This window comes from Salmo trutta, chromosome 37 (genome assembly GCF_901001165.1).
Source record: "Salmo trutta chromosome 37, fSalTru1.1, whole genome shotgun sequence".
Taxonomy (NCBI): domain Eukaryota; kingdom Metazoa; phylum Chordata; class Actinopteri; order Salmoniformes; family Salmonidae; genus Salmo; species Salmo trutta.
The window spans coordinates 21,190,704-21,257,333 of record NC_042993.1 but is presented as its reverse complement, the minus strand read 5'-3'; the positions used below and the strand labels follow the sequence as shown (position 1 = coordinate 21,257,333).

Here is a 66,630-nt window from a genome sequence, read left to right as displayed (position 1 = left end):
TATGATTGAGTGTAGTCTGGCCCAGGAATGTGAAGGTGAACGGAAAGGCACTGGAGCGACGAACCGCCTTTTCTCTCTCTGCCTGGCCGGTTCCCCACTCTCCACTGGGATTCTCTGCCTCTAACCCTATTACAGGGGCTGAGTCACTGGCTTACTGGTGCTCTTCCATGCTGTCACTTGAGTGGGTTGAGTCACTGACGTGATCTTCATGTCTGGGTTGGCGCCCCCCCCCCCCCGGGTTGTGCCGTGGCGGAGATCTTTGTGGGCTATACTCGGTCTTGTCTCAGGATGGTAAGTTGGTGGTTGGAGATATCCCGCTAGTGGTGTGGGGGCTGTGCTTTGGCAAAGTGGGTGGGGTTATATCCTGCCTGTTTGGCCCTGTCCGGGGGTATCGTCGGATGGGGCCACATTGTCTCCCGACCCCTCCTGTCTCAGCCTCCAGTATTTATGCTGCAGTAGTTTATGTGTCGAGGGCTAGGGTCAGTCTGTTATATCTGGAGGAGTATTTCTCCTGTCTTATCCAGTGTCCTGTGTGAATTTAAGTATGCTCTCTCTAATTCATCTCGGCCATGTTCTGTTATAATCTCCACCCGGCACAGCCAGAAGAGGACTGGCCACCCCTCATAGCTTGGTTCCTCTCTAGGTTTCTTCCTAGGTTCTGGCCTTTCTAGTGAGTTTTTCCTAGCCACCGTGCTTCTACACCTGCATTGCTTGCTGTTTGGGGTTTTAGGCTGGGTTTCTGTACAGCACTTTGAGATATCAGCTGATGTAAGAAGGGCTTTATAAATAAATTTGATTTGATTTGATAACAGTTTCCTTGTTGCTGTGCCTGTCCTTTGCCCTCAGTCCTCCCTTATTTTTCTGCAAATGCTTCCTGTTGTTGTATCACACACAATCCCACACATTTGATCACATACTGTATAACTCCATAAACTGGAATCACGTTTCAGTTATTTACTTGAATGTTATTGCACCTTATCTGTTCTGAAAAATACCATGCATGAAAAAACAAAGCAATAAAAATCTCACTATCTTTGAATTGGTATCTGACTGGTGTATACAGCCACTAGTGAAAGTATACACACCCCTTGCAGCCTTCACATTTTGCTGCATTAAAATTACATCTAAAATGGGATTAAATTACATTTTTCCCCCTAACAATCTACACAAGCTACTCCATATTTTCTAAGTGAAAGAAACATTATAGAACATTTTTCAAATTAATCAAAAATTAAGATGTGTTGATTGTGTATGTCTTCACACCCTAGAGCTAACACTTGGTGGAAGCACCTTTGGCAGCCATTACAGCTGTGAATCATTTGGAATAAGATTCTACCAGCCTAGCACAACTCTTAATGCAACATACTGTATATTCACTTTATTTGTCAAAATTGCTCAAGCTCAGGAAATTTGGTTGGGAATCATTGAACAGATCATTGAACAGATTCACAGAACAGACTCCTAAAACTCGGTGAAGTGGAGGTTTATGGGTATCTTGCCCCAACTGGTAAGGATAAGCGCCATCACTTTTAATTCCATTTTAGTATTATTGGAGTAAGGAATCATAAAGATTATTGTTAACTGATTCAGAGCAATCATCTCTTCGACCGACTCATTAAAATGTGTAACCACAATTAGGCTGTTTCTCACAACTCTTTTTGTACCATCTTGTGCCGAAAGAATGTGGATTTACGGAGAAAGCCACAAAGTCATCAATGTGGGAATTTTATTATGCTCAAAACACCATTAATGGGAACCTTGACAGTGATTTGGCACATAGATTGTGCACGTTCACTGACCATGACCTTAACATTGGGTTACTTAATGTTAGATCCCTCACTTACAAGGCAGTTATAGTCAATGAACTAATCACTGATCATAATCTTGATGTGATTGGCCTGACTGAAACATGGCTTAAGCCTGAGGAATTTACTGTGTTAAATGAGGCCTCACCCCCTGGTTACACTAGTGACCATACCCCCCGTGCATCCGGTAAAGGCGGAGGTGTTGCTAACATCTACGATAGCAAATTTCAATTTACAAAAAAAAAACTATGACGTTTTCGTCTTTTGAGCTTCTAGTCATGAAATCTATGCAGCCTACTCACTCACTTTTTATAGCTACTGTTTACAGGCCTCCTGGGCCATATGCAGTGTTCCTCACTGAGTTCCCTGAATTCCTATCGGATCTTGTAGTCATAGCAGATAATATTCAAATTTTTGGTGACTTTAACATTCACATGGAAAAGTCCACAGACCCACTCCAAAAGGCTTTCAGAGCCATCATCGACTCAGTGGGTTTTGTCCAACATGTCTCTGGACCTACTCATTGCCACAGTCATACTCTGGACCTAGTTTTGTCCCATGGAATAAATGTTGTGGATCTTAATGTTTTTCCTCATAATCCTGGATTATCGGACCACCATTTTATTGCGTTTACAATTGCAACAAATAATCTGCTCAGACCCCAACCAAGGAGCATTAAAAGTCGTGCTATAAATTCTCAGACAACCCAAAGATTCCTTGATGCCCTTCCAGACTCCCTCTGCCTACCCAAGGACGTCAGAGGACAAAAATCAGTTAACCACCTAACCGAGGAACTCAATTTAACCTTGCGCAATACCCTAGATGCAGTTGCACCCATAAAAATTAAAAACATGTGTCATAAGAAACTAGCTCCCTGGTATACAGAAAATACACGAGCTCTGAAGCAAGCTTCCAGAAAATTGGAACGGAAATGGCGCCACACCAAACTGGAAGTCTTCCGACTAGCTTGGAAAGACAGTACCGTGCAGTATCGAAGAGCCCTCACTGCTGCTCGATCATCCTATTTTTCCAACTTAATTGAGGAAAATAAGAACAATCCGAAATTTCTTTTTGATACTGTCGCAAAGCTAACTAAAAAGCAGCATTCGCAAATGGAGGATGGCTTTCACTTCAGCAGTAATACATTTATGAACTTCTTTGAGGAAAAGATCATGATCATTAGAAAGCAAATTACGGACTCCTCTTTAAATCTGGGTATTCCTCCAAAGCTCCATTGTCCTGAGTCTGCACAACTCTGCCAGGACCTAGGATCAAGGGAGATACTAAAGTGTTTTAGTACTATATCTCTTGACACAATGATGAAAATAATCATGGCCTCCAAACCCTCAAGCTGCATACTGGACCCTATTCCAACTAAACTACTGAAAGAGCTGCTTCCTGTGCTTGGCCCTCCTATGTTGAATATAATAAACAGCTCTCTATCCACCGGATGTGTACCAAGCTCACTAAAAGTGGCAGTAATAAAGCCTCTCTTGAAAAAGCCGAATCTTGACCCAGAAATTATAAAAAACTATCGGCCTATATCGAATCTTCCATTCCTCTCAAAAATTTTAGAAAAAGCTGTTGCACAGCAACTCACTGCCTTCCTGAAGACAAACAATGTATACGAAACGCTTCAGTCTGGTTTTAGACCCCATCATAGCACTGAGACTGCACTTGTGAAGGTGGTAAATGACCTTTTAATGACGTCAGACCGAGGCTCTGCATCTGTCCTCGTGCTCCTAGATCTTAGTGCCGCTTTTGATACCATCGATCACCACATTCTTTTGGAGAGATTGGAAACCCAAATTGGTCTACATGGACAAGTTCTGGCCTGGTTTAGATCTTATCTGTCGGAAAGATATCAGGTTGTCTCTGTGAATGGTTTGTCCTCTGACAAATCAATTGTAAATTTCAGTGTTCCTCAAGGTTCCGTTTTAGGACCACTATTGTTTTCAGTATATATTTTACCTCTTGGGGATGTCATTCGAAAACATAATGTTAAATTTCACTGCTATGCGGATGACACACAGCTGTACATTTCAATGAAACATGGTGAAGCCCCAAAATTGCCCTCGCTAGAAGCCTGTGTTTCAGACATAAGGAAGTGGATGGCTGCAAACTTTCTACTTTTAAACTCGGACAAAACAGAGATGCTTGTTCTAGGTCCCAAGAAACAAAGAGATCTTCTGTTGAATCTGACAATTAATCTGGATGGTTGTACAGTCGTCTCAAATAAAACTGTGAAGGACCTCGGCGTTACTCTGGACCCTGATCTCTCTTTTGAAGAGCATATCAAGACTGTTTCAAGGACAGCTTTTTTCCATCTACGTAACATTGCAAAAATCAGAAACTTTCTGTCCAAAAATGACGCAGAAAAATTTATCCATGCTTTTGTTACTTCTAGGCTGGACTACTGCAATGCTCTACTTTCCGGCTACCCGGATAAAGCACTAAACAAACTTCAGTTAGTGCTAAATACGGCTGCTAGAATCCTGACTAGAAGCAAAAAATTTGATCATATTACTCCAGTGCTAGCCTCCCTACACTGGCTTCCTGTTAAGGCAAGGGCTGATTTCAAGGTTTTACTGCTAACCTACAAAGCATTACATGGGCTTGCTCCTACATATCTTTCCGATTTGGTCCTGCCGTACATACCTACACGTACGCTACGGTCACAGACGCAGGCCTCCTAATTGTCCCCAGAATTTCTAAGCAAACGGCTGGAGGTAGGGCTTTCTCCTATAGAGCTCCATTTTTATGGAATGGTCTGCCTACCCATGTGAGAGACGCAGACTCAGTCTCAACCTTTAAGTCTTTACTGAAGACTTATCTCTTCAGTAGGTCCTATGATTAAGTATAGTCTGGCCCAGGAGTGTGAAGGTGAACGGTGTGAAGGTCTCAGCCTTGCCGGTTCCCCTCTTTCCACTGGGATTCTCTGCCTCTAACCCTATTACAGGGGCTGAGTCACTGACTTACTGGTGTTCTTCCATGCCGTCCATGGGAGGGGTGCGTCACTTGAGTGGGTTGAGTCACTGACGTGGTCTTCCTGTCTGGGTTGGCGCCCCCCCCCCCTTGGGTTGTGCCATGGCGGAGATCTTTGTGGGCTATACTCAGCCTTGTCTTCGGACGGTAAGTTGGTGGTTGTAGACATCCCTCTAGTGGTGTGGGGGCTGTGCTTTGGCAAAGTGGGTGGGGTTATATCCTGCCTGTTTGGCCCTGTCCGGGGGTATCATCGGATGGGGCCACAGTGTCTTCTGATCCCTCCTGTCTCAGCCTCCAGTATTTATGCTGCAGTAGTTTATGTGTCGGGGGGCTAGGGTCAGTCTGTTACATCTGGAGTTTTCTCTTGTCTTATCCGGTGTCCTTTGTGAATTTAAATATGCTCTCTCTAATTCTCTCTTTCTTTCTTTCTTTCTCTCGGAGGACCTGAGCCCTAGGACCATGCCTCGGGACTACCTGGCATGATGACTCCTTGCTCTCCCCAGTCCACCTGTCCATGCTGCTGCTCCAGTTCCCACTGTTCTGCCTGCGGCTACGGAACCCTGACCTGTTCACCGGACGTGCTTGTTGCACCCTTGACAACTACTATGATTATTATTATTTGACCATGCTGGTCATTTATTAACATTTTAACATCTTGACCATGTTCTGTTATAATATCCACCCGGCACAGCCAGAAGAGGACTGGCCACCCCTCATAGCCTGGTTCCTCTCTAGGTTTCTTCCTAGGTTTTTGGCCTTTCTAGGGAGTTTTTCCTAGGGAGTTTTTCCTAGCCACCGTGCTTCTTTCACATGCATTGCTTGCTATTTGGGGTTTTAGGCTGGGTTTCTGTACAGCACTTTGAGATTTCAGCTGATATACGAAGGGCTATATAAATAAATTTGATTTGATTTGATTTAAGCAAATGTTTCCTCCTGAACTTATTTAGGCTTGCCATACTTATTGACTCAAGACATTTCAGCTTGTTATTTGTCATTCATTTGTAAACATTTCGGGTAATAAAAACATATGGGGTATTGTGTGTAGGCCAGTGACAAACAATCTCAATATAATACATTTTAAATTCAGGCTGTAACAACAATATATTTTTTTAAGTCAAGGGATGTGAATACTTTCTGAAGGCACTGTACTTAGATAACTTACATTGTAGGTAACATTCTCTCTGTGTAGGGAAAGTCTATGTTTAAATTTATTAACAGTTGAGTATTTTTTATTTCACACTGTAAACAAAGTTATATTGAGGTTAGATATGTTTTATTGAAAATGTACATTCTGTAAAGGCTCCTATCATTGTTCTGTATTGTATGCTCATGTACTTGGAGAAGATAAAGTGCAACACATCACCTACTTTTCAGAAGCATTTCATGGTGTCACCTAGAATGCAATTATCAAAGATATTTTGATAGGAATATCACAGTCTATGGCCCTATGTTTTTACATTTCTCAAAACAATTAATTTAGCTTAGCCACCTTGGTACGCACTCACACATGCATGGACACACATACTGTACGCACACTCACTTAGTCCCGTGTGGCTCAGTTGGTAGAGCATGGTGTTTGCAATGCCAGGGTTGTGGGTTCGATTCCCATGGGGGACTAGTACGGAAAAAAATTAAATGTATGAAATGTATGCATTCACTACTGTAAGTCGCTCTGGATAAGAGCATCTGCTAAATGACTAAAATGTAAAAATGTCATGTAGAAGAGTGTGGATTGCAATTGCACCAGGACTGTAAGGAAACATTGAATTAATTTTATAATAGACGCTTTTAAATCGACTTTTATCTAATTGAATTTAGTCATCAACTGCAGTAGACTATCTGATGTGGAATAAGAATGCATACAATATGTTGCCTGGTTCCTATACATGCTCTTGAGATTCTATAAGTAGCAATGTATACAACTACTCTGTAACACGTTCAACATGTGCAGATGTTTCCTGTTATTCCCTTCCATACCACTATATCCTGATCATTCAATTATACTGTCTGTATATCGCCGTAAATTGGAATCATGTTTTAGTTATCTCAAAGATTACTCAGCCTTATCTATTCTGATAATATCATATGCCGCAAGTTTTACTTGTAGAAAACAATAAAGATCACAAGGTCATTGACTTGGTGACTGGTGTATAAAAACCTCTGTGAGATTCAGGTTACTCTACTGAACCTTAACCTACATCAATATCAGCAGTGACTTTATTCTTTTGAGTGTGAAGGTAAGAGGATATTTCTAATACTACTTGGAATTGCTTTATATTATATTATATTTTCTGCCTTAGTACAAAAGTACATAAACTCTTGATTTACAAAGCAGTTACGGCATAATAACAATGTAGTGACTTGGACATTTTTATGCATTGTATACTGAATCTTTCGTTACACAACTAAGCTGCTTACCTGTGAGAAAAGTTGATTTGCTATTTTCACATACATACACAAATATAAAATAGGGAGCACTGCTTTGTAAAGAATATAAAAAATGTGAAACCAAAAATATATTTCTGCTGTTGCAATATGGGTCTGTTTATATGTTACTGCAATGTGAGCCCTGTGTCTGAGCAATGTGCCTGTACCACTGAATCTGCATGTCAGGCGTGTGCGTACTCGTGGTGAAGTCAGGTGCAGGAGAGCAGAGAATTGTGAACAGGCGAACACTTTATTTTGGCAGGAGAGAGATACAGACGGATGCAGCTGCGTCAAAAACCTCCAGCCAACATGGCAAAGGTTAAAGCGTGCAAAACAGTCACAAAACATCAAATGTATAACAATACAAACAGGCTTCGTGAAATAATCACGGAAAAACGAACGCTAGCCTAGTGCGTACAAAAACACGTAACACAAAAACAATCTCACACAAAAACATGAGGGGGAACAGAGGGATAAATACATGTGGTGTGATTGGGGAATGAAAACCAGGTGTGCAGGGAACAAGACAGAACAAATGGATAAATGAAAAACGGAGCGGCGATGGCTAGAAAGCCGGTGACGTCGACCGCCGAACGCCGCCCGAACAAGGAGAGGAGCCGACTTTGGCGGAAGTCGTGACACTGCAATGTGCCTATACAACTGTATCTGTAATATGCCTATACCACTGAATCTGCAAGGTGCCTGTACCACTGAATCTGCAAGGTGCCTATACCACTGAATCTGCAAGGTGCCTGTACCACTGAATCTGTAATGTAGCTGTACCACTGAATCTGCAAGGTGCCTATACCACTGAATCTGCAAGGTGCCTGTACCACTGAATCTGTAATGTGCCTATACCACTGAATCTGCAAGGTGCCTGTACCACTGAATCTGTAATGTGCCTATACCACTGAATCTGCAAGGTGCCTGTACCACTGAATCTGCAAGGTGCCTATACCATTGAATCTGCAAGGTGCCTATACCACTGAATCTGCAAGGTGCCTGTACCACTGAATCTGCAAGGTGCCTGTACCACTGAATCTGCAATGTGCCTATACCACTGAATCTGCAAGGTGCCTGTACCACTGAATCTGCAAGGTGCCTGTACCACTGAATCTGCAAGGTGCCTGTACCACTGAATCTGCAAGGTGCCTGTACCACTGAATCTGTAATGTGCCTATACCACTGAATCTGTAATGTGCCTATACCACTGAATCTGTAAGGTGCCTATACCACTGAATCTGCAAGGTGCCTATACCACTGAATCTGCAAGATGCCTATACCACTGAATCTGTAATGTGCCTATACCACTGAATCTGTAATGTGCCTGTACCACTGAATCTGCAAGGTGCTTATACCACTGAATCTGTAATGTGCCTATACCACTGAATCTGCAAGGTGCCTATACCACTGAATCTGTAATGTGCCTGTACCACTGAATCTGTAATGTGCCTATACCACTGAATCTGCAAGGTGCCTATACCACTGAATCTGTAATGTGCCTATACCACTGAATCTGTAATGTGCCTATACCACTGAATCTGTAATGTGCCTATACCATTGAATCTGCAAGGTGCCTATACCACTGAATCTGTAATGTGCCTATACCACTGAATCTGTAATGTGCCTGTACCACTGAATCTGCAAGGTGCCTGTACCACTGAATCTGCAAGGTGCCTATACCACTGAATCTGCAAGGTGCCTATACCACTGAATCTGCAAGGTGCTTATACCACTGAATCTGCAAGGTGCCTATACCACTGAATCTGCAAGGTGCCTATACCACTGAATCTGCAAGGTGCCTGTACCACTGAATCTGCAAGGTGCCTGTACCACTGAATCTGCAAGGTGCCTGTACCACTGAATCTGCAATGTGTCTGTACCACTGTATCTCCTACCACAGTAGCTGTACATTGGCTTGTTCTGTGTTTCCCCTCCAGGATGATGAAACAGGCCATGTTCTTCCTCTTGCTGGCTCTTCTAGGAACGCCTACTGATGCCATTGTTCCAAGTAAACACTTCCTCTTGTTGTTATCTCTAGATATATGATGCCCTTTAGATTGACAGGGCAAAGCCTCTCATAATCAATAGTAAGAGTGATATCAGTTTCTAAGTAGTCAAGAGTACTGGTGTCTCGTTATCATTTACGACACGTCTGTAATAGAACAGATAATAACCACACACAAGGAACTAGAAATTGGAATGAGCAGATTAGAATGTTATTGTCTCATGTACACCATTAAAATGCTCTCCTGCAGTCAAACAATATTATTCTCCTGCAGAAAATCTTGCCTTGCGTGGAAAAGCTACTCAGTCAAACCTCATCGAGAACCCATGGTCAGGTTATAGCCATCCCTCAAATGCCGTTGATGGGAACCGCAATTCAGATTTCCATCATGGGTCTTGTGCTCTCACTGACTCTGGGACAAACCCCTGGTGGAGAGTGGACCTGCTTGATACCTACATAGTCACCTCTGTGACCATCACCAACAGAGGTGACTGCTGCCATACAAATATCAACGGTGCTGAGGTTCGCATTGGGAACTCCTTACAGGATGAGGGCATTCACAACACACTGTAAGACCACAATTACTTTCCAGGATTTTTTTTATATATGATTGTTCTTTCAATTGACCATTCTTTCAATTGACCATTCTTTCAATTGACCATTCTTTCAATTGACCATTCTTTCAATTGACCATTCTTTCAATTGACCATTCTTTCAATTGACCATTCTTTCAATTGACCTCTCTCTCTCTCTCTCTCTCTCTCTCTCTCTCTCTCTCTCTCTCTCTCTCCAGAGCTGGTGTGATCTCCACCCTTGCAGCAGGTAGATCTCTAACTCTGAGGTGGACATCAGGTGTGGAAGGACGTTATGTGACTGTGGTTCTACCAGGGACAGGAAGACAACTGACACTCTGTGAAGTGGAGGTTTATGGGTACCTCGCCCCAACTGGTAAGGATAAGAGCTATCACTTGAATGGATGCATGTAGTTTTGGAATTGTACATGTTATTAGCACTAGTATTATACTGTAGGCACATATCGTGCTTTCAGAAAGTTTTCATACCCCTTGACTTATTCCACATTTTGTTGTGTTACAGACTGAATTCAAAATGGATTAAATCAATAAAAAATCTAACCCATCTACACACAATACGCCCTAATGACAAAGTGAAAACATGTTTTCAGATATTTGTCCAATTTGATTGAAAATGAAATAAAGAAATATCTAATTTCCATAAGTATTCACACTTCTGAGTCAATAGATGTTAGACTCTAAGAGCTTTGCACACCTGGATTGTACAAAATATGGCCATTATTCTTTTCAAGATTCTTCAAGGTCTGTCAAATTGGTTGTTGATTATTGCTAGACAACCATTTTCAAGTCTTTCCATAGATTTTCAAGCAAACTTAAGTCAAAACTGTAACTCGGCCACTCAGTAACCTTCACCCTCTTCTTGGGAAGCAACTCCAGTGTAGATTTGGCCTTGTATTTTAGGTTATTGCCCTGCTGAAAGGTTTAATCTCCCAGTGTCTGGTGGAAAGCAGACATGTACCAGGTTTTCCTCTAGGATTTTGCTTGTGCTTAGCCTCATTACATTCATTTTTTATCCCACAAAAACTTCCCAGTCCTTAACAATTACAAGCATAGGCTGCACCACTATGCTTGAAAATATTGAGAGTGGTACTCAGTCATGTGTTGTATTGGATTTTGCCCCAAACATAACACTTTGCAGTATTACTTTAGTGCCTTGATGCAAACAGGACGCATGTGTTGGAATAATTGTATTCTGTACAGGCTTCCTTCTTTTCACTTTGTCATTTAGGTTAGTATTGTGGAGTAACTACAATGTTGTTGATCCACCCTCAGTTTTCTTCTATCAGAGCCATTAAACTCTGTAACTGTTTTAAAGTCACCATTGGCCTCGCGGTGAAATCCCTGAGCAATTTCCTCCAGAAACTGAGTTAAGAGGGATGCCTGTATCTTTGTAGTGACTGGGTGTATTGATATATCATCCAAAGTGTAATTAATAACTTCACCATGCTCAAAGGGGTATCTGCTTTCTTTATTTTAACCCATCAACCAATAGGTGCCCTTGTTTGCGAGTCTTTGAAAAACCTCTCTGGTCTGTGTGGTTGAACCTGTGTTTGAAATTCACTGCTCGACTGAGGGACTTTACAGATAATTGTATGTGTGGGGTACAGAGATTAAGTAATCATAAAAAAATCTTGATAAACTATTATTGACACAGAGTGAGTCCATGCAACTTATTATGTGACTAGTTAAGCAAATGTTTCCTCCTGAACTTATTTACGCTTGCCATAACAAAGGGGTTGAATACTTATTCAAAAATGAACACTATTATTGATGAATGATAAGACTCCATCTGCACTATTTTAAGGTCTGTACTACTGGATAGTGTCTGTTCCAGGTGTGTAGTAGTCAAAATAAGAATCTTGGAAGAGATGGATGCCCACACACTGTCGATGATGGCCTGAGACGTAAACATTTGTTTTGTTTTCACCTTTCATTTAAGCACTTTCTTGCACTAAGTTTTTGGGCATCATGATGTAACCTCTTTGGGCTAGGGGGCAGTATTTTCACATCCAGATGAAAAGCATGCCCAAAGTAAACTGCCTGCTACTCAGGCCCAGAAGCTAGGATATGCATATTATTAGTAGATTTGGATAGAAAACACTCTGAAGTTTCTAAAACTGTTTGAATAATGACGTGAGTATAACAGAACTCATTTGGCAGGTGAAACCCAGAGCACAATCCATCCAGGGAATTGTTTGTTTTCCATTAGTTTTCTATGGCAATCCCTTTTTAGAAATATGCTTGCAGTTCCTATGGCTTCCACTAGATGTCAACAGTCTTTAGAAATTGGTTGATGTTTTTCCCTTTGAGAAATGAAGAAGTAGCCCTGTTATTTTCATGTGTCACTCCAGGTGCACTCTAATGTTTTGGTGCGCGCAACCTGGAATGTGCTTCACTTTGTTTTCGTCCGGTATTGAGCACAGTATTTCCCGTCTTAAATTTGATCGATTATTTACATTTTAGAATACATACATTTGGATTAGGAACGTTGTTTGACATGTTTGGACCAAGTTTACAGGTAACTTATTAGATACTTTGTGGGCATGTTGGGCGAGTTGGAACCGGTGTTTTTCTGAATCAAACGCGCCTAATAAATTGACATTTTGGGGATATAAAGAAGTAATTTACTGAACAAAAGGACCATTTGTGATGTTTATGGGACATTTTGGAGTGCCAACAGAAGAAGATCTTCAAAGGTAAGGCATGAATTATATAGTTATTTCTGACTTTTGTGTAGCACCTTCTTGGTTGAAATCAGATTTTCATGTGTTGGTGTGCTGGGCGCTTTCCTCAGATAATCGCATGGTCTGCTTTTGCCGTAAAGCCTTTTTGAAATCTGACACTGCGGCTGGATTAACAAGAAGTTCATCTTTAAACCGATGTATAACACTTGTATGTTTCATGAATTCTTATTATGAGTATTTCTGTTTTTGAATTTGGCGCGCTGCAATTTCACTGGGTGTTGTCAAATCGATCCTGCTAAAGGGATTGGCACGTGAAGGGATCCATAAGAATTAATAAACATCTTTATTTTGGATTCAAGCCTAAGTTTTGGATTTAATCCTTTTTTTTGACAGTGTGCGGGTCTCTCCCAAACACTATTATTGCACACATAGTGAGTCAATGCAACTTATTATTTTACTTTAAGTAAATGTTTACTCTTGAACTTATTTAGGCTTGCTACAACAAAGGGGTTGAATACTTATTGACTCAAGATATTTCAGTGTCACATTCGTCGTATTGAGTGGACCAAAACGCAGCGGGTATGTGAATGCTCATCTTCTTATTTATTAAAGATAAAAAACACTGACACAAAATAAACAACGAAAAAACAGTCCCGTAAGGTGCTCAGACTGTACAAGGAACAACTACCCACAAAACCCATGAAGAAAAACCCCTACTTAAATATGATCTCTAATCAGAGGCAACGAGGATCAGCTGCCTCCAATTAGAGATCAACCCAAACATACACAACATAGAAATAGAAGAACTAGAAAGGAAAACATAGAAATAGATAACATAGATCAAACCCAAAATCCCAAAACACACACCCCCCTGCCACGCCCTGACCATACTATAATAACAAAATATCCTCTTTACTGGTCAGGATGTGACATTCAGCTTACTTTTTATAATTAAATTGTTAATTTTGGGAAAAAACATAATTCCACTTTGAGATTAGGAGGTATTGTGTGTAGGCCAGCAACAAAACAATCTCAATCTAATCCATTTTAAATTCAGGCTGTAACACAACAAAATGTGTAAAAGGTCAAGGGATGTGAATACTTTCTAAAGGCACTGTACATTGTATCCCTAATTTACTCAAATGTTTTCCTTATTTTGGCAGTTACCTGTACAAAACACCTTCATGAAACCAGTCATAACATATTTATAAGTGATGCAGTGTCATTCATAACAACAGTCATAACACATTTATTCAACATAATTCGTAAGAAATGTTCAAAATAAAAGTCCCCTCGAATAGCTCTTTATTTATCATTTCAACGTAAATTCATATTTTTACTGTAACAGTACCCAACCCCCTGGCACACTATTCACGCAACAGTCTGGGAGCACCGGGTAAGCCTTAGAGCATTGCCCAGGTAGCAGTGAAGGAGTTTATATGCCTTGCTCAAGGCCGCAATGACAGTAAGGCAGGTGTGTCAAAATCAACTCCTGGAGCATGTGTCTAATGGTTTTTGTTATTTCCTTTCAATTAGTATCCAATAAACACCTAGACAACCAGGTGAGTGGTGTTCCTAACTAATCAATTACCTTAATTGATTAATAAAGTAAGGCTCAAAAACCCGCAGACACTCTGTCCTCCAGGAATTGGGTTTAACACCCCTGCTTTAGGGGTTGCAATCAGAACTGGGTGTAAATAGTACATTTCAAATGATTGAGCTTTCCTGGCACAGTGGAACAATTGGAATAGTCCCAAAAGTGCAAACCCTGAAAGATTTCAAATGCTATTTGATCTCAGGTCTGGAAGGCACCAGAGCAATTGCTGTTATTGTAATGTGTTGAGTAACCTTGACTAAGACATGAGAACTTGCATTAGCTCCACAAGCTAATACCCTGGCTTTAGCTCAGAGGCATTTGTTGTGTGCAGGACTGACCCAGTCAGTAATACCAGCAACCATCCAACTCTCTCCCACTAGATTTTTCTATTAAAATAACTTAGAATGAAAAATATATATATTTTTAAGGTTCTTTATGAATTATGTTGAATAAATGGGTTATGAAGGTTGATATGAATGAAAATGCAACAATGATGAAAGGGTCATGAATGGTTTCATAAAGGTGTTATGAACGCATTATGTATACCCCCTTCATATAAAGTGTTACCGTTATTATCCAGTGTTTCACAGAAAAAAATATTTTTCTTCAAATTTCTGTCCAGGAATGAATGTGGCGATAACAGGAAAGGCCACCCAGTCATCATTACATGGGTTTGGGTTTGCTAACAATGCCATCGACGGGAACCGAAATGGTATTTATGGAGATGGTTCCTGCACCCACACCAAAGCTAACTATAACCCCTGGTGGCGACTGGACCTTCTAAAGACCTACAAAGTGTTCTCCATCATCATCACCAACACAGTGGACAGTGTACCCAGCAGACTCAATGGAGCTGAGATCCGCATTGGAGACTCCCCGGACAACAACAATGGCAACAACAATCCCAGGTGAACAAAAGTGTAAAGCCATTTACACGGAGGGTTCTACACTGAACCTAAAAGAGTCATACCTGGAACCAAAAAGCGTTCTAACTGATTAGATTTGCTACAGTCGGTAAAGTCTAAAATTGGTCAGTGCTAAAGTGTGTAATTCACATGTGAAAGGGTGCAAACAGTGTCATAGACACCTTTGCTGCAGTAACTTATCAGTGTGTTTGATTGTGCAGGTGTGCTGTGATCTCCTCTATACCTGGGGGCTTCTCCAGCACCTTCCAGTGTAACGGCATGGAGGGTCGATACATCAACGTGGTCATTCCAGGAAGAAGTGAATACCTGACCCTGTGTGAGGTGGAGATCTATGGGTCACCACTGGACTGATAGATCCAGAGCACTTATTACCAAACATGTAATCTGGAGCACATATCGTAGGTAACATTCTCTATCTGTGGGGAAAAATGTAATTCATTGAAAGTTGAGTGTTTTATTTCCCTCTGTAAATATTGTTATATTGAATACATTCATTTAGCTGTTTTCTTAAAACTGTACATACTGCAATTGCTTCTATCATTGTGCTATTGTATGTACTTGGAGAAGATAAAAGTGTAACACAACAGCTACTTTTCAAAAGCATTTCTTTATGTAATCTAGAAAACAATGATCAATGATATTTTAATAGGAATATTAGGGCCTATGTGTTATGTCTCGTAACATGGCTTTCTTAACCATGTCTGTGTAACAATTCAATAATGATGAGACGGGAGAGAGGAATCAGTTCAACCATTTATCTAGAATGTGCACATCTCATGCAAAACATAAACACACACACTGTGTTATGTAATAATGTGCTTTGCAATTGCAACAGGCCCACAGATGTAAGGAAACATTTAAGTATTTTATTTTGTTTTGTCATTTATTTCAGAGATGGGGGTTACAGATACAAAGCAAAAAAAGTAACAAAAGTCTAAGTAAATATACACTACCATTCAAAAGTTTGGGGTCACTTAGAAATGTCCTTGTTTTTGAAAGATTTGTTTTTTTTTACCATTAAAATAACATCAAATTGATCAGAAATACAGTGTAGGCAATGATAATGTTGTAAATGACTATTGTAGCTGGAAACGGCAGATTTTTTTAAATGGAATATCTATAAAGGCGTACAGAGGCCCATTATCAGCAACCATCACTCCTGTGTTCCAATGACACGTTGTGTTAGCTAAGTTGATCATTTTAAAAGGCTAATTGATCATTAGAAAACCCTTTTTGCAATTATGTTAGCACAGCTGAAAACTGTTGTGCTAATTAAAGAAGCAATAAAACTGGCCTTCTTTAGACTAGTTGAGTATCTGGAGCATCAGCATTTGTGGGTTTGATTACAGGCTCAAAATGGCCAGAAACAAATAACTTCCTTCTTAAACTTGTCAGTCTATTCTTGTTCTGAGAAATGAAAGCTATTCTATGTGAGAAATTGCCAAGAAACTGAAGATCACAGAACAGCGCAAACTGGCTCTAACCAGAATAGATAGAGGAGTGGGAGGCCCCAGTGCACAACTGAGCAAGAGGACAAGTACATTAGTGTCTAGTTTGAGAAACATACACCTCACAAGTCCTCAAATAGCAGCTTCATTAATGAAATAGTACCCGCAAAACACCAGTCTCAACGTCAGCAGTGAAGAGGTGACTCCTGGATGCTGGCCTTCTAGGCAGAGTTGCAAAGAAAAAGCCATATCTCAGACTGGCCAATAAAAAGAAAAGATTAAGATGGGCAAAAGAACACAGACACTGGACAGAGAAAGATTGGAAAAATTGTTGTGGACAGACGAATCTAAGTTTGAGGTGTTCGGCTCACGAAGAAGAACATTCTTGAGACACACAAAAAATGAAAAGATGCTGGAGGAGTGCTTGACGCCATCTGTCAAGCATGGTGGGGGCAATGTGATGGTCTGGGGATGCTTTGGTAGTGGTAAAGTGGGAGATTTGTACAGAGTAAAAGGGATCTTGAAGGAGGAAGGCTATCAAATGCAAATGGAGGATTCTTTGACGAAAGCAAAGTCAGAATTAGAAGTCCATCCATGTTTCTCAAACATAAAATGTTGTTCCAAACATCTAATTTCGAAGTGTTTAAGGTTACGTTTAGGCATTAACTCCGAATGGTTAAGGTAAAGGTTTGGCATAGGCTTAAAAAAATAAAAAATAAAAACTACTTTCTATCACTGGATATGAACATGCAACCTTTGGAATCAGATGAGTATGCCCATTCACCATCCCCATCCACAATGCTCTTGCAAAACTGAAATCTACTTGAAGATAACGCTTGCTCTTGCCCCTAATGGTCGTTTCCCACATCTCCCGATGTCCTCAGACATGGATGGATGTCCAATGTTGACTTGTATCACTGGTGACCTGGCTGCTCACTTGTTCCTTGACCAGCACCATTAATTCTCACTGTAGATAATTATGTTCTAACTTGTAATAGTAACTGAATCCACTGGTTAAATGGGACAGAGTGAGGTGGTTGTCATTTGAGAGTCAACATTTTGTTTCCGCAGCAGTGCTGCCTGTCAGCAGTAATATCCTCTGATTGATTGAGACATTTAAGGGACTATCATCGTTAAGTAACATAATAGATGCATAAAAATGTAATAATTAATTTGCAAAAACAAAAGTCACAAGAAAGCCACGCATTTCAATGCATTCCACCGGAATCAGATATGATATTTAGACACTTTAAGTTGGACACCTACTACAAATCTAATTGAATTTAGTCATCATGTAACGAAGATGCAGAGAGTCAGGAAGCAGGTGCAGTCAGTGTTTAATAAGATCAAACATAGCGTTGATACAGGAACAAGAGTAGCGTCTGAACACAACACAGAAACAATACAGCCTGATGGGTCACAACAATGGAGTGCTAGATAAAGGGGAGTAATCAGGGAAGTAATGAAGTTCAGGTGTGCCTAATGATGAGGTGCAGGTGTGCGTAATGAAGGTTGCCAGGTGTGCGTAACATCCTCCACCTGGTACGGTGGCACAATGTGCTCATTTTAAAAGGATGGGTCCCAATTTCTCAAAGGCCCTAGGATCCAGGTAGACAGGGGTGGTCTGCCAGTCACTGGGACGACAACCCAACTTGGGATAGGGCAGGTAGGTTTTAGTGGTGGAATAGTGGAGAACAATTGTAGGTTTACTCAGTAGCAGTGCAACGATCATTGTACAGTTAGCTAAATGGACGCTCAATCATCACGGTACTTTTTAATGGTATGTTTACAAATATTTATTGTGATAAATATAATTTAAACTTGTATTTCATTATGGTAAATTGTGAAATAAGAATAGCCAGTTATAATTGTAATAGCTTAGCAGATAATAAGAAAAGACGATCAGTATTTACCTGGCTTAAAGTATCACGCCCTGATCTGTTTCACCTGTCCTTGTGATTGTCTCCACCCCCTCCAGGTGTCGCTGATTTTCTCCAGTGTATTTATCCCTGTGTTTCCTCCTCTGTGCCAGTTGGTCTTGTATGTTTTTCCAAGTCAACCAGTGTTTTTCCCATTCTCCTGCTTTTTGCTATTCTCCCTTTTCTACTCCTCCTGGTTTTGACCCTTGCCTGTCTCTGGAATTTGTTCCTGACTGCCTGACCATTCTGCCTGCCTTGACCACGAGCCTGTCTGCCACTCTGTACCTCCTGGACTCCGACCTGGTTTTGACCTTTTTGCCTATCCACGACCATTCTCTTGCCTACCCCTTTGGATGAATAAACATTGTAAGACTCCAACCATCTGCCTCCTGTGTCTGCATCTGGGTCTCACCTTGTGTCATGATATAAAGAGAAGGAATATAATATATACTGTTTATAGGAAACTCATTAAAGAATTTGATTAATTTGTGTGGAAAAAGGACTGAGAAATAGAATTTTCCCATGGGCAAAGAAACTAAAAAGAGGTGATGATATTAAACAATTTTGATCAGAATGTGCAAATTGTCCAAACAGATCCGCAAGATAGATGGATTATTTTAAACAGGTTATTGGACCATAAACAGATTTGGCTCATTAATCTATACAGTCCAAATAATAATGATCTTTGAATATATATAATTTATCAAGCCTACAAGCAATACAAGACTCTATTATTATGGTGGGAGATAATTAATTTTATTTAACTACGCTAGTCAGTTAAGAACAAATTTTTATTTTACAATGACGGCCTACCCCAGCCAAACCCTCCCCTATCCCAGACGCCGCTGGGCCAACTGTGCGCCGCCCTATTGTAACGCAGTTTTAAATACCTCAATGGACCTTAAAGGAAATCACATTACAAACTATCACCCTCGTGCACTTAAGGAAATCATACATATCATGGATATATTGGAACTAGTGGATATATGGAGGGTTAAATGTCTTGACCTAGTGAGATGGTGGAGGCTCAATCAAGTTAGTCATCTTGACTACTTTCTTATGTCATTCTCACTGGAACCAAAAGTTCAAAAAGTGTTGATAGGGGACAGAATCCAGTCGGACCATCATATAATTGGCATATACATTACCCTTATAGAATTTCCAAGTGGAAATCTAATCAAAGCTGGATGACAACTTGTTTTTAACAAAGACAGACGAATTTATAAAGGATTTTTTCCCGACATAACATTGGTACAGCAGATCCCCTAAATGTGCCTTTAGAGGCCATGCAATTCAAAACTCATCTTTAAAACAAAAGCAATTTAGGTCAAAAGAGTTCAAATTAACAAAGGCAATAGAGGAACTAACAGTACAGATAGATAGCAATGAAACTGTACCCTAGAGGCACAGAATAAGTTAGAGGAAAAACTTAAAGAACTGGAGGAACTTACTGTATTTAAGAAAGATCAAGTGTAATATGTTATAAAAAACAAAGTAAACTAATATTCAACATAGAAATGCTACCAAAAATTATTTACTAAAACTTGTTACAAATGACGGAGTCATATTCACCAAACAATATTTTTAAATAGTGTAAAATTAACAGCTGTACAGAAAGACTCAAGTGAAGGCCAAAGTACAGAGGAGGAACTTCTTGATGGAATTAAAGCCTTTAAATCTGGGAAAACTCCAGGGCTGGATGACATACCAGTTGAGGTATATCAAACCTTTTTTAATGTACTCAGAGGACCGTTATTAACATGTTTTAATCATAAATGGTAGATTATCAGATAGTCAGCGAGAAGGTCTGATTTCACTATTAGTAAAACAGGACCCAGATGGTAAATATACAGATTCAGTCCATTTTAAAAAATGGAGGCCCGTAACACTTCATTGTGATGCAAACATTCTAGCAAAATGCATAGCGCATAGAATTTAAAAGGTATTGTAGGATATTATTCATCCTAATCAGACAGGTTTTTTACATGGGCGATACATTGGAGATAATATAAGACAAGTACTGGAAACAATAGAACACTATGAAAAATCTGGGAAATCGGGCCTGGTATTCATAGCTGACTTTGAAAAGGCTTTAGATAAAGTACTGGAATTTGGAATTTATATATAAATGCCTGGAATATTTAAATTTTGGAAAATCTCTTATACAATGGGTTAAAGTTATGTATAGTAACCCCATGTGTAAAATGTTCAAAAATAGCTACTCCTCAGAAAGTATTAAACTGTCAAGAGGAGTAAAACAAGGTTCTCCACTATCCGCATATATATTTATTATGGCCATTGAAATGTTAGCTATTGAAATCAGATCCAACAATAATAGCAAGGGGCTAAAAATCCAGGGCTTAAAAACAAAGGTGTCATTGTTCGCTGATGATACATGTTTTATTTTACATCCACAATTTGGATCCCTCCATAGTCTCATAGAGGATCTAGATCATTTTTCTAACCTCTCTGGATTACAACCAAGGTATGATAAATGTAGTACATTATGTAGTGGGTCACAAAAAAAGACAACTTTTACATTACTGTGTAGTTTACCAATAAAATGGTCTCACGGTGAAGGGGACATACTCAGTATTCATATCACGAAAGAAAGAAATTATCTCACTACAATACATTTTCATAGAAAGTTAACAATAGTTAAGCTCTTGCTACCATGGAAAGGAAAAAACCTTTCTATCCGTGAAAAAAATCACCCTGATTAACTCTTTAGTCATATACCAGTTTACCTATTTGATATGGCCCTGCCTACACCCAACAACCTGTTTTTAAATTATATGAGGAAAATATATTAAATTGTATTTGGCATGGGAAACCAGACATTTTTTTATGGGTCTATTTATGTAAGGAATTAGAATTTGGAGGGGGTAATTATTACATATTAAAGTGTTAGACCTCTCACTAAAGGCTTCAGTCATACAAAAGCTATACTTAAATCCAAACTGGTTCTCTAGCAGACCAGTATGAATGACTCAGCCGTGTTCAAGAATGGCCTGTTTCCTTTATTCAGATTAGAACCTCTCACTTTTGGTAATTTGAAAATGAAATCATCTCCAAAATATCGCTATTTTGTAAAATATGTTTAAAAGCAGTATAATCTTTGTAAATTATATCATAAATATAACTGGTGAAGTTGTCACACATTCAGCTAACAAAAATATATGGAAATGTCTGCTCTATCCAAAATTACAACCAACTAATTGCAGCATTACTGCAAAAATGGGAAAGGCAATGGAAGGATTAGAAAGTATGGAACTTGTCTGTCGACAAAAATTGGATAATAAAGAAAATTGTGATAAATAAAAAAGTATACCAGTTTCATTTAAGGACCAAAACATTTACAGCAGTGCCATACAGATTGCAAAATAGTTGTGAAGAGATTTTTGATGTACCGATTCCATGGCACATGGTTTATAAACTGATGCAAAAAACGATGCCAGATTGAAAATGTAGAGTTTTTCAATTTAAATTATTATACGGAACTCTTGCAACCAATATAATGTTATATATGGGGGAAACAACCATCCCAGCTCTGCAGATTTTGCTGCGAAAAGATATAATCATTAGATAATTTGTTTTGGTACTGTCCATATGTAGCTTGTTTTTGGTCGCAGGTTCAGGACTTGTGAAGAATTGCAACATTTACCTGGAGTTAACTCTGCAAAATAGGACTGCTAGGTGATTTGAAAAGTCATAGTCAATCGATCAATAATATAATAATGCTATTAGCAACATTTTTTATCTTTAATTTACAATCTGTAGAAGCTATGAGAATAGAAAGGTTCAGAACTTCTGTAAAACATCACAGCACAGTTGAAAAATATATGGCAAATAGAAAACGGGATTGTGTTCAGAGATAGATGGGAGGGGTTAAGGGGAGCTGAAGGGTGGGACTAAAAATAACAACAAACCAAGATAAATAATGTAAAATATACTATGTCCGTAAAATGTTTATAGGTTTAGAACTTCTGTGAAACATCACAGCACAGTTGAAAAACATATGGCAAATAGAAATCAAAACTGGATGGTCTTCAGAGATAGATGGGAGGGGTTGAGTGAGGGTAGCTGAAGGATGGGACTAAAAATAAACAAAAATATAACTAAAATATACTGTGTCTGTAAAATGTATATAGTATGTATAAGATGGAAGTAGAAGTCTAAGTGTTATGGTCCATTAGTTTACTCCAATTAGGGGAGGGGTGGTAGGGTTAAGCTAAAATAATAAAGGAAAATATATATTTAAAAAAGACATAATGTATATATATTTAAAATAATATCCCCAAGAACAGTGGCCTCCATCATTCTTAAATGGGAGAAGTTTGGAGCCACCAAGACTCTTCCTAGAGCTGGCTACCCGGCCAAACTGAGCAATCGGGGGAGAAGGGCCTTGGTCAGGGAGGTGACCAAGAACCCGATGGTAAATCTGACAGAGCTCCAGAGTTCCTCTGTGGAGATGGGAGAACCTTCCAGAATTATTCCACCAATCAGGCCTTTGTGGTAGAGTAGCCAAATGGAAGCCTCTCCTCAATAAAAAGGCACAAGACAACCCGCTTGGAGTTTGCCAAAAGGCACCTAAAGGACTCTCAGACCATGAGAAACAAGATTATCTGGTATGATGAGGATGGGGATGGTTTTAGCGGCAGGGGCTAGGAGGATAGTCAGGATCAAGGGAAAGATGAGCAGAGCAAAGTACAAAGAGATCCTTGATGAAAACCTGCTCCAGAGTGCTCAGGACCTCAGACTGGGGTGAACGTTCACCTTCCAACAGGACAACGACCCTAAGCACACAGCCAAGACAACACAGGAGTGGCTTTGGGACAATGTCCTTGAGTGGCCCAGCCAGAGCCCGGACTTGAACCCAATCAAACATCTCGGAGAGAACTGAAAATAGCTGTGCAGCAACGCTCCCCATCCAACCTGACAGAGAGTGAGAGGATCTGCAGAGAAGAATAGGAGAAACTCCCAAAATACAAAGCTTGTAGCATCATACCCAAGAAGACTCGAGGCTATAATCACTGCCAAAGATGCTTCAACAAAGTACTGAGTAATGGGTCTGAATACTTATGTAAATGCATTATTTCAGTTTTTATATTAAATACATTTGCAAAAATTCTAATAACCTGTTTTTGCTTTGTCATTATGGGGTACTGTGTGTAGATTGATGAGGGGGGAAAAAACAATATAATCCATTTTAGAGTAAGGCTGTAAAGTAACAAAATGTGGAAAAAGTCAAGGGGTCTGAATACTCGTGTATATATATATATATATACACTCGTGGATCAGCTTTGATATTGCAAATAGATTGTGGCTTCTATCAATGTAATTGTCTGCATCATTTCCAATCTCTCATATTTTCTTTATATATCAATTACATTGATAGAAGCCACAATCTATTTGCAATATCAAAGCTGATCCACCCCCTAAATAAATAAAAATAGATCCTCCAGTGATATTTTGTACTTTTACTGTTATCCCAAGTATAAATACAGTAAAGTACACAGTGAACACACAGGGTAAAAAAAAACAACTTTTGAGCAAAATCGTGTTTTTTAGACTCAAATGCAAACATATACCCTGCTAATATATGTGTAGAGTTATTTTTCATTTAGAACGGCCCACAAAAAATATATTTAAAACAGAAGCATAGGCGGCGCATCCATAAGGCTAGGGGAAGCTAAGCTTTTCCTAAATTAAATTGAGTTAAATTGCCAAAATTACATAGCCTAATTAGCCTACTGCTGTCTATACAGAAATAAATAAAACCATTCAAAATAGGCTACTAAAGCATGATTAGGCCACAAAGGATCATTAGCTAAAATCACATTGCTTACAGTCAGAAGGAAAGGCAGCGCGTGCAATTTGGGTAGATTATTGTCGAATTGCAACTGTCTGTGAAAAGTCATATTTCAAAATACAATCATAGGAAAAGCAAATGGTTATTGCTGTACAGAGAAGACAATGAAAAGACTTCTGTATTTTAGTTATCAAAATGCTCAACTTTATTGAGCGAACAACAGTATAGCCTTTCTTATTGGCACCAGCAGAGAGCATAAGCAATATCCCTGTGAGTGGGCACTGCGCATATTCACTGTTATCATTGTTGGGTCAGTGCTACTTAAAAATGTGTTTTTTGGACAATCATTTCCTCCTCCAGTTTAGATGGACATCATATTCTTATTTGCATCTCTGACCAAGAACCTGATGTTCACTGACAGTGTTCTAGAGTTCCTCTGTGGAGATGGGAGAACCTTCCAGAAGGACAACCATCTCTGCAGTACTCGAACAATCAGGCCTTTGTGGTAGAGTGGCCAGATGGAAGCCACTCCTCAGTAAAAGGCACATGACAGCCCGCTTGGAGTTTGCCAAAGGGCATTTAAAGACTATCAGACTATGAGAAACAAGATTCTCTGGTCTGATGAAGCCAAGATTGAACTCTTTGGCCTGACTGCCAAGCGTCACATCTGGAGGAAACCTGGCACCATCCATATGGTGAAGCATGGTGGTGGCAGCATCATGCTGTGGGGATGTTTTTCAGTGACAGGGACTGGGAGGCTAGTCAGGATCGAGGGAAAGATGAACGGAGTAAGGTACAGAGAGATTCTTGATGAAAACCTGCTCCAGAGCGCTCAGGACCTCAGACTGGGGCAAAGGTTCACCTTCCAACAGGAGATCAACCCTAAGCACACAGCTAAGACAACACAGGAGTGGCTTTGGGACAATGTCCTTGAGTGGCCCAGAGCCCGGACTTGAACCCGATCGAACATCTCTGGAGAGAACTGAAAATAGCTGTGCAGCAACACTCCCCATCAAACCTGACAGAGCTTGAGTGGACCTGCAAAGAAGAACGGGAGAAACTCCCCAAATACCAAGCCAGTTGCGTCATACCCAAGAAGACTCGATGCTGTAATTGCTGCCAAAGGTGCTTCAACAAAGTCCTGAGTAAAGGGTCTGAATACTTAGCAATTTCTAAAAACCTGTTTTTGCTTTGTCATTATGGGGTATTTTATGTAGATTGATGAGGGGTGAAAAACTATTTAATAAATATTTGAATAAAGCTGTAATGTAACAAAATGTGGAAAAAGTCAAGGGGTCTGAATATTTTCTGAAGGCACTGTATATAGGTAGGAGGTACCGAATATCATTTTTAGTGAGTTTGGACATTTCAAGCAAATGTGAACGAAAGACATTGTGCATGTGAACAAAGTTATGAGGCATGCTTGTCTGAAGGAAGAACAGCATGTGTACAAGCTGTGCCTGTGTGGAGTCTGGAGTTGCTAGGGAAACGGGCCTGCCTGCCTGCTCTGCTAAAAGAAGAGGGAGGAGCAGATGGGCCAAGAGTGGAGAGGAGAAAAAAACACTAGAAAATAAAGCACTGGCAGCTTTACAGATAACTCATCCAAAGGGCTTTGACTTCTCTAACACGGCAGATAGCAAACACTATATGATGCCCTGTCTCCTTATTAATTCAGCCACATGCTTAGATAACTAGCAAGTTAAACTTAGGCATCACATTAATGCCGAATTCTGAACTTTTCAGAGCAGAAAAAACAAAAGGCATAACAAATTATCTAAAATGATTGTTATTGTAATTTCTGCTTGGCACCAGACTAATTTTGTGCTTCAGTTGCGCTTCTAAACCCGGATGACAACGGGTATTCTATCAGCAGACAATGCTTTGACTAATGAGTAGCTACTTTCTTCAGTAAAATGTTCGATTTACTGTAAAGGAAAACATTAGGAAATGTAGCTGGCTACATTCTTTCTATGATAAACATTAATCCTGCAGTCTCAATCTTGGAGTCTTCTAAACATAGAGACATTGGTAACGTTGAACGTGATACATTATCATCCCTGAGCAGCAACAGGAATGTGTTTTGGAAACCCGCTGACAAAGGTATTGTTAAATAAAGACAATTATGATCAATTATGACCTTGAGATCATGTCCCAACTCACTAATAAGACTTGCTACACAAAGTTGGCAAGCAACCCTACCACAATTTTTAAGGATGAAATTTACTCTTTTCTCCATAACGCATTGGCAGAGGGTCATATCTCCTGTCGTGTCTCTAGTACGGTTAAATGAGAGGACATGCTATTTTCAAATCGATTACCTAACGTTAATTATTTGATTAAATTATTCACGCAATAACTAACTCATTAGGAATCCGGTGCACCACGGAAGCATTAGTTTATATAGAGCGGCTATCTCCCGATTGTCACGACTTCCACCGAAGGTGGTTCCTCTCCCTGTACGGGCGGCGCTCGGCGCTCGGCGCTCGGCGTCGCCGGCCTACTAGTCATCACCGATCCCTTTTTCCTTTTCTGTTTGTTTTGTCTGTGGTGCTTTCACACCTGTTTTTCATTTGCCTTCATTTCTGTTTGTATAATTACCCCTGTTTGCCTGCCTAGGTTTGTGCGGGATTGTTCTTGTGATGTTGTTCACTAAGGTTGTGCCTTATTGGTTCTCACGTATTATACATAGTGTATAAGTTTAGGAGCGTTGTGTTTTGTTTCCCTCCTTCCGTGAGTAAAGGGTTTTCTCTGTTGTTAAGAGCATTTGTTTTGGTATTGTACCTGACCTGTATGTTTGTGGGACTTGCCTATTAAATACGCATCTCGGACATCTCTGCTCTCCTGCACTTGACTCCTTCACCTACCTCTACACAATCCCGTCACACCGATTCCACTCAGTCTTATCTGAATGTCATAAAATTCTTGGTTATTTGAACAAACCCTGGCATAAATTATGAATCAGCAATATACAAATTGGCTTAATTATTTATTTACTAACTAACTAAATAAACACAGAAATACATAACAAACAAACAGGTTACTAACAATGATAGGAAAGTCCCTAGTGGGCTAAGCCGATATGATGGCTTGGTAGACAAAGGGAAGGGGGTGTGGACTGAAAAAGAGCGGGAAAGACAAATGGATTCATTACACACAGTTTATAATTAGATTAATTGAAATGCTAATCCTTTGCCCATAAAAAGACACTCATTTGAAAATAAATTGCAATTTATATTTACACCCGTATGCCGTTGTTGTCCGGTCCATCTGCTTGAGAGTTCATCAGAGTCTCTCTGGTTGCGTTTCCCCGAAGATCAAAGTCTTCATGGTGGTTAGTAGAATGAATACTTCAGAGTACTATTCGGGAATGTTCTCATAGAATAGATGTTTCGGCGGTTGTCTGTATTCTCGTCCTAGGTTTACGTAATTTCTAGCTGCAGACTAATACTTCGGGCGTTGAGAATTTGTCCCTTCTGTAGTGAATCGATAGTCTCAGAGTTGAATCATTTCCAGCCGTGTAGCCAATGCTCCACATGGTATAGTCTTGTCCTTTGGTAGAGTCATAGTTTAAACCACTTCACACACCAGTGTCACTCGGAATGTTTTGGTCTTAGAAATTCAACCATTTGCAACCTTAGCTTACACCTGGGTTTGCGTGGTCTAGTGTGAATTTCATCAAGAGTGGGTTTTATACGTTTCAGTAGAAAAGGGCGGTCCATGACGTCTAATGTCATGTCTGGGCTCACGGGGGTGTGGCCACTGACTAGTTAATCTTTATATTCTACCCGGTATTTACGACCTGAGGTAATACTTTCCTTCAGTCCCTCTTATGTACTGTCTTTCTAAGGTTCACAAATCATGAGAGAAGCCCCCTGGACAGCCTATTGTAGCATGCAATGATAGTTTAACTGAACCTATTTCCCATTATGTTGACCGGATCCTATACGTCCTATAGTGGTGCAATTGCCCTCATTCTTGGAAGACATGGGCAATTTCATTAAACAACTATCTGAACTTGAAATTGGGGATGGCTATTTGGATATTTCTCATCACCCTAGATGTTGTTTCCTTACATACTAATGTACCACATGACAAAGAACTGGAGGCTTTAAAGTTATTTTTGGAACGAAGAGGGGACACAACGGCCTCTAAATAACTATTTTTTGTTTGAAGACTGTTACTATTTACAAAAACAGGGAGAGGCTATCGGCTCCATTTTCTCTCCTGACTATGCATGTCTATTGTGGGTTATCTGGGAGAAAAGTTCAATTGGCACATTAACCCTTTCTCCCAACATATATTTATGTGGAAAATATATATTGATGATGTGTTTCTCATTTGGAATGGTCCCATCAATGTCTTTGATGATTTTCTTGCTCACCTTAATGATATGGTTCAATCTATCAAGTTTACAGCAGAGATTATTCATAGCAAGATATCCTACCTTGAAACCCTTGTGCGCCTTCACTCAGGGTCTTTGTCCACTACTTTGTACACAAAGCCTACAGACAACAACAGTATCCCACATTTCTGAAGAAGGGATTACCAATCACACAATTTCTGAGACTGAAGTGCAGTTGTACTACTAAAAACAGACTGAAAACGAGGCTATGCAAATGTTTAGACAGTTTTAGGCTCGCTCATACCCGAAAGAACGGATTGATGATGCTCTCAGTAGACTACGGCCCATTGATGAAACCTAAAAGTTAATAAATAAATAAATCATGAATGTGTCTGCACTACTACATATTATCCTTTGAGTGATGACGTAAGGGAGCTGATCCTGCTTGCCAAGATACTTTATCTGATCCTCCTCTTTATTCACACTACAGGGCTAGGAATGTCAGGGACTTCATTGTTCTGGCTGACACTCATGTCTCCCCTATAAGAAATGACAGAAGACTAGACGACTGACTTCTACCACTGTCCTAGTTGTGCTGCATGTAGGGATTCCTGTAAAAAAGTGAGCGTATTCAGCAGCTCTGCCGCTGGCAAACAATACACTATCAAACAGATCCTCACATGCAGCTCTTCTAACGTCATATACCCTATCTTTTGTCCAAGCAATAAGCAATATGTGGGCAAAACCTGTAGACCGATACGAACATGTATTATAGAACACAAGAGTGTTGTAAGGAGAAATTACCCTCAGTAACCCTATTGTATGTAATTTCTCAGAGGCCGGTCAGCCCATCTCTTCCCTATCCTTCTGTACTATACAGCAGATAAAACGTTCACGTAGGGGTAGCCATCTTGAATCAAGTCTTCTCCAGACAGAATGCAGGTGGATGTCCTATTTAAAAACTCTACACACATCAGGCATGAATGAAGAATTGTCATGGAAGTGTTTCCTGGAACTGGTTTATTGCCACGTATTAGTGTTCGATACCTCCATCTAGTGGTGTCTCTAACTTTCTACTCTTACAATCATGTGTTATTTATTCTGCGGAAACGTTCACATGGTACTGTATATGTATAAGCAAGAATTGATTGTTTCCCTGTCTGCTTTCGTATATTTCGTGTATCATTTAGATAATGCATTCTATTGTACTAGGTACTCGTTTATAGATTTTTATGATGTATTTTCTTGCCCAATCATGTGACATATGCAATTACCATTGAAATAGAAACCAGGTGTTTGTGCTGACAATTTACACTGATGGCCTGAGTCCGAAACATTTGTGTTTTGTTATCATATTTTATTTATGCACATTCTTGCACTATAATATATTATTTGGGCACCATGATGGTTCAATAAACATCTTTGTTTTACATTCAAGCCTCAGTTTTGGATTTAGTCCTGTTTACGATATTGTGTACATCTTTATTTCTTCCAGTATTCCTATTTTGACTCCTAAGCACCTGGAACAGACACTTTTCAGTAGTAAGGACCTTAAAAGAGCGCAGACGGATTTTCAAAAAAATGCATAATTTACATGTGTGGCTGCCAGCCAAATAGTGTTGCACTTCTGTTGTTATCTGATCAACATTAGATTTTCTGCCGAATGTGTTGCACTAATGTATTTTCTGTGAATAACTATAGTTACACATGCCTAATGACTTCAGTGAAGCAAAAAAACAACAACACAGTTGACATTCAATATAAAACATGGCCCCTGTCAATACATAGCTGGACTCACCTGCTCCTGCTTTCTCCCATTGCGCTATTTACAGACAAACACGTGACTCGCTCAACTGTTCTGGGTAACTTTGGTAAGCTTCATAATGTAAAATAATGTGACAGGTGAAATGAAGAGCGCGATCTGCTTCATCTCAAATGCATGCTTTTCAACCGTTCGCTGCCCGCTCCCGCCCGCCTGACTAGCATCACCACCCTGGACGGTTCTGACTTAGAATATGTGGACCACTACAAATACCTAGGTGTCTGGTTAGACTGTAAACTCTCCTTCCAGACTCATATTAAACGTCTCCAATCCAAAATCAAATCGAGAATCGGCTTTCTATTTCGCAACAAAGCCTCCTTCACTCACGCCGCCAAACTTACCCTCGTCAAACTGACTATCCTACCGATCCTCGACTTCGGCGATGTCATCTACAAAATAGCTTCCAATACTCTACTCAGCAAACTGGATGCAGTCTATCACAGTGCCATCCGTTTTGTTACCAAATCACCTTATACCACCCACCACTGTGACCTGTATGCTCTAGTCGGCTGGCCCTCGCTACATATTCGTCGCCAGACCCACTGGCTCCAGGTCATCTGTAAGTCTTTGCTAGGTAAAGCTCCACCTTATCTCAGTTCACTGGTCACGATAACAACACTCACCCGTAGCACACATTCCAGCAGGTATATCTCACTGATCATCCCCAAAGCCAACACCTCATTTGGCCGCCTTTCCTTCTAGTTCTCTGCTGCCAGTGACTGGAACGAATTGCAAAAATCGCTGAAGTTGGAGACTTTTATTTCCCTCACTAACTTTAAACATCAGCTACCTGAGCTGCTAACCGATCGCTGCAGCTGTACATAGTCCATCTGTAAATTGCCCACCCAATCTACCTACCTCATCCCCATACTGTTTTTATTTTATTTACTTTTCTGCTCTTTTGCACACCAGTATTTCTACATGCACATCATCATATGCTCATTTATCACTCCAGTGTTAATCTGCTAAATTGTAATTATTCGCTCCTATGGCCTAATGATTGCCTACCTCCTCATGCCTTTTGCACACACTGTATATAGACTTTATTTTTTTCTACTGTATCATTGACTTGTTTATTGTGTTATTGGCTTGTTTATTGTTTACTCCATGTGTAACTCTGTGTTGTTGTCTGTGTCACACTGCTTTGCTTTATCTTGGCCAGGTCGCAATTGTAAATGAGAACTTGTTCTCAACTTGCCTACCTGGTTAAATAAAGGTGAAATAAAAATAAATAAATAATAAATAAATAAAAAGTTGACTGCAGGTATTTACTTAACCCTCCTATTATGTTGCGGGTCAATTTGCCCCGTTTCCACTTTTGAGTTGTCTAAAATACTAGTTAACCTCTCTTTTTCTCCATGAAATTAAATTCCTTTTCCTCATTTAGGGTCATGAACCTAAATTCAAAATGTGGACACACTGATGTGTTGTGGAATGTCTGTGTAGATTGTGTATACAAACATGATGTTGTGGGTCATTTTGACCCGGATGCTTTCATGTGTATAGATATTTGCACAGGTCAAAAATTAACAATAGTCTTTTATGTATTTTGTTTTGACTGGTTCTAGATGCACTTTTATAATTATGTTTGTGAGAAAATGAGCTTTCCCAAGCTTCTCTTTCTCAGTGTGGAAGCAGGAGATCTCATTGACTACAGCTCAGCATTCAACACCATAGTACTCTCCAAGCTCATCACTAAGCTTAAGGCCCTGGGTCTCAACACCGCCCTGTCCAATTGGGTCCTGGACTTTCTGACGGGCCAGTGAAGGTAGGAAACAACATCTCCACTTTGCTGATGCTCAACACTGGGGCCCCAAAAGGGTGTGTGCTCAGCCCCCTTCTGTATTCCCTGTTCACCCATGACTGCGTGGCCATGCACGCCTCCAACTCAATCATCAAGTTTGCAGATGACACAACAGAAATGGGCTTGATTACCAACAACGACGAGACAGCCTACAGGGAGGAGGTGAGGGCACTCGGAGTGTGGTGTCAGGAAAACAACCTCTCACTCAATGTCAACAAAACAAAGGAGATGATCGTGGACTTCAGGAGAAAGTAGAGGGAGCAGCCCCCTATCCACATCAAAGGGACAGTAGTGGAGAAGGTGGAAAGTTTTAAGTTCCTCGGCGTACACATCACGGAAAAACTTAAATGGTCCACCCACACAGACAACGTGGTGAAGAAGGCGCAACAGCGCCCCTTCAACCTCAGGAGGCTGAAGAAATTTGGCTTGTCACCTAAAACCCTCACAAACTTTTACAGATGCACAATCGAGGGCATCCTGTCAGACTGTATCACCGCCTGGTATGACACATGACCGGGGACAAACTCCCTGCCCTCCAAGACACATACAGCACCCGATGTCACAGGAAGGCCAAAAAGATCAACAAGATCAACAACCACCCGAGCCAATGCCTGTTCACCCCACTATCATCCAGAAGGCGAGGTTAGCACAGGTGCATCAAAGCTGGGACTGAGAGACTGAAAAACAGCTTCTATCTCAAGGCGATCAGACTGTTAAACAGCCATCACTAACATAGAGAGGCTGCTGCCAACATACAGACTCAAATCATTGGCCACTTTAATAAATGGATTTAATAAAAATATCACTAGTCACTTTAAATAACGCCACTTTAATGTTTACATATCCTACATTCTCTCATATGTATATACTGTATTTTATACCATCTATTGCATCTTGCCTATGCCGCACGGTCATTGCTCATCCATATATTTATATGTACATATTCTTATTCCATACTTTAATTTTTTATTTTTTATTTCACCTTTATTTAACTAGATAGGCCAGTTGAGAACAGGTACTCATTTACAATTGCGACCCGGCCAAGATAAAGCAAAGCAGTGCGACAGAAACAACAACACAGAGTTACACATAAACAAACGTACAGTCAATAACACAAAAGAAAAGAAAAATAGAAAAATATATGTACAGTGTGTGCAAATGTAGAAGAGTATGGAGGTAGGCAATAAATAGGCCCTAGATGCGAAAATAATTACAATTTAGCATTAATACTGGAGTGATAGATGTGAAGATGATGATGTGCAAGTAGAGATACTGGGGTGCAAAAAAGAGCAAGAGGGTAACCAATAATATGGGGATGAGGTAGTCGGGTGTGCTATTTACAGATTGGCTGTGTACAGGTACAGTGATCGGTAAGCTGCTAAGACAGCTGATGTTTAAAGTTAGAGAGGGAGATATAAGACTCCAGTTTCAGAGATTTTTGCAATTCGTTCCAGTCAATGGCAACAGAGAACTGGAAGGAAAGGTGGCCAAAGGAAGTTTTGGCTTTGGGGATGACCAGTGCAATATACCTGCTGGAGCGCGTGCTACGGGTGGGTGTTGCTATGGTGACCAGTGATCTGAGATAAGGCGGGGTTTTACCTAGCAAAGACTTATAGATGACCTGGAGCCAGTGGGTTTGGCGACGGATATGTAGTGAGAGCCAGCCAATGAGAGCATACAGGTCGCAGTGGTGGGTAGTATATGGGGCTTTGGTGATAAAACGGATGGCACTGTGATAGACTACATCCAGTTTGCTGAGTAGAGTGGTGGGGGCTATTTTGTAAATGACATCAAGGATCGGTAGGATAGTCCGTTTTAGGAAGGTATATTTGGCAGTGTGAGTGAAGGAGGCTTTGTTGCAAAATAGGAAGCCGATTCTAGATTTAATTTTGGATTGGGAATGCTTATTGTGAGTCTGGAAGAAGAGTTTACTGTCTAACCAGACACCTAGGTATTTGTAGTTGTCCACATATTCTAGGTCAGAACCGTCCAGAGTAGTGATGCTAGTCGAGAGGGAGGCTGCGGGCAGCAGTCGGTTGAAGAGCATGCATTTAGTTTTACTAGCATTTAAAAGCAGTCGGAGGCCACGGAAGGAGTGTTGCATGGCGTTGAAGCTCGTTTGGAGGTTTGTTAGCACAGTGTCCAAAGAAGGGCCAGATGTATACAGAATGGTGTCGTCTGCGTAGAGGTGGATCAGGGAATCATCAGCAGCAAGAGCGACATCATTGATATATACAGAGAAAATAGTCGGCCCAAGATTTGAACCCTGTGGCACCAACATAGAGACTGCAAGAGGTCCAGACAACAGACCCTCTGATTTAACACACTGAACTCTGTCTGCGAAGTAGTTGGTGAACCAGGCGAGGCAGTCATTTGAGAAGCCAAGGCAATTGAGTCTGCCGATAAGAATGCGGTGATTGACAGAGTCGAAGGCCTTGGCCAGGACGATGAAGACGGCTGCACAGTACTGTCTTTTATTGATGGCAGTTAAGATATCGTTTAGGACCTTGAGCGTGGCTGAGGTGCACCCATGACCAGCTCGGAAACCAGATTGCATAGTAGAGAAGGTACGGTGGGATTCGAAATGGTCGGTGATCTGCAGGATGGATGCAGGTCTATAACAGTTTGGGTCTAGAGTGAAATGATCGATTATTGTAGATTTATCGGTGGTGACAGTGTTTCCTATCCTCAGTGCAGTGGGCAGCTGGGAGGAGGTGCTCTTATTCTCCACGGACTTTACAGTGTCCCAAACCTTTTTGGAATTAGTGCTACAGACAGCAAATTTATGTTTGAAAAACCTAGCCTTAAGCTTTCCTAACTGACTGAGTATATTGGTTCCTGACTTCCCTAAAAAGTTGCATATCGCGGGGGCTATTCAATGCTAATGCAGAACACCACAGGATGTTTTTGTGCTGGTCAAGGGCAGTCAAGTCTGGGGTGAACCAAGGGCTATATCTGTTCTGTGGCATGCTTATATAAGGTGTGTATAAGGTAGTTGTGAATTTGTTAGATTACTTGTTAGATATTACTGCATTGTCGGAACTAGAAGCACAAGCATTTCACTACACTCGCATTAACATCTGCTAACCATGTGTATGTGACCAATAAAATTTGATTTGACACATTCATTCAAAAATGAGCTCCAAACAGAAAATGCCTGTTTGTGAGAAAGGAAATATGTTTAGCAAATAGTTCTTAAATATAGAGTTTTTTAAATCAAATGTTGTTGTATTTCTTCTTTCTGAAAGGTCTGACAAGACAAAATCAAGTTGTCTGTTTTCATTTGATTATTTGACTCTTGAGTGTGTTTAAACTGTGCAGGTCAATCTGACCCATATCACAATGGACGTCATTTTTTTTCAGCAAAGCACAAGGGTTAAAAAGTAGCAAAAAAAGATTAAAATGTTTTGAAAAACTTCAAAGAAATAGTTTCAATGGTATTGATTGTAGCTATGTGCGCCGAGAGTCAGGAAGCAAGTTCATGGAGTGAGTGTTTTAATAAATAAACACAACATAATAAGAACCACGAATGCAAATACAGGAACAGAAACAATAACGTCTGGGGAAGGAACCAAAAGGAGTGACATATATAGGGAAGGTAATCAGGGAGGTGATGGAGTCCAGGTAGTCTGACGACGTGCAGGTGCGCATAACAATGGTACAGGTGTGCGCCATAACGAGCAGCCTGGTGACCTAGAGGCCGGAGAGGGAGCACACGTGACATTGATGGTATTGAAAAGCCATCCCATGGCTATTTCCAAATACCCAATATACGGTATACTGCCCAAGCCTTAATCCGTATCTGGACATAACAGTAGCCATGGTTGTTTTTCTTCATAGTGTGTATTTTAATTGTACTTAATAAAACAAGATGTCAAAAGGTTAAAAAAAATCACCTCTTGAAAGTTGTCTTGAAGTGAACACTACCTTGAAATGAATACTGCCAAAGGCAACGCTATGGCCACACCGTTTATGCTGTAAAAAGCTCTAAATGAAACCTAATTTGCCAATCTTGTGAGGACAATGCATCATGTATGAAAAGTCTTAGCAAACACATCAGAGGAAGTACATTTATTGTAAAGAGTCTGCAAACTTCTATTTTTGATTAGTGCCTTCAACACCATATTGTATGGTGATGAGAATGTTTCATGTGCAAAGATTATAGTTAGCAATAGCCTAACCGATTTTACAACAAACTGAAATTGAGGTCTTTCCAAGGTAGAAAAGTAATTGATTACTACAGTATAACTTTTAATTCCTTCAAGCTAGCCTCTTTACCTCTCCCTCCGGTAATATCAATAAGTGTCCTAACTTAAGTATATTTTGTATACTGTATGCAATTTTACAGTTTGCTGACATGTTTTAAAATGGCTTAGTTCTCTGTACTTTTAGGATGAAAAGTTTAATCAAATGAATGTAGTAAGTTGTGTGTTAAATATAGTTCATGGGTTTATTAGCATATTTCCCAGTTGGATTGAGCGAAATCTGATATTTTATGGGTTAATTGAGACTACCACATAATTGAGCCTACCACATTGGTGTTGATTGGTGAGATAATGCTGCTGTGCTCAGCGATGTGTAAGCTATCATTTAGCCAGTATGATAAAAATAAAAAATGACTGGATAATTAATCTAGCAAGTCATCAGATAATATTTGGGAGTTCTATATAATGTACACTGAACTAGAAATATATAGGTAACAAGAAAGACATTTTTTAGTTCCATTAACTAAAATCTGAGTTTATCATCAGACTCAGGATAGATACGTTCACTGGACTTAATCAGACTTAATCGGACTTAATGGTTACATAAGTTCACCTTACTTAAGTTAATTACAGCAATTGGTTTCCATACTTAAAAAAAAGCCAGCTTATTTGATTTCACAGTACCTACAGAATGATTAAAAAGTTTATACTCCACCTCATACTGGGAATGCCAGGTCTCATTTATGCTGTCTACATAATGTTGCTTGTTATACAAAACTGTAATGCTTAATTGTGCAGCCCTTTCCTGCAGTCAAATGACCTAGTAGCCTCATGGGTGGAATGTTATTAATATTTTTCATAATTAATAAAGTTTATTTTTTAAAACCTGCAGAAAATCTGGTGTTTATATGTCAAACGGTTTTGTTATATTTCAGTCTTCTGCGATGTGTATAAAGTGTAATATTGGAATGCAAACTCAAAATGTAATACACTTCAAATCTGTCACGGCCTGATCTGTTTCACCTGTCCTTGTTATTGTCTCCACCCCCTCCAGGTGTCGCTTATTTTCCCCAGTGTATTTATCCCTTTGTTTCCTGTCTCAGTTCATCTTGTATGTTTCCAAGTCAACCAGTGGTTTTCCGTTCTCCTGCTTTTTTGCATTCTACTTTTTCTAGTCCTCCCGGTTTTGACCCTTGCCTGTTTCTGGACTTTGTACCCGCCTGCCTGACCATTCTGCCTGCCTTGACCACGAGCCTGTCTGCCACTCTGTACCTCCTGGACTCCGATCTGGTTTTGACCTTTTTGCCTGTCCACGACCATTCTCTTGCCTACTCCTTTGGATTAATAAACATTGTAAGACTCCAACCATCTGCATTTGGGTCTCTCCTTGTACCTTGATAAAATCTATATCTGACATGGTACAGGTGACTTCTTTTTTTAAAGACCATAACCCTGTGTGTGAGGTGTATACTTTTGTTTCGAAGTACATTTGTTTAATACTACCAAGAAACACTCTGTGACCCTGATTTAGTCCAATACAGTAAAAGGATAAATCTCCCTGCAGCAAACATTGCCTTTCGTGGAACCCAGTCTTATTTGGTGAATAACGCTTACACAGGTTATAGTCTTGCCTTATCTGCGGGTTTTCACTACTTGCTTGTATTTTATTGATGAATTAAGGTCACTAATTAGTAAGGAACTCCCCTCACCTGGTTGCCTAGGTCTTAATTGAAAGGGAAAACTAAAAACCAGCAGCAACTAGGCCCTCCAGGGAATAAGTTTGACACCCCTGCTCTGTGTTTCTTTGACATTTCATTTTGATCACACACATCACAAAAGCTAGATGAATTTCTACACAATCATGTAAATACAGATATATAATTAGACATGCTTTGTTGTATTTCTTTGAATAGAGTAATAATCTGATATGGTTCAATGTATTTTACAAGTTTACACTCTTAGAAAAAAGCGTTCCAAAAGGGTTCTTCGGCTGTCCCCATAGGAGTACCCTTTTGGTTCCAGTTAGAACCCATTTTGGTTTCAGATAGAACCCTTTTAGGTTCCATGTAGAACCCTCTGTGGAAAGGGTTCTACATGGAACCCAAAATGGTTCAACCTGGAACCAAAAGGGTTCTTCAAAGGGTTCTCCTATGGGGACAGCTGAAGAACCCTTTTATTTTCTAGATGGCACTTTTGTTTTTAACCGTGTACTCTACTGTTCTATTGCAGACTCTTACTGTAGAATAACTTATTTTTTCCAGCAGGTAAATCTCTCACTCTGAGGTGGACATCAGGTGAAGAAGGACATTATGTGACTGGGGTTGTATCAGGCCAGAACAGAATTCTAACTGGAAACAGGATGCACTTTATGGTAGATAAATTACAAGATTACGTTATTCTACTGTTTATGAATTGAATAGCTATGATGAGTACTCTCTCATCTGTGCCCCTGGGGCTTGAGCTGACTGTTGACTTGGTGATAAAACCTACAGCTGGCATTCCATAGATAAGATGTGGGGTGTGTGACCCAAGATAGAGATAGCCTGGAGGAATAGAACAAAACCCACATTGTGTTTAATCATCTGCAGGGGGGACGGGGGACGGGGACCAGCCATGACTAAGCATTTTTGGGTCTCCTATGTTTTTTCATTAAAGGTTAAAATCTCGGAAACACACTTTAGAGTGTGCTTTTGACCAGTTTCATTATTGCAATAATGAATAGATATTAAATAAAGATGATTGTTTGAAGAAATGACAAAGTCTCTGTCAGTACAATGAATTTCCACGGCAAACTGAGCTCAATTTCGAGTGTCATAGCAAAGGGCCTGAATACAAATTGTGATATTTCTGTTAATTTTATACATCTGCAAAAATGTTTTAAAAAAAAATGTTTTCGCTTCGTCATTTTGGGGTGTTGTGTGTAGATTTATGAGGAAAACAAGTATTTTATCAATTTTAAAATAAGACTGTAACGTAACAAAATGTGGAAAAAGGGAAGGGGTCTGAATACTTTCCGAATGCCCTTGTATAACACTGTCTTTTTCATTCTCACATGCACACACGCACATACACACACACACACACACTTGGTCATGTAATAGTGTGGATTGCAATTTCACCAGGTCTGCAGATGTAAGGAAACCGTTAAGTAATTTATAAGGCTATTTAAGTTGGACACCTACTACAAATCTTATCGAATCATCAATCGCTGTAGAATATCTGAAGTGGAATAAGAATACATACAGTGTATAATATGTCTGGTTCCTGTATGCCCTTGAGATTCTATGTGTAGTAATGTTAACTACACTGTTGCAAGTTGAACATGTGTAGATGTTTCCTGTTATTCCCTTCCATATCACTATATCCTGATTGATGGTGTAGGTTCCTTGTCAATCATTGGCTTATTGGTGAAATCAGCAATCAGACAATATCTTCTTTGAGTAAATTAATCAAACATTTATTAATGCAATTGCAGACAGAAGTTGACAACGGAAACACAGCTTTTATGTTTAAGAGTAAGTTGCTGATTTTAAACATGTGATCACTACCTAGTAGTATGAGCACCTACGTCAATGTATGTGTGTATCAATAAGCTGAGGTTACCTTATAAGGCAACCTTGTACAGTAGCTTCTCTGAATTTATTAGCATTTATTAGCATTGTCCACTGTCACACAAGATCAAAATGTCAAAACCACACAGTGGTTACTTCTCTTTATCTAGTTTCAATCTGACTCAGACCTAGCCTGCAAGCACACTCTCGCAACAGCCAGGGCTTAACCACAAAGACTAATATACAGTTGAAGTCGGAAGTTTACATACACCTAAGTTTACATTCACCTTTACATACACTTTAGCCCGGCAAGTGCGGGGCGCTGGCACAGGACGAACTGGGCTGTGAAGGCGCACTGGCGACACAGTGCGTAGAGCCGGCGCAGGATATCCTGGGCCGTGGAGACGCACTGGAGACCAGGAGCGCTGAGCCGGCACAATCCGTCCTGGCTGAATGCTCACTTTAGCCCGGCAACGAGCGCACCGGGCTGTGAATGCGCACCGGAGATACGGTGCGCATCACCGCATAACACAGTGCCCGACTGGTCACATGCTCCCCACGGTAAGCACGAGGAGTTGGCTCAGGTCTCCACCCTGACTCTGCCAATCTCCCCGTGTGCCCCCCCAAAATTGTTTATTTGGGGCTGCCTCTCGGGCTTCCGTCGTTGCCGTGACTCCCGGTCTCGTCGCTGTTCCTCTCTCCCTGCTTCCACCTGTTCCCATGGGAGGCGATCCCATCCGGCCTGGATCTCCTCCCACGTCCAGGATCCCTTTCCGTCCAGTATGTCCTCCCATGTCCACCTCTCCTGCCCACACTGCTTGGTCTGTTTTTGGTGGGTAGTTCTGTAACGGGCTTCGTCGGAAGGAGTGGACCAAAGCGCAGCATGGTAAGTGTAAATGATTATTTATTAAACAATAAAACACTAGAACAAAGAAACAAAACGAAAAGCCAAACAGTTTACAAAACAGAAAACAACTACCCACAAACACAGGTGGGAAAAAAAGGCTGCCTAAGTATGATTCCCAATCAGAGACAACGATAGACAGCTGACTCTGTTTGGAAACCATACTCGGCCAAAACAAAGAAATAGAATGCATAGAATGCCCACCCCTCATCACATCATACAAAAAGGATCCTCCGAAAGCAAATGTTTCACACAAAAATAAATAAACCCCCATATTTACTCATAGCAAATACCAAAGTCCCCTTTAGCATGAAGTCCTCCAATACCTGCTAGCAGCTCTCCCACATGGTATCCCTGGGAAGCCAGAGCCGTTCTTGTAGCCTTCGACAAGACCAAAGTCAACACATTATTGTTCCTGTCATCGGGACAAATGTGTGATGGTCACAAGGGAACGTTCTCTAGGAGGCTTTTGTCTAGTTCCCAGGATGGTCCTGGGACGTCATTGAGGACCAGATAAGGATGTTTTTAGGACGTTCTCAGGACATTCAGTGTATCAGTTGTCAGGATGTCTATAATGGTCTCATAGAAACGTCACTAGGATGTTGTAACGGATCCTGTCAGTCAGTGGTTAGATTCCAGCATTTTACAAAAGTATCTTGTGTTCCCTCCATGAATGCCCGTTCTTACATTTACATTTACATTTAAGTCATTTAGCAGACGCTCTTATCCAGAGCGACTTACAAATTGGTGCAGTCCTGTTGATGATTATTTGAAGTTGATTGGCACCTGTCTTATCGCACTGATGTAGGGCTGGAAGTCAAACTATGGCACAGTAGTGCAGTTGACTAGTTATCATGGTATGGTAAATTGTTTGGAGGATGCCCTTGGAGACGAGGGGGCTGGGCAGGGTCATTGACTTTGTGACTGGTGTATAAATGAATCAGTCAGATTCAGCTGTCTACAGAGCTTTTACCTACATCAGCATCAACAGTGACCTTATTTTTGTTGAGTGTGAAGGTAAGAGGATATTACAATCTAATACTATTTGGAATTGTCTTCTATTACGTTATATTTTCTGCCTTACACAACCACACATTAACTGTTGATTTACATAACAGTTATGGAATAATAATTATGTCATAATTCAGCAGTGGGTTGAATTCAGATGGGCGTGATGTTCCCATAATCCAATCCTTTACTTAAATGCATGCTGATGTGTTTGCAAGGAGGTTGTGATTGCAAAGAGACAACAAACTGGACTCTATTTTATACTGAAAGACTTGTATTCTATTTAAGCTACTTTATTCTAAAGTAGCAAGTTCATGAAAGGAGAGAATAGTGCTAAGAGTAATGCAGCACCTCTCATTGTCCTTTCTGCTAATATCATACTCTCTTGAATTACGTTCTTTATTAAGTAGAAATTTGGCCGAAATTTAGGCCTGTTATATTAAAATAAGTGCCTTTAAAGAAAAATGTTATACATCAGATTTTTTATATGAGTAAAGTATTTCTAAACAGCCAAAACTCTGCCTTTTGACATGTCCCTTTTCTGAGGAAGATTTTAACCCAAAAATGTCCCCAGGTCTTCACCATAATAGTAAAGCCCTAGTTATTTTGTTGCTTTGACAATGTCATTTCTGAAGATTATTACTAATTTCATGAGATTAGTTATACATTTACATTTGACCCTCATTTTCAAGCTCAACTATGCTATGGGAACTGAAGTCTCGTTTTCAGATGGTGATTACTTTTTAAATAATATTTTCAATTAAAACATGGTGGAAAACTGATCGGGTCAAGAATAACACGTCAACCATGTTACACATAGATGATAGACTAGAAATGTTTAAATAACTAAATAAATAATCTTCAAAATGTGCTCTTTATGACAGAATGCTAAAATGAGTTTAGTACAAAACATTTAAAAATTACACTACCCAAAATGCACTCTCTTGGTGTTTATTGTTCTTCTTGAGAGGTGAGTAAAACAATATTTAAAATGTCTTTGTTCAAGTGAGCTGAATTTATAAAAATTATAAATTGTAATTGAATTGCAGCCTAACAGATTGTTTCAGTGTTTCTGTCAATGTTTCTGTGGACTGGTTCCTATCAGACCCATTGTTGACTTACTCTGGGCTTTCCCTCCAGGATGGTGAGATCATCCATGATGTTCCTCTTGTTGGCTCTCCTGGGACTGGCATGCTCTATTGGCGCGACCGTCCCAAGTAATCACATCCATAATTCCTTTCCTGAGAGTTCAAATCCTATCATGGACAACTTTAGCTAATTGGCAACTTTTTGACTACTTACTACCTTTGAGCTACATTGCAACTACTTAGCATATTAGCTAACCTAACCTCAACCTTTTTCGACCAACCCTTCCCCTAACCCTAACCCTAACCTTAACCCTTAAAACTAACTTCTAAAAGTAACCCTAACCTTAACCCTAACTCCTAACCCTAACACCTAGCCTAGCTAACGTTAGCCACCTAGCTAGTATTTGTAACGTATCATACTTTTTCAAATTTGTAACATATCATACATTTAGCAAATTCGTAACATATCATAAGTTTGCAAATACGTAACATATAAAACGTTTAGCAAATTTGTAATATATAATATGAATTTTAATTCTTAACATATCATACGAAATGGGTGATAAACATCCACAAATTAATACATACCATATGAAACATAACATATCATGCTAAATGGTGTGTTATGCATTTACTGTACATACAGAATAATATGAAATGCTCTGAGACAAGGTTGAGATATAATGCCCTTTAAATTAACAGGGCTAGGTCTCTTACTATGAAATGTGAGGTTATATTATATCTCAATGTATTTATGACACAACTTTCAGATTTATGTACTAGGATCATATCATTGGCCTTGGTGTTAAAAAGTGATGGCTGAAAGATGGCGCCGACAGACCTGGCAGCTCTGCTTCCAGCTCCTAAGCAACTTTGCGGTATTTCGTTTTTGTGTGTGGTATTTGTAACATTATTAGCCCATAGCGTTTTTTGTGTTATTACATACAGACGGAAATAACTTTTGGATATCAGAGTGGCGGTAACTCACCAGCATTACGACCAGGATTACGACTTTCCTGAATTGGTTGCATTGTTCGCTTCACCCAGGGCAACCTGTTTGGGCTAGGGGGCAGTATTTTCACTTTTGGATGAAAAGCGTGCCCAGAGTAAACGGCCTAATACTCGGGCCCAGAGTCAAATATTTGCAAATTATTAGTAGATTTGGATAGGAAATACTCTAAAGTTTCCAAAACTGTTTGAATGATGTCTGTGAGTATAACAGAACTCATATGGCAGGCAAAAACCTGAGAAAAATACAACCAGGAAATGAAAATCTGGTGCCTGTAGTTTTTTTAAGTCCTTGCCTTTCTAACACACAGTGAGTTAGGGTTCATTTTGCACTTCCTAAGGCTTCCACTAGATGTCAACAGTCTTTAGAAAGTTGTTTGAGGTTTTTGCGGTAAACACAGACCGAACGAGAAGCCTGGGAAGTTGGTGACTCAGAAAATCCCATCAGTTCATTGCGCGCGTTCACGTGAGGAGGGAGCTGTGTTCCAAAATGTTTTTCGAGACAATGCAACCGTCTGGTTGGAATATTATTGAAATTTGAAGTTAAGATGGCCCTAAAGATTGATGCTATACAACGTTTGACATGTTTGAACGAATGTAAATATAACTTTTTTTAAACTTTTCGTAGTGACATTTTCCTCGCGCGTCCTACATTTTGAGTAGCTTACTGAACGCGCAAACAACATGGAGTTATTTGGACATAAATTATGAACTTTATCGAACAAAACAACATTTATTGTGGACCTGGGATTCCTGGAAGTGCCTTCTGATGAAGATTATTAAAGTTAAGTGAATATTTCTAATGCTATTTATGCATTTAGATGACTCCAAAATGGAGGGTATCTGTAATTGCCTGATGTTTTTTTCTGAGCGCAGTACTCAGATTATTGCAAGGTGTGCTTTCCCAGTAAAGTTATTTTGAAATCTGTCAATGCGGTTGCATTCAGGAGATGCTAATCTATAATTCTTTGAATAACAGTTTAATATTTTATCAACGTTTATAATGAGTATTTTTGTAAATTGTTGTGCTGATTCACCGGCAGTTTTGGGGGAAATACATTTTCTGAACGTCACGCGCCAATGTAAAATGGGGTTTTTGGATATAAATATGAACTTGATAGAACAAAAAATGCATGTATTGTCTAACATAATGTCCTAGGAGTGTCATCTGATGAAGATTGTCAAAGGTTAGTGCATAATTTTAGCTGGTTTTCTGCTTTTGGTGACGCTTGTCCTTGCATTGAAAATGGCTGTGTGTAATTTTTTGTCTATGTACTGTCCTAACATAATCTAACTTTATGCTTTCGCCGTAAAGCCTTTTTCAAATCAGACAACGTGAATGGATTAAGGAGATGTTTATCTATAAAATGGTGTAAAATAGTTGTATGTTTGAGAAATTTGAATTATGACATTTTGTTGTTTTCGAATTTGGCGCTCTGATTTTTCACTGGCTGTTAAATAGTGTGAACCGTGGGTGGGACGCTAACTATCCCAGAGAAGATTTATCCCAGAGTCTGCTCCAAGACGACGCCGGCGGAGAAGAGGTATTCGGAGTGGACTTCTAGGCCGACTCAGGAGGCGGGCACACCATCCACCACTTCCAAGTATATTACTTGCTAAAGTTCAGACTCTGGACAAAAAAAGTTGACAAATCAAATCAAATTGTATTGGTCACATACACATGGTTAGCAGATGTTAATGCGAGTGTAGCGAAATGCTTGTGCTTCTAGTTCCGACCGTGCAGTAATATCTAACAAGTAATCTAACAATTTCACAACAACTACCTTATAAAACGACCTCTTTTTTCCAAGATGGCGTAGCAGTGCAGACGGGGTTGGTCGTCCTCTCGTTTACTTTTTGTATTTTTCATATTTTTTGTATATATTTCAATTTATTTTTCAATCTCTTTTCCATTTTTAAACTAAATATAACTTCCGGTAACCCGCCTCACTCAATGTGACACAGATCCGCAATTTTTTTTTTTAGACCTTATGGCCAGAACCTCTATCAGAAGCTAGCCATCAGAAGCTAACCAGCTAATTAGCTACTAGCTATATAGTCATTGTTAGCCACTGCTAGTGGCTTTTACCTTCTATCTTTTAACTGCACAGGCACCAGCCGTTTTTTAGCCTGGATAATACCTGCCAGCCTAGGACTGTTTTGTCACATCTTTGGCCTATTTATTGCCTTACTTCCTCACGCCATTTGCACACACTGTATATAGACTTTCTTTTTTCCCCTTTTTTTTCTATTGTGTTATTGACTGTACACTTGTTTATTCCAAGTGTAATTCTGTGTTGTTGTTTGTGTCGCACTGCATTGCTTTATCTTGGCCAGGTCGCAGTTGTAAATGAGAACTTGTTCTCAACTAGCTTTCCTGGTTAAATAAAGGTGAAATAATATATATTTTTTAAATACATACAAGTGTAAAGAAATGAATAAGAATATGTACATATAAATATATGGATGAGCGATGGCCGAACGGTACAGTATATACATATGAGATGAGTAATGTAGGGTATGTAAACATTATATAAAGTGGCATTGTTTAAAGTGAATAGTGATACATTTGTTACATCGATGTCACGCCCTGACCAGGTGAACTCTTCTATTTTGGTCAGGGTGTGGCATTTCTATAGTTTATTTTCTATGTTTTGGGTATAGCCTTGCTTTGGGGCGTATTTCATGTCGGGGAAAGGACCCTGGCGGACGGATTCCCAGGTCGAGGAGGAAAAGCCAGCCGGTAGACGGAGTCGCAGGCGGTGGTCGAGGAGGCCCGGAAAACAGCCCCAAGAAAATTTTGGGGGGGGGCTAATGGGGTGGTCCGGAAGGGCAGAGGAGGAGCCCAGACTACTGCTCTCGTGGGGGATGACGGCGGAGGAAGAGAAGGAGATGAGGCGTTTGATTGAGGACCTGCAGAGGGAAGATCTGGAGGAGGAGCCATGGTATGCGGAGTTGCGCGCTGTGTCGCCAGTGCGCCCGCACAGCCCGGTGCGTCCGGTGGACATGCCCAGCACATGCCGTGCTAGGATGGGCATCCAGCCAGGACGAGTGGCTAAACCGGCTCCACGCTTCAGGTCACCAGTGCGTGTTCACAGTCCTGTCTGGCCCGTTCCTGTTCCCGCACCAAGCCCACGGTGCGTGTCCCCAGTCCTGTCCGGCCCGTCCCTGCTCCCCGCACCAAGCCATGGGAAGCGGAGTTGCGCGCTGTGTCGCCAGTGCGCCCGCACAGCCCGGTGCGTCCGGTGGACATGCCCAGCACATGCCGTGCTAGGATGGGCATCCAGCCAGGACGAGTGGCTAAACCAGCTCCACGCTTCAGGTCACCAGTACGTGTTCACAGTCCTGTCTGGCCCGTCCCTGCTCCCCGCACCAGGTTAGTGGTGCGTGTCCCCAGTCCTGTCCGGCCCGTCCCTGCTCCCCGCACCAGGTTAGTGGTGCGTGTCCCCAGTCCTGTCCGGCCCGTCCATGCTCCCCGCACCAGGTTAGTGGTGCGTGTCCCCAGTCCAGTCCGGCCCGTCCCTGCTCCCCGCACCAGGTTAGTGGTGCGTGTCCCCAGTCCTGTCCGGCCCATTCCTGCTCCCCGCACCAGGTTAGTGGTGCGTGTCCACAGTCCTGTCCGGCCCATTCCGGCTCCCCGCACCAAGCCGGTGGTGCGTGTCCCCAGTCCAGTCCGGCCCGTCCCTGCTCCCCGCACCAGGTTGGTGGTGCGTGTCCCCAGGCCAGTCCGGCCCGTCCCTGCTCCCCGCACCAGGTTGGTGGTGCGTGTCCCCGGTCCTGTCCGGCCCGTCCCTGTTCCCCGCACCAGGCCCACGGCGCGTGTCCACAGTCCGGCACGGCCTGTGTCCGGTCCACCGGTGACCAGTCCTGTTCCGGTCGGCGGCTCCGCTCCGGAGCCTGAGCATGCCGCTCCACCGTGGTCCAGTCCGGGCCAGAGGGGTAGGGCTAGGGTGGAGGCAGGGGGAGAAACACGCCCGGGGCCAGAGCCTCCACCGAGGGTGAGGCGCCCACCCAGGTTCCCCCCCTAATAGACTTTAGGTTGGTGCGCCGGGAGTACGCACCGTTGGAGGGGGGGTACTGTCACGCCCTGACCAGGTGAACTCTTCTATTTTGGTCAGGGTGTGGCATTTCTATAGTTCATTTTCTATGTTTTGGGTATAGCCTTGCTTTGGGGCGTATTTCTATGTTGGGTTCTGTCGATTCCCAATCAGAGACAGCTGTCGCTAGTTGCCTCTGATTGGGGAATCATATTTAAGTTCCTTTTCCCCCCACGATGTTTGTGGGTTGTTGTCTCTTTGTTTTGAGCACGTAACGTATCGACAGTTTTCTTGATTTTGTGTACATGTTTAATTCCAGTGTGTTGAATAAACATGTATTTGCTCCCAGCTGCGTTTTGGTCCGCTTCCTCGTCACCAGGCGACGAACGTTACAATCGAATTTTTAATTATTAAAGGGGCTAGAGATTTGAGTCAGTATGTTGGCAGCAGCCACTCAATGTTAGTGATGGCTGTTTAACAGTCTGATGGCCTTGAGATAGAAGCTGTTTTTCATTCTCTCGGTCCCAACTTTGATGCACCTGTACTGACCTCGCCTTCTGGATGATAGCGGGGTGAACAGGCATTGGCTCGGGTGGTTGTTGTCCTTGATGATCTTTTTGGCCTTCCTGTGACATCGGGTGGTGTAAGTGTCAGGGCGGGCAGGTAGTTTGCCCCTGGTGATGCGTTGTGCAGACCTCTACCCTCTGGAGAGCCTTACGGTTGTGGGCGGAGCAGTTGCAATACCAGGCAGTGATACAGTCCGACAGGATGCTCTTGATTGTGCATCTGTAAAAGTTTGTAAGTGTTTTTGGTGACAAGCCAAATTTCTTCAGCCTCCTGAGGTTGAAGAGGCGCTGTTGCACCTTCTTCACCATGCTGTCTGGGTGGGTGGACCATTTCAGTTTGTCCGTGATGTGTACGCCGAGGAACTTAAAACTTTCCACCTTCTCCACTACTGTCTCGTCCATGTGGATAGGGGGGTGCTCCCTCTGCTGTTTCCTGAAGTCCATGATCATCTCCTTTGTTTTGTTGACGTTGAGTGAGAGGTTGTTTTCCTGACACCACACTCCGAGTGCCCTCACCTCCTCCCTGTAGGCTGTCTCGTCGTTGTTGGTAATCAGCGTACCACCGTAGTGTCGTCTGCAAACTTGATGATTGAGTTGGAGGCGTGCATGGCCATGCGGTCATGGGTGAACAGGGAGTACAGGAGAGGGCTAAGAACGCACCCTTGTGGGGCCCCAGTGTTGAGGATCAGTGGGCTGGAGATGTTGTTTCCTACCCTCACCACCTGTGGGCGGCCCGTCAGAAAGTCCAGGACCCAGTTGCACAGGGAGGGTACTAAGGTGTTGAATGCTGAGCTGTAGTCAATGAACAGCATTCTTACATAGGTATTCCTCTTGTCCAGATGGGTTAGGGTGTCAGGTAGGGTGGAGGTGATGTGATCCTTGACTAGTCTCTCAAAGCACTTCATGATGACAGAAGTGAGTGCTACTGGGTGGTAGTCGTTTAGCTCAGTTACCTTAGCTTTCTTGGGAACAGGAATAATAGTGGCCCTCTTGAAGCATGTGGGAACAGCAGACTGGGATAGGGATTGATTGAATATGTCTGTAAACACACCAGCCAGCTGGTCTGCGCATGCTCTGAGGACGCGGCTAGGGATGCCGTCTGGGCCGGCAGCCTTGCGAGGGTTAACACGTTTAAATGTTTTACTCACATCGGCCACAGAGAAGGAGAGCCCACAGTCTATGGTAGCGGGCTGTGTTGGTGGCACTGTATTGTCCTCAAAGTGCACAAACAGGCGAAACAGATCAGGCGTCTAGCTTTGATTTCGTCATTATACATGTCAGGGGGTTGTTAACTGCACCTAAGAGCGGCGTATAGTGCTGGGTCAGGGCAGTGCTTAACAAACATCATGGTCACCTCATGACCTGGATCATCCACTCTTTTTCCCTGTCTTTGCAAGCACTCATTGGCAAGGTCAATTGCTTTGTCAGTCTGACCCAATAATCCAAGAAGTATCCTAATGGAATTGTGGATGAGATTGCCTCTCCAAAGTGCTGCCTCAGGATATTGTATATGGATTCAGGGTCTCTGCTTATGCTAACGAGGGGGTTTCCACGGAGCCCAATTCTGACTATGTCTTCAGCCCGCCCCATCAGTCTGTCCTGTATCTCTTGCCCCTGTTCTGATATACTGCATCCCTTCTTTTTCAAGTAAGCTTGCATCATTTCTTGCCATTCAGTCACTGTGCACCGGTCTGTGCTATCACCCCGGAAGTGGGGTGGTTCTCTGACGTCTGACTTCAGAATTAGGTTGACCTTTGACCAATCAGGTATTTGTACTATGGGTTGGGGAGTGCTTGGAGTAGCCTCTGCTAGACTAGCGGCAACTTGATTTCCTATTTCCCTGCGCAGTTGTTTGTCTAACTCTGCCAGGGCTTGCAATTGGGTTCGGTTTTCATTTTCACCCCCTATGGGCTTCTGGGACTCTTCACTATCTAACAGGACTGGCTCTAGCACTATGTTCCACCACACTGGCCAACAGAGCCCCCCGCCCCACCCCAGTGGTAATACCTTGTGGACCTCTCACAGTAACACCTACCGGAGTAACATGTACAGTACATTGTTATCACCAACACCTGATACATCTTCTCTCTCCTGTTCTGTAATCTCAACAACTGTGGTGTATGCAACATATTGTAAAAAGTTAACCTTGCCCTCAAATGTTCTGAACGTGTGATGTCGACCCAGTTCTGTGTAGGGGTCCCCCGGCGATCCGCTGCAGCTGACCTGTTGATCCGGGTCATGGCACCAATCTGTTACGGTCATTATATGCACCACAGAAGAACCAAGAAATGAAGAGCGACACCACGGCTGTCTTTAGGGGCTTTTATGTAGATAATATTATGAAAAGACAGGACAGGAATACATCAGTCTCCAATGCACCATCTGACAAATTGTTCTTTCTCTCTGTGCCTTCTCAGACTCCCACAATCACATTCGTACATAAAGTCATAATGTATAGAATAAAATAAGTACAAAGAATGTATAATAGTAATTCTTAGACAATAGAACCATACCTGCAATAATGAAAAGACAGGACAGGAATACATCAATCTCCAATGCGCCATCTGACAAGTTGTTCTATAGAGGAGCATGAAGAAAGATGAAACACATATCCTGTCTCACATCTCCAATACATTGATAGGTGCTTTCAATGTTGACAGTATTAAAATACAACAACTCATGTAAAAAACAAAACACTGTAATACAAACAAGCTACAACATGAAATCACATTTATCCCATTCAGACCTAAGGGCAAAAACTACATCTCCCATAATGCAAAGCTAGCATAAGTCGGCAGCTCAGCTAACCATCTGGATCACAGAAATACATGCTAGCTAGCAACAGCAATACTTTTTAGCACTCTGTAAAACTATATCAATAGCAATGATAAAACTCTGAAACTTACATGTTTCAATCGTCTCACACTCCCATATAACAATACCTATAGCATTAACCTTGGGATGCTTTATTTATTTAACATTACGGACTTCTACACCGGAGTAATCTGCGACACATACCTTTCTCTCTGTGTTTTCTTGGTGTCATGTCCTGACCATAGAAAGATGTTATTTTCTAGGGCAGAGTAGGTCAGTGCGTGACAGGGTTTTTCTCTCTCTATGTTTTCTATTTCTATGTTCAGGTTCTAGTTTTGTATTTCTATGTTGGGGTTTTGTTTGGGATGATCTCCAATTAGAGGCAGCTGGTCCTCGTTGTCTCTAATTGGAGATCATACTTAAGTAGGTTTTTTTTCCACCTGGGTTTGTGGGAGATTCATTTTGAGTTGTGTATGTTTCACCTCTGCATCACGGTTTGTTGTTTTTTGTCATTCAGTTTATTTATGTATTGCATAGTTTCACAGTATAAATAAAATGTGGAACGACACACACGCTGCACTTTGGTCTGCTTATTCCTACGACAACCGTGACAGAATCTCCCACCACCAAAGGACCAAGCAGCCTGGTATGGACCAGTGGACTATCGTGGAGATGAGGAAGAGTATACCAGGGCTTTGGAGAATTTAGGGGCAGGAGAAAAGCGCCTCCCATGGGAACAGGTGGAGGCAGCGAGAGCGCGGCAACAAGGGAAGCATGAAAGGCAGCCCCAATTTTTATTTGGGGGGGGACACACTGGGAGATTGGCAGAGTCAGGTTGGAGACCTGAGCCAACTCCTCGTGCTTACCGTGAGGTGCGTGTCACCAGTCTGGTGCCACCTGTGCCAGCCCCATGCATCAGGTCTCTAGTGCGCCTGCCCAGTCCGGTATGTCCTGTTCCTGCTCCTCGCACTCGCCCTGAGGTGCGTGTTACCAGTCTGGCGCCACCTGTGCCAGCTCCACGCAACAGGCCTCCAGTGTGTCTTCCCAGTCCAGAGCTTCCGGCGACAGTTCCCAGTCCAGAGCTTCCGGCGACATCCCCCAGTCTGGTGAGACCTGTTCTGGCTCCACGTCAGAAGCCTCCAGTGATGATCCATGGCACGAAGCCTGTAGGGATGATCCATGGCACAAAGCCTGTAGGGATGATCCATGGCACGAAGCCGGTAGGGATGATTCATGGCACAAAGCCTCCAGTGGTGATCCATGGCGCGGAGCCTGCAGCGACGGTCCCCAGTCCGGAACCTCCTGAGTAGGCCCACAGTCCGGAACCTCCTGAGACGGCCCACAGTCCGGAACCTCCTGAGACGGCCCACAGTCCGGAACCTCCTGAGACGGCCCACAGTCCGGAACCTCCTGAGACGGCCCACAGTCCGGAACCTCCTGAGACGGCCCCCAGTCCGGAACCTCCTGAGACGGCCCCCAGTCCGGAACCTCCTGAGACGGCCCCCAGTCCGGAACCTCCTGAGACGGCCCCCAGTCCGGAACCTCCTGAGACGGCCCCCAGTCCGGAACCTCCTGAGACGGCCCCCAGTCCGGAACCTCCAGCGGCGGCCCCCAGTCCGGAACCTCCAGCGGCGGCCCCCAGTCCGGAACCTCCAGCGGCGGTCGGCAGTCCGGAACCTCCAGCGGCGGTCGGCAGTCCGGAACCTCCGGTGATGATCCACAGTCCGGTGACACAAAAATGGAGGGATCAGCGGGCGAAGCGAGAGTTACGCCCTGAACCGGAGCCGCCTCCTCTGTTGGAGGATCTGCAGGATGAGAAGGTTCTGCTTACTGCACCAGAGCCGCCATAGACATTTGCACCCTCCCTAACCCTCCCTTTTTTTTGTTGGTTCTTTTGTTGTCGGTGCGTTCGGAGTCCGCACCTTTTGGGGGGGGGGGGGGTACTGTCACGTCCTGACCATAGAAATATGTTATTTTCTAGGGTAGAGTAGGTCAGTGCGTGACAGGTTTTTGTTGTTGTTGTATATTTTCTATTTCCATGTTCAGGTTCTAGTTTTGTATTTCTATGTTGGGGTTTTGTTGGGGATGATCTCCAATTAGAGGCAGCTGGTCCTCGTTGTCTCTAATTGGAGATCATACTTAAGTAGGGTTTTTTTCCACCTGGGTTTGTGGGAGATTCATTTTGAGTTGTGTATGTTTCACCTCTGTGTCATGGTTTGTTGTTTTTTTGTCATTCAGTTTATTTATGTATTGCATAGTTTCACAGTATAAATAAAATGTGGAACGACACACACGCTGCACTTTGGTCCGCTCATTCCTACGACAACCGTGACACTTGGACTTGGGAGAACGGGAGCTACAGTTAGTACCAGGGTGTTAGTAGGTGACGTAAGCACCCAGATTAAATAAAATAAATTTAATGAAACAAAAACCGAAGATGTTAATATCATCCAGCTACTGTAGCTGCCTACTTAACATTAACAGGCAGTACTAGAAGCGCAACAATTTAAAATAGAAACCAAAGGTTAAGTTCCTGGCGATCATAGCGATCTGACTCCCCCCTTCTGTCTGAACTTGGAATATTCCTTTTTGCGGGCTTGGGCCACTGACCCTTAACCTGGAGGTTCTGTTTTGCGTTGTGCACTAGTTTGATGTAATAACCATTTTAACTCTCCTACACTGGCACCACACAGCCAGGTCTCTGACCTCCTCCCTATAGGTTGTCTCATTGTTGTCAGTGATCAGGCCTACCACTGTTGTGTCATCGGCAGACTTAATGATGGTGTTGGAGTCATGCCTGGCCATGCAGTCATGAGTGAACAGGGAGTACACGAGGCACACACCCCTGAGGGGCCCCTTTGTTGAGGTGGCAGATGTGTTGTTACCTACCCTTACCACCTGGGGGCGGACCGTCAGGAAGTCCAGGATCCAGTTGCAGAGGCAGGTGTTTAGTCCCAGGGTCCTTAGCTTAGTGATGAACTTTGAGGGCACTATGGTGTTGAACACTGAGCTGTAGTCAATGAATAGCATTCTCACGTAGGTGTTCCTTTTGTCCACGTGGGAAAGGGTAGTGTGGAGTGCAATCGAGTTGGCATCATCTGTGGATCTGTTGGGGCGGTATGCAAATTGGTGTGGGTCTAGGGTTTCTGGGATAATGGTGTTGATGTGAGCCATGACCAGCCTTTCAAAGCACTTCATGGCTACAGACGTGAGTGCTACGAGTCAGTAGTCATTTAGGCAGGTTACCTTAGTGTTCTTGGGCACAGGGACTATGGTGGTCTGCTTGAAACATGTTGGTATTACAGACTCAGTCAGGAACAGGTTGAAAATGTCAGTGAAGACACTTGCAAGGTGGTCAGTAAATGCTTGGAGTACACATCCTGGTAATCCGTCTGGCACCTGCGGCCTTGTGAATATTGACCTGTTAAAAGGTCTTACTCACATCGGCTTCGGAGAGCATGATCACACAGTCGTCTGGAACAGCTGATGCTCTCATACATGTTTCAGTGTTATTTGCCTCGAAGCGAGCATAGAAGTGATTTAACTTGTCTGGTATGCTCGTGTCGCTGGGCAGCTTGCGGCTGTGCTTCCCTTTGTAGTCTGTAATAGTTTGCAAGCCCTGCCACATCTGACGAGCGTCGGAGCCGGTGTAATACGATTCAATCTTAGTCCTGTATTGATGCTTTGCCTGTTTGATGGTTCGTTGGGGGGCATAGTGGGATTTCTTAAAAGCATCCGGGTTGGAGTCCCGCTCCTTGAAAGTGGCAGCTCTACCCTTTAGCTCAGTGCGGATGTTGCCTATAATCCATGACTTCTGGTTGGGGTATTTACGCACAGTCACTTGGGAGACGACGTCATCGATGCACTTATTGATGAAGCCAGTGACTGATGTGGTGTACTCTTTAAAACCTGTTATGGACAGACGTTCCGCTAGTGGAACCCCTAGCCAACAGCCAATGGAATAGCAGGGCGTGAAATACAAAACAACAAAAATCTCATAATTTAATTTTCTCAAACAATCAACTATTTTATACCATTTTAAAGATAAACTTCTCGTTAATCCAACCACATTGTCCAATTTCAAAAAGGCTTTACGGCAAAAGTATAACATTAGATTATGTTAGGACATCAACTTCACAAGAAAAACCACACAGCCATTTTCCAAGCAAGGAGAGGCATCACAAAAAACAGAAATACAGCTAAAATGAATCACTAACCTTTGACGATCTTCATCAGAAGACACTCCCAGGACTCAATGTTACACAATACATGTATGTTTTTGTTCGATAAAGTTCATATTTATATCCAAAAACCCCATTTTACATTGCCGCGTGATGTTCAGAAAATGTTTTGCCTCAAACTTCCGGTGAAAGAGCACATCAATTTACAAAAATACTCATCATAAACATTGATAAACTTTACAACAGTTATTGAAAGAATTATAGATACACTTCTCCTTAATGCAACCGCTGTGTCAGATTTCAAAATAGCTTCATGGCGAAAGCACATTGTTCAATATTCTGAGTACAGAGCTCAGCCATCAAAGCAAGCTATACAGTTACCCGCCAAGTTCTGGAGTCAACAAAACTCAGAAATAGTATTATAAATCTCCACTTACCTTTGCTGATCTTCGTCGAAATGCACTCGCTGGACTCCCACAAGAAATGTTCGTTTTGTTCGATAAACTCCATATTTATGTCCAAATACCTCCTTTTGTTTGCGCGTTCAGATGACTATCCAAAGGCAAAATGCACGAGCGTAAAACCAGAGACAAAAAGTCAAAATGTTCCATTACCGTTCGTAAAAACATGTCAAACGATGTTTACAATCAATCCTTAGGGTCTTTTAATCATAAATATTCGATAATATTCCAACCAGACAATAGCGTATTCATTACAGAGGAAAAAGCCTGTCAACTCCCAAGATTAGGCTCGTGTAACCGATGTGAAATGGCTAGCTAGTTAGCCGGGTGCACGCTAATAGAGTTTCAAACATCACTCGCTCTGAGACTTGGAGTGGTTGTTCCCCTTGCTCTGCATGGGTAACGCTGCTTCGAGGGTGGCTGTTGTCGATGTGTTCCTAGTTCAAGCCCAGGTAGGAGCGAGGACAGGGACGGAAGCTATACTGTTACACTGGCAATACTAAAGTGCCTATAAGAACATCCAATAATCAAAGGTATATGAAATACAAATCGTATAGAGAGAAATAGTCCTATAATTCCTATAATAACTACAACCTAAAACTTCTTACCTGGGAATATTGAAGACTCATGTTAAAAGGAACCACCAGCTTTGTTCTCATGTTCTGAGCAAAGAACTTAAACGTTAGCTTTCTTACATGGCACATATTGTGCTTTTACTTTCTTCTCCAACACTTTGTTTTTTTTCATTATTTAAACCAAATTGAACATGTTTCATTATTTATTTGAGGCTAAATTGATTTTATTGATGTATTATATTAAGTTAAAATAAGTGTTCATTCAGTATTGTTGTAATTGTCATTATTACAAATAAATAAACTAACCCCCCCCCCAAAAAATTGGCCGATTAATCGGTAGCGGCCTTTTTGGCCCTCCAATAATCGGTATCGGTATCGGCGTTGAAAAATCATAATCGGTCGACCTCTAATCATGATATTCGATGCCAAAAATTGCCAAAAACAACGGCAAAAATAATATTTTGAGTGTTGTTGCCCTTTAATTCAAGTGTGCATGCACTTAACATTTTTGTTTGGTTAGCAGCATTTCTGTAGCACACACGCACATGTGATGGAGTTTGCAAAACACATGGCCACTGGATTGATGCAAATAATCATGATTCTGCCAGGTAGGCATAGGCTACTTTGTAGGTAACTTTTCATTGAAAAAGTTCTTAGGAAAGCATACCTGCACCGCACACACAGAGCAAATGTAATAATTTTATAATAAGTGAAATACATTTAGTTGATTTCCAAACGTGAGACAAATTTAATAGAAGTACCAAAAGTAACAAAATTCTATTACCGAACCGTTTTTCATGTTGTAGTTTCGATGTACCGTGAAGCAATAGTGGCTGCAAAAGTGAGCCCCTCTGTTCTCAGAAGTGTTGATGGCTGGATGCTTATTATCATGCACTGCATTATGCCATTGTGCTGGCACATGTGAACCAGAGCCTTATTAAGTATTTTATTTTCTCCACGTATCAAAAGTTAAGGAATACATTTAATGTATTATTACTTAATGTCATGTTATTTTATAAAAATGTCACTTAATAAGTTATTTTAAACATGACTATGGAGTCATTATCATCTACATCGGCGGCCATTTAGTCTTGTGCCTCCACGTTAAGTTTGCAATGAGCATCCCTTCTAGGATGTTTTCATATCATCTGAATTCATGTTTGTTCCAACTGTCATACTTGTATCTACCACGTAACATACCGTAAATTCCGGACTATAAGCCGCAACGTTTTTCTCACGCTTTGAACCTCGCAGCTTAAACAATGACGCGGCTAATATATGGATTTTTCCAGCTTTCAAATTTTTTTTCGCCAAAAAAACACATTCTGTGACGTGCTCAGTTTTTTGGCGGCATGAAGCTTTCATTAGACCAATAAAATTGCCGAACGGGTTACGGTCAAACAACTTTTTTGTTTACTGTTTAGATTAAATCGAGCGCTCTCAAACTTCCCATCATTCTGATTACGGTAGTCATTTTGTCACCCTCATCATGGCAAAGACACGGAGAAATGCATATGATGCAGCTTTCAAGTTGAAGGCGATTGATCTGGCTGTTGGAAAAGGAAATAGAGCTGCTGCACGGGAGCTTGGTCTTAATGAGTTGATGATAAGATGTTGGAAACAGCAGCGTGAGGAATTGACTCAGTGCAAAAAGACAACTAAAGCTTACTGCTAATTTAAATTTTTTTGTTACAAGCCGTGTTTCGTTAAAGCCTATTTATTTTTGTTACAAGCTGTGTTTCGTTAAAGCCCATTTATTTTTGTTATAAGCCGTGTTTCGTTAAAGCCTGTGTAAAGTTCATTTGATTTCAATGTACCGGTAGGCACCTGCGGCTTGTAGACATGTGCGGCTTATTTATGTAAAAAAAAAAAAAAAAAAAATGTATTCAGTGGGTGCGGCTTATACTGAGGTGCGCTTAATAGTCCTGAAATTACGGTATTTATTTCCCTAAGGCCCCACCCGGACTATCAGCAGATTAGAAAACTTTGTTATTATGTTTTGACAGCATCATTAAATTGTTCCTCTATACTCACTCAACGATATGTTTCCCTGCAGGAAATCTTGCCTTGCATGGAAAAGCTACACAGTCAGACCTCATTGAGAACCCATGGCACGGTTGGAGTCATGCCTCCAATGCCATTGATGGGAACCGCGATTCACATTTTCATCATGGGTCCTGCACTGCCACTGATGAATCCACTAGCCCCTGGTGGAGAGTGGACCTGCTTGATACCTACATAGTCACCTCCATCACCGTCACCAACAGAGGGGATGCTGTTCCTGAGAGGCTTAACGGGTCTGAGATACGAATAGGAAATTCTTTAGTGGACAATGGCATTCATAACCCTCTGTGAGTCAAGATACTGTGGTTTTTGAAATTGTATTTACAATGTGTTGCTAATGTTTATGTCCATGAAGAACTCAATTAGAGTGACCAGAATATAAATAGTGGACATACTGTACATAAAAACCCATGCAGGCAGGACAGATAAAATCAAGCAATGCTGGTGAAAAGATTCAACTCCACTTACAGGTTACCACCAGAACACAGGCACAGTTGTAGATATCAGCATATCAACTCCTGTGCCATGTTTATTTAGTTTAAATAAAGTTATATAGTTCGTGAGGCACTATTTTACAGTAATGAGATCAGTAAAACCCATTTCTCTCTCCAGGGCTAAAACAATTTCCTCCGTTCCAGTCGGCAGTCCTCTCACCCTGGCCTTTGACCCAGGCTTCAAAGGGCGTTATGTGACTGTGGTTCTACCAGGAGAGAAAAGACTTCTGACACTCTGTGAAGTGGAGGTTTATGGCTACCTTGCCCCAACCGGTCAGAATATATATATATATATATATATATATATATATATATATATATATATATATATATATATATATATATATATATATATTATGAACAGTATTATAAGTACAACTTTTGTTATATTCTCTGTAATGGTAGTCTAAACATTATTAACTCTGAAAGTAACCTCTATGATTACAGTGCATGAATATGCTTACACAAGTTTAAACAATTGATTGATAAGATGATAGTTATTGTGCATTATGCTCTATTTTGTCCAGGAGATAATGTGGCTCTATATGGAAAGGCCAGCCAGTCGTCTTTGTATCAGTTTGGCATTCCAAGCAATGCTATTGACGGGAATCGCAACGCTATTTGGATAGGAGGGTCCTGCACCCACACTCTACAGGACATCAACGCCTGGTGGAGGGTGGACCTTCTGAAGACCTACAAAGTGTTCTCCATCATCATCACCAACACAGTCGACAGTGTTCCTAGCAGACTCAATGGAGCTGAGATTCGCATTGGAAACTCCCTGAAAAACAACGGCATCGACAATCCTAGGTGAATTACTGTATTAGAGTTGAGGTCCATTTAACTTTAAGTTTTAAAGATTAAAGTGAAAAGTTTGGACACACCTTGGACATTCCAGGGTTTTTCTTTATTTTTACTATTATCTACATTGTAGAATACTAGTGAATACATCAAAACTATGAAATAACACGTAGTAATGTAGAATAACACATGTAGAATCATGTAGTAACCAAAAAAAGTGTTAAACAAATCAAAATATATTTTATATTTGAGATTCTTCAAAATAGCCACCCTTTGCCTTGATGACAGCTTTGCACACGCTTGGCATTCTCTCAACCAGCTTCACCTGGAATTCTTTTCCAACAGTCTTGAAGGAGTTCCCACATATGATGAGCACTTGTTGGCTGCTTTTCCTTCACTCTGCAGTCCAACTCATCCCAAACCATCTCAATTGGGTTGAGGTCGGGTGATTGTGGGGGCCAGGTCATCTGATGCAGCACTCCATCCCTCTCATTCTTGGTCAAATAGCCCCTACACAGCCTTGCAGTTGTCCTGTTGAAAAACAAATGGTAGTCCCACTAAGTGCAAACCAGATGGGATGGAGTATCGCAGCAGAATGCTGTGGTAGCCATGCTGGTTAAATGTGCCTTGAATTCTAAATACATCACTGACAGTGTCACCAGCAAAGCACCCACACACCATCTTCACGGTGGGCACCACATGCAGAGATTGTCTGTTCACCTACTCAGCATCTCACAAAGACACGGCAGTTGGAACCAAAAATCTCAAATTTGGACTCATCAGACCAAAGGACAGATTTCCACCGGTCTAATGTCCATTGCTCGTGCAAGTCTCTTCTTCTTATTGGTGTCCTTTTAGTAGTGGTTTCTTTGCAGCAATTCGACCATGAAGACCTGATTCATGCAGTCTCCTCTGAACAGCTGATGTTGAGATGTGTCTTTTACTTGAACTCTGTAAAGCATTTATTTGGGCTGCAATTTCTGAGGCTGGTAACTCTAATGAACTTATCCTCTGCAGCAGAGGTAACTCTGGGTCTTCCTTTTCTGTGCCGGTCCTCATGAGAGCCAGTTTCATCATAGCGCTTGACGGTTTTTGCGACTGCCCTTGAGGAAACTTTCAAAGTTCTTGAAATTTTCCGCATTGACATACCTTCATGTCTTAAAGTAATGATGGACTGTCGTTTCTCTTTGCTTATTTGAGCTGTTCTTGCCATAATATGGACTTGGACTTTTACCAAATAGGGCTATCTTCTGTATACCACCCTTACCTTGTCACAATACAACTGATTGACTCAAACACATTAAGAAGGAAAGAAATTCCACAAATTAACAAGGCACACCTGTTAATTGAAATGCATTCCAGGTGACTACCTCATGAAGCTGGTTGAGAGAATGCCAAGAGTGTGCAAAGCTGTCATCAAGGCAAAGGGTGGCTATTTTGAAGAATCTCAAATATAAAATATATTTTGATTTGTTTAAAACTGTTTTTGTTACTACATGATTCCATATGTGTTATTTCATAGTTTTGATGTCTTCACTATTAATTTACAATGTAGGAAATAGTAAAAGTAAAGAAAAACCCTTGAATGAGTAGGTCTTCTAAAACTTTTGACCGGTAGTGTATATAAACTAAGCAAAAAAAGAAACGTCCTCTCACTGTCAACTGAGTTAATTTTCAGCAAACTTAACATGTGTAAATATTTGTATGAACATAACAAGATTCAACAACTGAGACATTAACTGAACAAGTTCCACAGACATGTGACTAACAGAAATGGAATAATGTGTCCCTGAACAAAGGAGGGGGGGGTCAAAATCAAAAGTAACAGTCAGTATCTGGTGTGGCAACCAGCTGCATTAAGTACTGCAGTGCATCTCCTCATGGACTGCACCAGATTTGCCAGTTCTTGCTGTGAGATGTTACCCCGCTCTTCCACCAAAGCATCTGCAAGTTCCCTGACATTTCTGGGGGGAATGGCCCCAGCCCTCACCCTCCAATCCAACAGGTCCCAGACGTGCTCAATGGGAATGAGATCCGGGCTCTTTGCTGGCCATGGCAGAACACTGACATTCCTGTCTGCAAGGAAATCACACACAGAACGAGCAGTTTGACTGGTGGCATTGTCATGCTGGAGGATCATGTCAGGATGAGCCTGTAGGAAGGGGACCACATGAGGGAGGAGGATGTCTTCTCTGTAACGCACAGCGTTGAGATTGCCTGCAGAGCTCTGACATGCACTGTCAACTGTGGAACCTTATATAGACAGGTGTGTGCCTTTCCAAATTATGTCCAATAAATTGTATTTACCACAGGTGGACTCCAATAAAGTTGTACAACCAAGCCATGAGTTCGAAAGAGTTGTCTGTAGAACTCCGAGACAGGATTGTGTCGAGGCACAGATCTGGGGAAGGGTACCAAAAATGGCCTCCATCATTCTTAAATGGAAGAAGTTTGGAACCACCAAGACTCTTCTTAGAGCTGGCCATCTGGCCAAACCCGGCAATCAGGGGAGAAGGGCCTTGGTCAGGGAGGAACCTGATGGTCACTCTAACAGAGCTCTGAGTTCCTCTGTGGAGATGGGAGAACCTTCCAGAAGGACAACCATCTCTGCAGCACTCCACCAATCAGGCATTTATGGTAGAGTGGCCAGACAGAAGCCACTCCTCAGTAAAAGGAACATGACAGCCCACTTGGAGCTTGCCAAAAGGCAACTAAAGACTCTCAGATCATGGGAAACAAGACTCTCTGGTCTCTCTTTGGCCTGAATGTCAAGCATCACTTCTGGAGGAAACCTGGCACCATCTCTAAAGTGAAGCATGCTGGTTGCAGCAACCGTGCTGTGGGGATGTTTTTCAGCGGCAGGAACTGGAAGAGTAGTCAGGATCGAGGTAAAGATGAACGGAGCAAAGTACAGAGATCCTTGATGAAAACCTGCTCCAGAGCGCTCAGGACCTCAAACTGGGGTGAAGGTTCGCCTTCCAACAGGACAACGACCCTAAACACACAACCAAGACAACGCAGGAGTGCCTTCGGGACAAGTCTTTGAATGTCCTTGTGTGGCCCAGCCAGAGCCCGGACTTGAAGCCTATCGAACATATCTGGAGAGACCTGAAAATAGCTGTGCAGCAACGCTCCTCATCCAACCTGATTGAGAGGATCTGCAGAGAAACTCACCAAATACAGGTGTGCCAAGCTTGTAGTGTCATACCCAAGAAGATTCAAGGCTGTAATCGTTGCCAAAGGTGCTTCAACAAAGTAAAGGGTTGAAATACTTATGTAAATGTGATATTTCAGTAAATTTTTTATACATTTGCTAACATTTCTAAAATCCTGTTTTTGCTTTGTCATTATGGGGTATTGAGTGTGTAGATTGATGAGGAAAAAAACTATTGAAAACATTTTAAAATAAGGCTGTAACCTACCAAAATGTGGAAAAAGTCAAGGGGTCTGAATACTTTCCGAAGGCACTATATCCTTTAATGGTTATGTTAAAGGGGCAATCCGTGATTGGTACATCAATTTTTATACTTTTAAATGAACGATTCATACCCAAAGCAATGCTGATTTTTTAAAAGTATATAACTCATAAATACCTCACACTTAGTTCAACTGTCATACCCCATAAGAACCCAAAATATAAAATTGTTTTCTCCAATTTTTGTAAACAATTTAGATTTTAACAAACACTTTATAGCCTCAAAACATTAAAACTATCATTTTTATATTATGGTTGGTCAGTCCTTGCATCCACAGCTCTGAACATGAATTTGAAAGAGGTTACATTAATCTAGCCTCATCCCTCAGTTTTCTCCAAAACATTGGTGGGGTGTCCGGCAGATGGGCACTTTCTTATTTTTATTTAACCTTTATTTAACTACTTTAAGTACCCTGAGATAGGGGTTTAATATCCATTTGGAATTGAGTAGAAGTTGCTATCAGTAGTTGCTATAGTAGTTTGTTTCTGTTTTTTCCTGCAGGTGTGCTGTGATCTCCTCTATCCCAGCTGGCACTTCTAGCACCTTCCAGTGTCCGGGCATGGAGGGTCGATATGTCATCGTGGTCATTCCAGGGAGGAAGGAGTATCTGACCTTGTGTGAGGTGGAGGTGTACGGGTCACCCCTGGATGGGACTGGGCCTACATGTAACTAAATCAGATCATTAATTCTTAACAGCACCCTGCAATGTTTGGGGAATGTATTGTCTTACAAAAAACAATTAATATTTTTTTGTATACTTCCAGTATGTCAATTACCAAAAATGTGTATTTACTTTCAGTATACAAAAACAAATTTGGTCTACTATTCTGGAAGTTCATCTTGCACACTGTTTTTGGAAGTTTGGGTATAAATTGGCCAACATTTTTTTCTAAAACTGAAAAAAAAAAATTCATACATTTTATGTATTCTAATTATTGGTTAGATGGTTCTCAATCATACTTAGAAATACATATAATGCTGTAACACTATTGCTATTATGCTAAAATGAATTAAAGGTGAAATCTTGGATCTGGAATGTTTCCATTATGTATTTGGTTGTTTGTGTTTGTAGTCTGTAAATAGGTAAATTTTGGCCTTTGTACAATAATCCACTCTTTGCCACATGCTGTTCCCTCTAAAGTTGTAACCCTATCTTCTACTCTAAATTATTAAATTGTGGTCGGAAGTACTGCAGATTACTTTATTGCTTGCAGATTTATTGCTTGCTTGCCTCGTATCATAAGACATGGTGAACAAAGTTTGAAGGACCATAAACATAAGCAAATATTTACCAGCTGCATTTATATACGGCTGAATGCTACTCAGATGACCAGACGAGGACCAGACCAAATCAAGCATACATCAACATACGTTTAAACTCCACTGGCCGTTAGGTAAGAGAATCCACCAGTAGTCCATTGAATGCCTTTAACCTTACACAAGGGAGAAACAAATGTACAGTCAATAACACAATAGAAAAATCTGTATACAGTGTGTGCAAATGAAGTAAGGAGGTAAGGCAATAAATAGGCCATAGTGGCAAAGTAATTACAATTTAGCAATTAACCTTGGAGTGATAGATGTACAGATGAAGATGTGGAAGTAGAAATACTGGTGTGCAAAAGAGCAGAAAAACAAAAACAAATATGGGGATGAGGTAGGTAGTTGGTTGGATGGGCTATTTATAGATCGGTAAGCTGCTCTGACAGCTGATGCTTAAAGTTAGTGAGGGAGATACATTATAAGTCTCCAACTTCAGTGATTTTTGCAATTTTTTTGTGTGTGCGTGCATGTGTGCAAGTAGAAAAAACATGTTGACTCACCCTACTTGTAGAGAAACACCAATGACATCCTCCTCTCTTTCATGTTGCCGAAACACTCTATGAGTCTGTCATACAGTACATGGTTTAGTTTTTTGTTGTCGTAGGCTATCTGGCTGAAATGCTTGCTCCTTAGTCTAGCTTATTTTCATGGGAAATGATGCGCCAGGCCAGCTAGTTAATATTAGCGTACTACAGCTAGCTACATATTGGACTTCCATCCTCTCAGGCCAGGAGCGCAATGTATGCATTTATTGTTGGATCAGAATCACCGTTATAATCATTGGCCAATACAGAGAATTAAGTAAAACCAGTCCAAATCCCTATCTCCATCCATTGTTAATTTATGAAAGGGACAATTTTAACTAGCTAGCCAGCCACCGGACTACAACGACACAACGAGATGTCACAATTCAAGTTTTTTATGTAAATGACATTCTACTTTTGATGTGATAGGAGTGAAGCCAAATCCAAACTAGCTTCCATTGACACTTTTTTTTGATGTGCCAGGACCATTCACAGTTTAGCTCAACACTGATTGGCTATTTTTTTAAATTATTTGTATCAAGGGAGGCCAAATGCTCACTGGATTCCCTTGCATTCAATGCTATGGGCGGCAACAACGTCATACTCTTTTTGACCGGACAGCATCAGATAGATGGGCTACACATACATTACAGAGACAGAGGGGCGCTGTTTCACTCGCTCGGATGCTTTCTCCTGTGAGATACATACAGCCTCTTGTTAATTGAAGGAAAATGACACAGAGAGACGAAAGGTATATTATTAGTATTTTCTTTTCTTTTTCTTGGTCAATTTTTAGGGGCTTCCCTTGGCCTCCATGAGTACGCACCACTGCCTGGGTTTCATGACCATGTCAGTAGCTATGACAATTCATAAATGATGAGACAGGAGCAAGAATCAGTTCATCCAGTTCAAGCAATGTGCACATCTCATACACAACAATAACATTGATGCTCTGTGCATACAACTGCAGTAAGTAGGAGGCACAAATGGTACAACCTTAATAGATAACACTATGTCTTTTTAATTCAATCTTAGTCCTGTATTGACGCTTTGCCTGTTTGATGGTTCGTCGGAGGGCATAGCGAGATTTCTTATAAGCTTCCAGGTTAGAGTCCCGCTCCTTGAACGCGACAGCTCTACCCTTTAGCTCAGTGCGAATGTTGCCTGTAATCCATGGTTTCTGGTTGGGGTATGTACGTACAGTCACTGTGGGGACGATGTCCTCGGTGCACTTATTGATAAAGCCAGTGACTGATGTGGTGCACTCCTCAATGCCATCGGAAGAATCCCGGAACATATTCCAGTCTGTGCTAGCAAAACGGTCCTGTAGTTTAGCGTCTGCTTCATCAACCACTTTTTTATAGACTGAGTCACTGGT

General features: G+C 41.4%; 2 protein-coding genes across 9 annotated transcripts; both read left to right on the top strand.

Moving 5' to 3' along the window:
- Positions 1-6,925: 6,925 nt before the first annotated feature.
- LOC115176720 (fucolectin-3) lies at positions 6,926-15,611 on the top strand. 7 transcript variants are annotated; one of them, XM_029736933.1, is made up of 6 exons: positions 6,926-7,027; positions 9,158-9,228; positions 9,500-9,794; positions 10,019-10,173; positions 14,722-15,007; positions 15,226-15,611. In XM_029736933.1, the coding sequence occupies exons 2-6, from the start codon at positions 9,159-9,161 to the stop codon at positions 15,374-15,376; spliced, it is 957 nt and encodes a 318-aa protein (XP_029592793.1). In that variant the 5' UTR covers positions 6,926-7,027; position 9,158; the 3' UTR covers positions 15,377-15,611. The 7 variants fall into 7 exon arrangements, with proteins under 7 accessions (XP_029592793.1, XP_029592797.1, XP_029592798.1 ...); XM_029736937.1 differs by lacking the exon at positions 6,926-7,027 and adding an exon at positions 7,907-7,915; XM_029736938.1 differs by lacking the exon at positions 6,926-7,027 and adding an exon at positions 8,785-8,790.
- A 26,112-nt stretch (positions 15,612-41,723) lies between these two features.
- LOC115176718 (fucolectin-6-like) lies at positions 41,724-64,601 on the top strand. Of its 2 annotated transcripts, XM_029736931.1 has the most exons (6): positions 41,762-41,849; positions 42,981-43,057; positions 58,627-58,921; positions 59,247-59,401; positions 59,656-59,938; positions 63,907-64,601. In XM_029736931.1, the coding sequence occupies exons 2-6, from the start codon at positions 42,982-42,984 to the stop codon at positions 64,076-64,078; spliced, it is 981 nt and encodes a 326-aa protein (XP_029592791.1). In that variant the 5' UTR covers positions 41,762-41,849; position 42,981; the 3' UTR covers positions 64,079-64,601. The 2 variants fall into 2 exon arrangements, with proteins under 2 accessions (XP_029592790.1, XP_029592791.1); XM_029736930.1 differs by lacking the exon at positions 42,981-43,057 and having other exon boundaries at positions 41,724-41,849.
- The last annotated feature ends 2,029 nt before the right edge of the window (positions 64,602-66,630 follow it).

Coding starts and splice junctions, on each gene's coding strand:
- LOC115176720 (XM_029736932.1), top strand. Junction 9,795..10,018: donor GAGGGCATTCACAACACACT/GTAAGACCACAA, acceptor CTCTCTCTCCAG/AGCTGGTGTGATCTCCACCC. Junction 10,174..14,721: donor TGGGTACCTCGCCCCAACTG/GTAAGGATAAGA, acceptor ATTTCTGTCCAG/GAATGAATGTGGCGATAACA.
- LOC115176718 (XM_029736930.1), top strand. CDS start 41,768: ATGAATCAGTCAGATTCAGCTGTCTACAGAGCTTTTACCTACATCAGC. Junction 59,402..59,655: donor TGGCTACCTTGCCCCAACCG/GTCAGAATATAT, acceptor TATTTTGTCCAG/GAGATAATGTGGCTCTATAT. Junction 59,939..63,906: donor AACGGCATCGACAATCCTAG/GTGAATTACTGT, acceptor TTTTTCCTGCAG/GTGTGCTGTGATCTCCTCTA.